This window comes from Lytechinus variegatus, chromosome 13 (genome assembly GCF_018143015.1).
Source record: "Lytechinus variegatus isolate NC3 chromosome 13, Lvar_3.0, whole genome shotgun sequence".
Lineage (NCBI taxonomy): Eukaryota > Metazoa > Echinodermata > Echinoidea > Temnopleuroida > Toxopneustidae > Lytechinus > Lytechinus variegatus.
Window position 1 is genome coordinate 29,867,917 of NC_054752.1, and position 71,010 is coordinate 29,938,926.

A 71,010-nucleotide genomic window follows, 5' to 3' on the forward strand; every position below is an offset into this window, starting at 1 on the left:
ACTCCATTTATTTATGACCTAATGCATCCATTCTTCCCCTTGAAACCACCCCCTCATCCCACCCCTCTCTCTCTCTAAATAAAACTAACCCTCCCTTTTTTACACACTATTAATATTACTTTAAATGATATCAATTGATTCTTGTATATTTGTCCCATATTTATACATCTCTTTCGTTTTCCTGTTGATCGGCGAGGTCCGTCTGTGAGTGCTGGGGCTGGATTCTGGAGACCTTTAATCTCTCTTTTTCTTATTTCCTTTTCTATTTTTATTTCCAATTTTTCTTTTTAATTCAACTGGTCATGCTCAAGTTGGTACCTTATTTTTTTATATGCTAAACAACTGCAAGAATATTTATTAGGAGGCTGCACTCTACAAGCTCCGCTTTTTAGCAGCCTCCTCCATTTCCAACCTGATTTGTAATAATCTTGAATATAATTTTCTGTACAGGAATATTTGAAATATGTTTTGTTATTTATATATGTCAACATGTACAGAAGAAACTGTAATTGTTGAAAATGGAAATAAACGAATGAATGAATGAATGAATATTTCAGAAAAGCAGTTTAATTTTGAAAAATTATCATATAACATGCATTGGATGTTCAATATGATAAATAATGAAGAAAATAAATCTATGACACATCAAATATTGTAGATATGCTTACATACTTGGCCTTATGATAAATTGTGGTTACCTTTACATCATGCCGCATATTGAAAAATGATTGATACAAGTTATAAACTAACAGTAACATATAATTATGACAGTATATTGCTACTTGTCAATTGCAAATATTCTGTCGCAATTTTGCAACTGACAGATCAATGTTAGCTATAGCAAATCAGATCAAACTTGTTGTTCCTTGTTGTTTCAAGGAGCAGATTAGCAATCAATCACTTGCAATTTGCAATTAACTGCAAGACATATGATTGATTTAGGGACCAAAAATAGACTTGCAATTCTTGCAACACCCCATCAGTCTACTATAAATTTGGTCTAAATCCCAAGTGATCTAATTCTAGATAGTCTCCATCCAGTTCATGTACCAAATATTTGATCAAATTGTTATTTTAACCATTTTATGTAATTCCCAGTTACGCTGAACACATTTCATCTGGTATCCACTCGGTAGAACACCACATGTTGTATATGATTAAATGAATGGGAGCCCATATTAGAAAGCCTAGCAATGTTCATTGCTAACTGCGAACAAATTTCACGATTGATTGCATTGACTACAATGTTCAATCAATCGTCAAAATCAAGCATACGATCAATCGTTATGCTTTGTGTTATGGAGCCCAGTTTATGAAAACTAAATTTTCTTTTTTACAAAGTGCAAAATGATAAGTGAATGAGACCATCTAGACATTAGATTAAGTGTGTATTAGACCAAATGATTGATTGGACCAAACAGTAATTTGACAAGACCAAGTGGTGTAGCCATGATGGTGTTAAATCTGAGAATTTGACCATTTGCTAGAAAACCATATACCGCAAACCACGACCATGCTTTAATATTGGGCAGGTCTCATATGCAGACAGTGCCTGGCCAAAGATTCTACCAAATCAGTGCCGCTTAAAGGTAAATGCCAGTTTTGGTAACGATATCAAAATGAGTTCGTACAGAATCCAATGAAATTACCACCAAAGTTTGCGTAAATAAAGAATATGTGCCAAAAGATTCTGGAAGAAATTGTGTAATTGCTGAGAAATTAGCAAATAAGCACAGGATTCGGATCAAGCGTCGGGCACGACATTCAAAGCAATAATTATACACTGTCCCACGTGCACTTATCTGTGTTGGTGATCTTCAGTGTGAATATTTTTCAGGGTAGATTTCGAGATTTCACAAAGTTCAGTTTATGTGACTGTACCAGATCTAGATCGTCGATGATATACTGACAATTAAGCCTGGTTTTACACACTTTCTCATGAAATCAGTGTTTACTGCAACTACTGGCATTTCTCTTTAAATCAATGCTCCCCTCATAGCAAAGCATGGTTCTCTCCATCTCTTTCTATAAGAGGTCAACAGAAGTTTATCTAAAAGGCAAGGAGCTCTATAACATGAATAAAACTGGGAAAATGTTCTTCTGATAATAATAGTCCCTGTATATAGTCTTTAATATATTAAAACTACATTGTCTATAGAACTCAGATATATCATTACACCAGTCATCAAATTCTAACTTACCCACGTACAAAGTAAGCACATTCTTCACTTCATGTGGAGCATTCCAGCAAGAGCTTCCAAGCTCACTTGCTAGATATACTACATTGGCTCTATCTTGATGCATCAGGTACCCATTTTATATAACACCTGGGTAGACTATGGCAACTAAAGCATACATTGACTGATACATGAGAGTCTTTGTAAATGGTGTTGGAAATATCTATACAAGTCTTGTCGACAAATGCAGTCTTTAAGAAATTAATTCACTCATTACTTGGTTACATATCAGTAGACACATAAACTTACAATAAGTGCAGGGGCCGCGGAAGCAGGGGGGGGGGGGACTGGGGGGCTTCAGCCCCACCCCTCCCCATTTTTTTTTCCTTAACAGTATACAAAAAAGTAAATATTACCATATGATCGTGATTTCTTGCATGGCAAGCCCCCTCCCACATTTGGCTCAGCCCACACCCCATACACTTTGAAAACTTATTTGCAGCCCCTGAAGTGAAAGAAAATCAAAGTTTAGGAAATTACATCTTCATTTCTTTTGAAATTGTATATGATATCAAGAAATTTATATAACGCTGGGCACATGAATATCTATAAGATGAAACACCTAGTATCGAGGTGAATATCATAGGCAATGACAGCAACAACAGTAGTTGATGTTATTATTATCATTAATATAATCATAACCATAATAAATGTTTCAGATATAAAATGTACAATATGAAAAAAAATATTGAGGTTAATATGGATTAGCACACTACATCAAAATTATGATCCACTGGCTTATGAAGTGCCAAGGTGCAGGCCAAAAGAATATCTTTAATTTTTCCTGCAAATTTTGTTTTACATTATTCTGGTATACTTGTATCTGGCTTCCTATATTCCATTTGATAATTACGTAATACATGGAAGCTCCCCACTCCCAAACCTGTCCATCATAATTGCACACATTACAAAAATATATCTATGCAATGCATAAACAATGAATGACAATCATTCATCTTATTAGAATTTTCTACTGAAATTCAATCCACAAAGGCCTACGTCTATTCAAAGTTTGCTCATGGATCTTCAAAGAGATGCCATGGCTTGGATTCGAACCCACGACCCTCTATTTTAAAGTCAGAAGACTATCCACTGGGCCATAATGCTTCACATCATGTCTTATTAACCTCTTTCATGTCTTGATTTTCCAGGTCAAAAAGATTTCTGCGGTCAATGGTGAATCAACTCATGTGGAGTTACTTGATTCCAAAAGGCCAGCGATGTCAAGTCTGTTTTTACTGACTGCCCAGTTGTATAATGTCCCCACTGTGGCATTATCTTGTGTCTTCCAAACATCCCAAACAACATGGGCTGGAGCAGATTTCTTCTCCCAAGCCGGAATGAATTTCCCATGACCAATTTCCTCGGTTAGTGCTCGCCAGTCATTGTGCCCTGAAGTGAGTTGATCAAATTGAGAAAAATTAATGAAAATATGTTCTTTACTCTCTGTGTAATCTACATTAAAAGTTTGTTTTCCTCATCTTCTGCTTCTTACCTTCTCTTCTCCTCTCCTTCCTCTTCCTTTTCCACCCCATTCTCCTCCTCATCTATCTATCCTCATCCACTAATAATCCTACATGAACTTCCATCGATCCAAATAATCTACATCTGTAATTATATCTTTCACTATCAATTAATTCTATCTTTGATATATCTATTTACAATTAATATATCCAGATATTTTTATAATATCTATTTACAATTTTCAGAAGTGTACTGAATATTCAACACCCTACTACTGCAAATAGAGAAATGTGTGTATTTACATTTCCAAATCTTAGATTTCAAAATTTATTAGCCAAGGCCATTTTTCCAGAGAGCACATTTCCATATCACAGCACAAATGGGAACATTTTTATAGGGGAGACAATAATATCCCAGGCCAATAAATTGGGCACTGAGCCCAGTCTAGAGGGTATTAACAGCTTTGGGGTCCATTTCATTAAACTTGTTATAATAACAAATTTACAATTACAGTTAAAAGCTACTGAAATCCTTCGATCTGATTGGCTGATAGTAAATTTGTTATAGAAAATGTGCATTTGTTTTTATGATAAGTCTTTATGAAATGGACCCCTTGCCTTTTATAACATTGGAGTATTCTACACATTTACCAGGGATGTAGTCAAGGCTGTTACTACTAAGTCCCTAGGCAAGTGGACAAAACTTTCTCCGACAGACTTTGAACAATGGACTCGGGCTGAGGCCGGCAAAATGTGGCCGATGCCGGCCCCGACTACATCCCTAGAATTTACCCACCTGGTTCCTTTTCAATTGCAAGGCAATGGATGATCTCCATTTTAAGGTTGTAAGATAGTATCTGTCGCAGTAAAACATCTCTCCTCAAAGTTGGCCCTGTACGGAATAAAAAAATTACTTTAAACCATTAGTGACCAAGAATCATTCTTTTTTCATGCACCTGAAATACAGAGTTAATGATTCAGAACACATTAGTTAGAAATTTGCAACTTACCATATGAAAACAGTCATTGCATTACAAATTGAACGTTGTTGACACAAACTTTTACATACTTGGACCAAGTTTGAATTTGAATTCTCAAACAGTTCCTTAATTGTGGTTATCCCAAGAACGAGATACTATCAGGTAAACATCCTGTGACCTTTCACCAATCTCCGTCATGACCCCCCTCCCCACACATCATCAGATCATTGTCACCCCTATTTATGTATATACATGTATAATCAGATTAAATTTGAAGATGATCCGTCAAAAGGTTCTTTAGTACACAGGAATTAAAATGGGACAGATGGAGGATCTGAAAACACCCCTCAAGTAATCGACTATATACTGTGAGCCAGTGTTGTAGTCAAGGCTCAAACCTCCAAGGCCAAGGCCAAGGCTTTAATACCCAAGGCCAAGGCTTCAATAACCAAGGCTGAGGCCAAGGCATGGAAACCCAAGGCCAAGGCCAAGGCCTGAAAACCTCAAGGCCAAGGCCAAGGCATTTCAATTGTACAATATATGGAGAAAAAAAATCAGACAACAATGCTTAGGCGGCATACATGACACACTGTGGACCAAACGTATAAAAGGTGTGAGCGAGCAAAATTTTTTACCCTTGTACATTTAAAACGAAAATAATTTCAAGATAGATCATGTAGATTTAGACATAAAATTAAAATAAATATAGTTACATTTGTACATTTAATTATTGTTCTAGGCGATTCACATTGTAATATTATTACCAAGGTGATCTGAACCTGGCATGCCCATTCTCAATACATGTCTTTCTCCTCTACCTGGGACAGGGGAGGCAGAATGTATTTTTTTTTTTGGGGGGGGAGGTCAAAGCCAAAAATGCACTTACAGTATAAGTCAAAATGAGAATTTTGGTGCAGTTCAGCAAAGCTTTTTTAAGTGATTTCTAATTGATAAGACATGTTTTGATTTTGGTTTTAATTTCCCGCTATAGAAAGCATAGCGAGCAAGTGGTTTTGAAAAAAAAAATCAATTTTGAAGTTGTAAAACTCGATTTTGGGTCAATTATGGTGCTTATCACTGTTAAAAGGGCATCCTTGCGAGATGTAATAAGATGTAATAAGAAATGAAATTTAAATATTTCGAGCTGTTTTTGTAATCATGAAAAAGGTGTGCATCTTACTAAACAAATTAACGCGAGCACAAAACATAAGCTAAAATTTTTACTGACCAGAAAAGGAAGCTGTTCTGGACTGCATTTAGTGACTCATAAATAGGATACATAACTCAACAATCATATAATGCGAGCGCAAAGCGCGAGCTCAAAAAGTTGTAATATTCCGACCTAAAAACTAGACATTCTAAGCATTTTTTTTTTGTAAATTGAATGCGAACCTTACAATAATTTATGCAAGCACAAATTTGTTGATTTTGAAACCTAAAATTTTGCTCTGTATGCCATGCTTGGCCCCTCAAAATTTTTGGCTCATCATGCCATTGATGCCACAGCCCATTTGGAAATGACGAAATTGAAGTTTGTGTTCAAGTTTACCGAATCTTTTCAGAATATCATTCAGACTTAAAACATTCTTGTTGGTCATATTATATAATACAAGGAAAACCTACTGGAATAGAAATCAACCTTGTTATCATTCTTTAGAGTAAGCTATTTTGAAAGTATGAAAATTGTTGTCAAAATTGCAGTCAGATCTGTCAGAATTATTCCTGTCATAAAATCACTATAATCAGTGGCGTACCGTGGGTCACCAGCAAAAACTTGGAATTGCCTAGTGAGCGCGCAAAGCGCGCCCAGTTGCCAGGTATACTGACCTAATAGAGATATTTTTATAAGGACAGTGCCAATAAACGGACATGTATCTCACTAGTCAAATAATGCGAGCGCGAAGCGCGAGCTTAAATTTTTTTATATTCAAACCTAAAAAGGGACATTACAATCAATCTTTTGTAATCATGATACGTACCTGTCTCGCTAAATAATGCAAGCGCGAAGCGCGAACTGAAATTTTTGTAAATATTGACCCCAAACAGGAAGATTTTAAGGGCTATATTTTAGGAATCTTTTATCTATTAAGATTATACACATCTCACCATAGTCATCTAATGGGAGTGCAAATAAGCGCTTGCTGATTTTGTTAGAATTACATCTAAACATGCACATAAAGCACTTGTAATCATGATTAACATACCCATCTCACTAATCAAATCTTGCGAGCACGAAGCGCGAGCTGAAAATTTAGGAAATTTAGACCTGAAGAGGGGCATTTTAAGGCTTGTTTGTAGGAATTCAAGAAGGCCTTACGTAGTTCACTAACCAAATGATGCGAGCGAGAAGCGCGAGCTGAACATTTTTGATATTCAGATCAGTAAACAGAAAAAGGGACATTTAAAGGACTCATTCTATGAATTGATGGAGAGCAGACATCTTTCACCAATCCACTACTGCGAACATAAGCACGGACAGGAAATGTTTTATATTAAGACCTTAAAATGGGACAATCACTTAAAGTATTCATGAAAAAGAAGCATACTATTGTACATGTAAAAGAATAACTCAAAGTGCGAGGAAATATATTTGGTAGTTTGGTGTATATTGACTTGAAAACGGGAGGTTTTAGTATAACAGGATTATATATCTCGGTAAACAGACAATGGGAGCACCAGGAACAATGAAGACATATGCCCTGAGCAAATTATGTTTCATTTATACGAAAAAAATGTTTCATATGTCATGTAACTTAACATAATTATAACATTATAATGAACATTAACGTCTTCTTTCCCACTACGTTTCTCTTCCTTTCTCCCTCTTTTCCTCCTTTTTTGGTCAGCCGATGGGGGGGGGGGACGTGCCCCCATGCCCCCCTGTAGTTACGCCACTGACTATAATCCTAATCATAATTATTATAATTATTGATATTGTCATTATCCTTATTAGTCATGATTACATCATATTACCAATAAATATTAATTTTCATCACTTCTCTTTGTTACATAATTATGTGATGATAATTGCAATTGATGGCACTGCTAAGTACACTTACTGCTTCTGCTGCTGCTGACTGGTAGTATTTAGTGTCATTAGATGTACAGAACAATTGAAACATTTATAATTACTTGTATAAAACAAATGAAAGTACAAAATACAAAATGCCTTGAAAAAGCCTTGAAAATGCCTTGAAAATGCCTTGAAATTTCAAGGCTCAAAATCCTCAAGGCCAAGGCCAAGGCCCTCTCAAGGCCAAGGCTTGAATGTTCAAGGCCAAGGCTTTGAAAAAATAGGCCTTAAGGCGCCTTAAGGCCAAGGCCGAGCATCAAGGCACTACAACACTGCTGTGAGCAGAGGCATTATTATAAAAATAAAAGGAAAAAAGAGTGAATTATGTTGTTCAGTAGTGAACACCATATCTACGAAGTAGCCATACTTACCTATTCCCTTAAAAGCCATTCGATCGCCACGCTCGAATACACCCGGCAAAAAATTTCTCCTATAAAAGGAGAAAAAGTCTGCAACGCAGACTAGAGCCCCGCACGACAAGGAGGGAAACCCCGCCCTATATACTATAAGTACCTTGCGTGCGTGGCTCACTTCCTCTTTCTTAGGCAAACGAACCTCAGAAACAGAAAGAGGGGAGGTGGGAGGGTAGCATAGGTAAGTATGGCTACTTCGTAGATATGGTGTTCACTACTGAACAACATAATCTACTTCAGATACGCCATACTTACCTATTCCCTTAAAAGCCAGATTCCCACGGAAACAACTATGGGAGGTGGTCAGGCCAAAGCCAAGAGGCCCTACAGATCAAATCTATTATACAAGATACTAAAGACAAGCTTGTAAAGTTAAACTCATACCTTGGATTAGCGATGGGAACCGGACAGGGTGGCCCTTGCAAACTTGGATTCATCACCGAGGACATCCGAGAGGTAGCAGGATGTGAATGTATTAGTGTTGGACCAATATGCCGCTTTCATTATATCCTCCATGGGTACGCCCTTGAATAAAGCCCAGGAAGCAGCCAATCCTCTTGTGTCATGGGCTCTAACTTTCTGGTGAATGATGACTGGATCACCAGCAGATTTCACTGCCTCCACAATCCAACGAGAGATAGTATCCGGCGAGACGGCCCTGTGAGGGGGAATAAAACTAACAAAAAGTTGATCGGAAGCACGAAATTGTTTAGTCTTATCAAGATACCATTTTAATGCTCTTACCGGGCACCAAAACCTATCCTCCCTAACTGAAGAAAAGGAACTTATGGATGGTAGAACAATTTCAAGAGGGAGAGAGGACTCCCGTTGATTCTTGGCAAGAAAACGACCATGAGGAATAAGTCTAACCTTGTTTTTCTCCCAACGAATATGCCCAGGAGCTGTGGTAAGAGCATGGATAGAGCTACGCCTCTGACCAGAAGCCGCTGCCAGAAGGAAAACAGTTTTTATGGTTAAATCCCGCAAAGATGCATTATGCATTGGCTCAAAAGGGGGCTGACTGAGGGAGACTAACACCTGGGGAAGGCTCCAAGCAGGAGCAAGAAGCCTTCTACTGGGTCTGTTAAGAAAGAAGGACTTTAATAACCTTGACAGAAAAATAGAGGAGGAAACAGATTCACCATTGTCAAAGCCTTCATGTAGGACAGCTATGGCAGACCTGTAACCTCGAATAGTATTACATGCCAAATTCTTGTCATACAAAGATATAAAAAATTCAGCAATCTCACCTACAGATGCCTTGCATGGATTAGTCTTAGCCTGCCGACACCATCTAACATAGTGACTGAGTCTGGAGTCGTAGGTTGATCGTGTGGAAGACCGTAAACATTCGGCCGAGAAATTGGCAGCCCGTTCAGAAAGTCCAGCCTTGATTGCTGCTGCCCTGTAATGGGCCACAGTGTGAGCCTCAGTTTGTTGGGCTCGGGGTAGTAGTGCTGGGTCCCTGGTTGACTCAGGATGTCCTGCCTCATCGGTAGAATCACTGGGCTCCCCCACAGAAGGCCGACTATCGTTGAGAACCATGGTCGGCGGGGCCACCAGGGGGCGACTAGCAGTATGGTTGCTCCTTCCTCCTCTACTTTCTGAAGTACCTTGGGGATGATTGCAAATGGAGGAAAAGCATAACCGAAAACATTGTCCCATTGAATTGAGAAGGCGTCTGTCGCCACTGCTATTGGATCCCTGTGCTTGGTGCAGTAAGTAGTGATCTGCTTGTTTAGTGTTGAGGCAAATAGATCTATCTGTGGGTTGCCGAATTGATTGAATATCTCCTTGGCCACAGCCTCGTGGAGCATCCATTCCGAGGGGAGATAGCGTCCCCTCGATAAGAAGTCTGCTATGTAATTCTCCTTTCCTGGAATGTGGGATGCCTTCACCGTGATGTTGCGACTGTCGCACCATGTCAAAATCTCTAGAGTCAGTCTGCAAAGGGTCCTTGACCGAGTTCCCCCTTCTTTGTTGAGATATGTTACCACCGTCTGGTTGTCTGACTTTATCAGGACACACTTTTCCACTATCTCGGATGCAAAGTGTTGGAGGGCTAACTGCACCGCAATCATCTCCAACCTGTTTATGTGAAAATTCAGCTGATGACCAGTCCAGTCCCCCCACACCCTCTTCGAGTCCATGACTGCGCCCCAACCTTGGTTTGAGGCGTCGGTTAGGATGACCACTGACGGAAGGGGACCTCTGAAGGGCTTCCCTGAGGTCAGAGACAAGGGAAGAAGCCACCACTGAATGGCCCCTATTGACTCCGGAGATAGAGGGATGTAGGTTTTCTCGGCGTCCATGGGTGGGCGAAAAAACTTGAGGAGATGTAGCTGGAGTAGTCTCATCCTCAGTCTGCAAAGGGGGACTGTATCCACTAAGCTTGCTAAGAGTCCCAGAAAAATCTGCCAAGTCTTCGCAGTCGAGAAACGACTGGACAGGAGTTGCTCCGCGACTGCTCTCGTTCTCTGAACCCGGTGGGGAAGGGGGGCTGCCAGCTGACGCGGGATGTCTATAAATGCTCCAAGGAAATCCGGAGTCTGAGTTGGAGTCAATCTTGATTTTTCCCAGTTTATGAGAAGGCCTAAATTTGTCGTTAACGCGATAGTGACCTTCAAGTGTCTGTGAAGGGATTGTTCTGAGGGGGCGAGGATCAACCAATCGTCGAGATAACAAAAAAATTTTTACCCCTCTTCTTCTTAGCTCTGCAGCAATTACCCTGACGAGCCTTGTAAAAATGCGAGGAGCAGAGCGAAGGCCGAAAGGGAGGGCCTGATACTGGTAAGTGTCCCCTCCTATTGCGAAACCTAGGAGATGCTGAGAGGACTTTGCTATTGGAACGTGAAGATACGCGTCCGATAAGTCTATAGATGCCGCCCACTCGTGGGGGCGAAGCAGGGGCAGGATCTTGGAGAGGCATTCCATCTTGAATGGCTTGTTTTCGATGAACCTGTTTAGTTTCTTTAGATTCAGGATCATCCTGAATTTTCCGGACCGTTTCCGAATTAGGAAGACATTTGACAAAACAATTTTTCGGCTGGAGGGCACCTTGGAAATTGCACGCTTTCTCTCCAGTTCGTTGATTTCCCTTAAGAGAGCCTCTCTCTTTTCGAGAGAGCGGGGGAGGGCAGAGGTGGTTCTTAGTTGTGCGAACGCGTCCCGATAATCTGGGTCGATCTCGACCCGGTATCCCTCCCGCACTATCCTGAGAATTAGTTTGTCTCTTGTTATGAGGCTCCAATTTTTTGCAAAGAAAATGAGTCTTCCTCCTACGGGGGCTATGGGGGCTAGTAAGTCTGGGGAAAACGGTCCGGCCAAGGAGTCACAAGTGTTTAGGGGGGTACTGAGAACCGCGGGACGATCTGCGTCGACCCCGAAAGGGCTTAGGGGTCCTTTGATTGGTCTGGGGCCTCCTATCCCTGACCTCGCGTTGTGGGGGGGCCTGCTGTTGCTGGTTACTCGGCCCAGAGGCCTGCTGACGTGAGGAGGAACGTTGGCCATAAGAATGTGAAGACAGCCTGTACACTGTCTTATCAGCCGTGGAAGAGGCAGAGATGGAAGATTCTAAAACTTCCTGAAAATTAACGACCACTGAAAAGGTCATCCCCCAGGCTGGCAGTCTTTCGAGTAGTCGAGTAGCATTTTTTTCAATCTGAAGTAGGTCAATGACCTGTGAACGTCTTGCTCTCGTGCAAAGTAAGGCCGTTCTCGACGCCTGTTCAAACTGGTATTCTGCAATCTTCATAACACACTCCCATATGTCTCTGCGATCCTCTGGGGAGATACATAGTCTCTCAGATTCCCGAAAGGCTGTCAAAAGATATGTGTGATAGGTTGCTAGGCGCATAGATGCCCTGGCTGCCTGGTCAATAGAGGTCAACTGACTCTCCATACGCTTAAATCTACGTGACCCGAGTGGATTCTGATTAGAGTAGCGCGATCTCTTAGCCTTAGCATCACCAACACAAAAGGCTGCATCTGGGACTGTGGGAGTCTTGAAAGCGTGCTTAAAGTCTCGTTCCCCAAAGCGAAAGTGCTTCTTAACCACTCTGTTGGTAGGACGTAAGTCCCTTCCCCTGTCATTAAGGTAATTCAGGCAGGATGAGAAGGGTTTGTCAAGCTTCACCGCAGCTGAGTTGACAGATTGTCTCCCAAGCTCCGAATCGAGACAGAAAATAGGCTTAGATTCCTCCAAGTCGGTAGTCTCTGCCTTAAGCTGGGGGCAGTATTTCGTAATCAAATCTGCAGCCGAAACAGGCTTGCTTTCTACGCTATCATGGCGAGAGCTGGGGCTGGAAGCAAAAATAGCTGAAGAAAAACCCTCACTAATCACTGAAGCCCCCTCCTTCTCATAACGACCGCTAGCAATGCTCTGTCTCTCTGATCCTGAAGTAGAAAGTTGAGACAGCAAAGTGTCTGCCCATTTTCGCTTGCGGGATGCTATGGGCCGATGGTAGCCATATTCAGAGTCTGAATCATCCTCATTTATATCAATAGAGGGAGCATGACAGGTACTCGGGCTTCTCCCCCGAGTACGGCTTTCAATGTCCCGTTGTCCTGGCCGTGGCCGCTTCGCCGGTACTCCGTCACGCCTCAGCGGCCCGTCCGGTGTCGGGGCGCCTGGGCTGTCGGGCCGAGTTTTGGTCTGCGCCGCTGATCTGGTAGGGGCGCTGGTGTCGCCTGCAATCGGCTGATTCGACAAGTTCATACATTTTTGCGCCGCCTGGAACATCTTCATGAACCATGCCGCCGAGGCAATGTCCGTGTCGTCAGGGGGATGAAAACCCGTTTTTACGTCCTTCCCTGATTCCCCCATCTTCGCTTTCTTGGTGACGGGAATCGTCTCGAATTTATCCGAGTCGTCCAAAGAAAACTCGGCCCCCTTCGGTATCTTTCCCAGTAAGGTGACGGACGTCCCGAGGGTTAATTCGTCCGGAGTAGGGGTTTTAGTTTCTGTCTTCCCCTTGGGTTTGGCCTGGGAGGGGGTCTTGACTTTTCCTTTGAGGGGGATTTTGAACCCTGTACCTCGTTTAGACCTGGCTATATTTGGGGTCTTCTTTCCTCCATCATCTTTCATAGCTCCATCCTCTTTTTTCGTATTGTTCTGGGAAGTGTTATTACTGGCTTGATTGGGGCCCTGACGGGGAGAGTCTTTCGATCCAGTTGTTTGGCTCATTATGGCGGATAATATAGACGTGGGGCCTGAAACGTACCTCCGTCTGGTATGGCTGTGGGATCGGATGAGGCGTGGGTACCGAGACCTCTGCCTACTTCTGTGATGAGACGTGGGTTCTGAGACCTCTGTCTACTTTTGTAATGAGACGTGGGTTCTGAGACCTCTGTCTACTTTTGTAATGAGACGTGGGTTCTGAGACCTCTGTCTACTTTTGTAATGAGACGTGGGTTCTGAGACCTCTGTCTACTTTTGTAATGAGACGTGGGTTCTGAGACCTCTGTCTACTTTTGTAATGAGACGTGGGTTCTGAGACCTCTGTCTACTTTTGTAATGAGACGTGGGTTCTGAGACCTCTGTCTACTTTTTGCCCTGAGACGTGGGTTCTGAGACCTCTGTCTACTTTGGGAAAAGTCTTGTACTGTTTGGGTGTATAGAAACTCTAACTGAGCGTAAGCGCCACACAACCGTTAGGTTCGGGCGCCGGCAAAAGAAAGAGGAAGTGAGCCACGCACGCAAGGTACTTATAGTATATAGGGCGGGGTTTCCCTCCTTGTCGTGCGGGGCTCTAGTCTGCGTTGCAGACTTTTTCTCCTTTTATAGGAGAAATTTTTTGCCGGGTGTATTCGAGCGTGGCGATCGAATGGCTTTTAAGGGAATAGGTAAGTATGGCGTATCTGAAGTAGATTGGAATTATCATGAAGCATTTTGACCCTCAAATTAATGGAATGACACATAAATTTTTTTTTTTAAATTAAGAATGTAAAATAAACAACATTCATTTTCAAAATAAATTGCAATGATCATATTAAACAGGGTCTTCGGAATTACAATTGATCCAATCAATCACAACTATGGAGAGACAGCTATGTCAACATCTAAAGTCCATGTTTGTTCAAACTATCTTCTAGATATGATCGATATTCATGCATTTCGGTTTTTCTTGAAAATTCAGTGTGCATGTCTTTGTTCACAAAGACATTTTGCACATTTCCGGTAGAAAACTTATGACAAAGGACTTCCATATACTTGAGGTCGATCAAATCAATCGTAACTCGTTGCAAGATGGGGTCAGGCCTTACCCACTACACCTTTCCGTAGATAACTCTTAAGTTTTTCCAGGACATCAAGTTTTTTAGATTTCCTGAGGGCATTGGCCAGCATCTCTATACCTTGAGCTTTGTCCGCAATGCCTTTTCTTCTCTCAACCTCCACTTGAGCCCAAATATTGAGGATGTCCATTGTACAGCGACTATTAGCTTTCTATGGTCAGGAAGGATGAACAGGGGTTAGCAGAAATACATGTAGTTACAAGTACATGTATGAGAAGAAGTTTTTGTAGTACTGGTAGTAGTAGAAGTAGTATATAAGTGAGAGGGTGAAATATTATACCCTTTTATGTTGGGTAGACAAGTATATCATTTTTCCTGATTTTCATTATCTTTCTGCAATGTGCCCAACCATGAAAACAAACCTTTATACATGTACTTGTTTTTCTGAACAAGCAAGTTATCCACCTTGTAATGGCAGCCCCCAACCCAAATATTACCACACTTATTACAATTCAAAGTAAGCCTACTGGAAGAGATGACATTCTAAGCCAATTTATGTATTGGAGTAAATGGAATAGGCCTAACCTGACATCACAATGACATCAATATAAACTCTAAGTCTCCATAAGTATAACCAATTTTTACAACTTTTAAAGATTCATAACTATTTTTATTGTTTGTCTGATATTGTTAAAACTTTCATCTATCTACTTGTCTGATTTTTATTTTTTCTTCTAAAAACAATTTTTTATTTTGGTTGGATTCCCCTGTAATCTGTGGCCATCTCCTCACCTCATTTAGGTACCTCCGATGCGATTCCTTCCAACCAGGAAAGGAATCCTTGAACTCCTTCAGTTGCGCCCCTGTGAAGTCCCTTTCCTTGGCTAGTTCAACCGCAACGGTATGGATGCTGACTGGATCTTGGAGGAAAGGCTCTAGGACTGTCTCAAAGTCACTTTGAGGCTCCAAGCATGGAGAATCTGCAAAGTCATCTAGACAATATAAAGAAAAATATTTATAAAAAAAACAATCAGATGCTCTTGGATAAGTCACACATATCCTCTTTTATTTTTGCACTCGCATGCACCAGAATACCCCAGATCCTTAATATTCACCACTGTATTAATAAATATTCCAAATTCTCATTAAAAACATACAACATGCAAATCAAAGAAAACACTATAGGCCTATATAGAAATAAAAGCTTTAAAAAATAGAAGTACATTTAACAAGAGAATAAATGAGAATATGAGGGAGCCAGCATAGGCCTATGGCCATTCTAAGGCTGAGCTCCCGAGACCATAATATATTCATAATAATCATAGAAGAAAGAGAGAGAATTGTCAAGATATCTCCTCAGCCAATTATTTTAATTCTAAAACTTAAAGGTCAAGTCCACCCCAGCAAAATGTTGATTTGAATAAATCGAGAAAAATCAAGCTAGCATAATGCTGAAAATTTCATCAAAATCAGATATTAAATAAGAAAGTTATGTCATTTTAAAGTTTCCCTCTATTTTTCACAAAACAGTGATATGCACATCTCAATGACATGAAAATGAATCAGTCGATGATGTCCATTACTCACTATTTCTTGTTTTTTATTGTTTGAATCATACAATATTTCATTTTTTACTGATTTGACCATAGGGACCGACTTGACTGAATCATATAGTATTAAATAATGCTAATTCCACATGTTCAGTGAGGAATTAATCACCGTTTCACTTGACAATGAGGAGAAAACTCAAATATTTCATATAATAAAATACAAAAGAAATAGTGAGTGGATGTTATCAGTCTCCTCATTTGCATATCACCCAGGATGTGCAAATAACTGTTGTGTGAAATTAAGCGAAACTTTAAAATGTCATAACTTTCTTATTTTACATCCGATTTTGATGAAATTTTCAGTGTTAGGCTTGTTGGATTTTTCTCTTTTTATTCAAATCAATTTTTTGTTGGGGTGGACTTGTCCTTAAAAATTAAACATGGCCTTACCAGGACTTGATGCTTGTAATGGCTTCTGAGCTGTTAAATATAGAATCATAAAAAAAAATCATCTCTATGTAATTTCTTTATCATGTTATATTTCATTTTCAAATTTATACATTGTAAACTTTGGATAAGCAATGACTATATTACAGATGAAATATATTGCAGATGAAATGATAAACTACCTAGAATTCCAGGTAGGACTTTTTTAGGGGTCATATTTTTCAATATTGGGGCAATTTCTTTCAGCTAAGCATCTACATTTTGCACCAAGAGCAACTATACATTAAATGCAATTATAATTATTCTGTCGAACATGGAATATTTTCTAAACATTCTTGAATATTGTTTGTGGCAGGTCTTGGGTGACTCTAAAAAAGATGGTCGCCCCAAAGCATGAAATTTTGGGGATTTCAGGGGCAAGTTGGGGTGTCGTTAAGGTGAAATCGCAGAAATCTTAAAGTGATCATTTCACTTTGTTCTGATAAAAAATTCTCATTTTGGTTCTTGAAAATGGGCTAAACATTAGGCTTATAGTGTAAAAATACCATCCCGAAAGTTTCAAAGTATAATATCTACAGGATCAATTTGAAAACCTTGGAGATGTAAACCAAAGTTTGAAAATAATTGGGAGTTGGTTTCAATGACTATGTGTATAGAGCGAATCTGTGCAACACAACAAATTAAATCTAGATGAACACAGCATGACCTACATACAGTGTGTACAAGGTATACACTGAATGTACAGTGCAGCTAATAATAGGGTGTGTATAGGAGATACACACAGCAGAAGGCAGTCAACATAGCCAACAGACTTTTTGAACTGGAGAAAACTGGTCATAAGGTGAACCCATCTACTAGACGGTTTTCAAAATCAAGCTAATAAATTGCTACTTGTATCTAAATTAGAGTTTTTCATCCTATATTGTGGTCAGTTTCAGGGTTTTTGAGGACAAACACAGGCACTCATACACATGTTTCGTCTCAGTTTGAGAATTTTTTAAATTTACTGTGACATAACAGGCCATTCAACATATTTTTTATGGTATGTGTGCGATGGTACGACTAGTATGTTTCAATGTCCACAGGCTCGCATACAACGAGAAGGCTGGGCATTATACAAATCAAACAACCAAAGGTAAAAGCCAGGGTAATATATTGAGCACCGCTGAATAGAAGTTACACACGCAACATCATTATCTCATAGCGCCCTCCCTCAGAGGATATAGAAAGACATGTGAACAGAGTTGTCAGAGATGTGCCAGCTACAGATCACCAACGCAAGAAAGGCAATGGTTTGAGCCTTCATACGATGACGTCAATGTACAAGATCTACAGTATAGGCAACTAGATAAATCAAGGTCTCGTAAATGCTATATTTCATATATATTTCAATATCCTAATGTTAAGAATTGAGAGTAAAATTTAAATTTTTACTTACATGATAATGACCTACTTGCTTGAGTGGGGAGTGGTGCTGCAAGGGATATAAACAAAAAGTGTCCTATTTGCAATATCTGTGTCTGCACCCATTGCAGAAAAGTTACTACTTTGGCTCAATTAGACAAAGTGTGATAAACTGAGTAGAAAAGGTCAACAAAATTTTGTCTAGAAATCTCCTAGATTCTTGACTATTTACCACAAAGACATATGGCATACCTTTCATTCTGTCCTAAATAAATTTGTATAGTTTCAACAAAGTTGATTTATCCCTTTAATTGAATGCAATCTTTTGTGAGATTGGATGAAGTCTGTAATAATAATAACAATAATAATTGGACTTATATAGCGCTTTTTCCAGAGGATACAAAGAGCTGAATAAAAAGACTGAAATTGGATGACGTGACTGCTTATAAGATGGGAATGCTTGACAATTCGGGCAGCTTGACTATTTGCATCAAGTTGGCATTACAAGTGAGGGGGTATTTCCAAATTCCAAGTATATGATGACCCTTGAACTTTGACCTTAAGTCTTCCAAGCCTAATCAGATCACTGTCAGCCTACATGAGCCTAGATTGATGCTGATCTGTCAACTATTTTGTAAGTTTCTGTGAGAACAGTGATCATACTGAAATATAACAATTGCAGTGACCTTTGACCTCAAAACTCCCCAAGAACTGATTAGAATTTTCTCATTGCTATAGATAAGTTCCATTAGCATATAGGTAGTCTGAAATTGATCCATAAAATGGCTTTTGATTAATCATGAGAATGAAAAAAGGATCAACAAACAGACAAAACAGAAGCGGCAGGTAGAGTCATGAAAATAATTAATCTTCTCTTCCTCACTTCATACATGCAAATTCCCTTCCTCACTTCATACATGCAAATTCCTCAATGCAAAAGCTATGTTAATATGACCTAAATAACCCAAACCATTATATGTTTCTACTCTTCACTATGTTGCCCTACAACTTTATTTGCATCTTTCCAGGCCGCCATCGAATTCAAGCTCCTAACTAAAGATGGCGGTCTCCAACAGATAGACCTCTCTATGTAAGTTTTGTAAGTTCATACACTTGCATATAAACAATTTAAAAACCCAAGTATAATTTGTATTTGAATTAGAATAATGTATTTCTATCATTTCAATGGAAAAGTTTTCTTATTGGTATGTCATGTTGAAAAATGATTATACTAGTATAATTTTGTTAATGAAATATGGAAGCGAAATCAAATCAAATCAAACCTTGGGGCCGTTGAATGTCAAACTTATCACACAGCAATTCAGCCTGACGATTCAGCTTCGACTTCTCAAGAGCAGTAAGGAGAAAGGCGATGCGGTCGCCCTTAGCAGACGCGATGCCTGCCCTGATGCCGTCTATCCGCCGTTCTTTCGGGTCCTTGGGGTGACGCTCTTCAAGATCATCAATGGCTACACCGTTGAGATTCATGTTTCTCAAGAGTGTGTTGATCTCGTTACCCGATCTGATGTGATCAGCCAAAAAGATGGCACAATCTTCAGGGCTTGGGGTCTGTATCAGGGGGAAAAAACATGAAAGCAGCGTTAGAACAACAAAATCAAACAAAATACTGTGAAAGACTCATTTAGTTTTCTCAAAGACTCAATAGCACTGTATTTTGTATGAATACGTACAAAGGTTCTGCATTGATCTTCAACGGGCAAAATGACAAATTTTGACAAATCAATTACACTAAATGGGGGAATGGACTAACAAAATGTCTAACATATTGTCAGATCTGACAAATTTCAAAGCAAAGGTGTCAGACAGTTACTATGGTAACTGGGGGGTGTTTCACAAAGATTTAATTGTGACTTAAGAAGAAGACTTAAGACAGAAGTGAGTCCTGCTTAAATGCTGACGACTGCACAATATATAACCCGCATTCTTATTGATTAATAGGCAGTAGTAGTATGTGTCTTCTCAACATGATTTGACCAATGTTGTGATGCCTTTGATACCGCATGCAACTGGGAATTAAAGTGCGGGTGAAACACCCCCAGGCAGTCGCATACCTAGGGTTCTTCACAGGGGGGGCAAAACCGTCCGCCCAAAAATTTGACAAGCAAAAAAAAAAAGGTCTTCAATCACAAATAAAGGATTTTCGATATCAGAAAAAAAATTGACAAGCAAAAAAAAAAAAAGGTCTTCAAGCTTGTCATGGGGGGCAATAAAGGTCTTCAAGCTCGTCAGGGAGGCAAAAAAGTTCTTTCAAGCTCGTCAGGAGGGGGGCAGGGATATGTCCTTTGCATGGGTTATGGCTCGTCAATCCACCCCCCCCACCCCCGTAGGTACGCTTGTGCCCCCAGGTCTCTTACCTTTGCTTTTTCAACCTCCGCTAATTTTTCTGTCTGCTCAGAGACCCCTCTCTGGTTTTGGGCCCCCTCTGCCACAGCTTCTTTCACCGGATCAACATCACGAAAGGCGTTCCCAACAGACTCGGTCTGTTTCGGATCGGAAAGACTCTCACCTCTATCATCCTCAAAACTGTTTGCATACTGCCCATCACCTGGAAACACATATGATATGAGCAAAACAGATGAGTCATCTTTCAAGATTTATACAGGGGCATCAAATTCATTTAGGGCATAGATACTTTTCTTGACTTTTTGGAGACAGGCAGATTATGCTTTTACGATCATTTGCCATAGGTGGCAGCTTGCATGTGATTACGCAGGATCAGTTTCAGTTGATAAACATTCTTTGAAATATTACTTATAAATCTATGAAAAATATTTGGCATTCCTTTAATTGTAACGTGGATAAGATTTACAGTACACCATGTGTAAAATGAAGGGAAGGAAATACAGGCAGAAAGGTTGAAATGGAAAGACGAGATAGAATAAACAGAGAAAATTAGAAGCATTCTTTTCTTGAAAGTGAGTGAGTCCTGAAAAGGACTGTAAGCCAGATGAGGTGAGCTGAATACGGCTTGAGTAGCGATGGTTTGAGTAGTAGCAGGTTGAATTGTGAGGAAAACAAGGGAAAGGCTACTTTTCATAGGGCACATCAACAGCTCAAATGGTAAAAATAAAAAGGGCACAACCAATCTCTATTAAAGGCTAATGAGAGAGGACATCAAGACCTGTCAACAGACATGGCCTTCACTCGAGTTAAGTAGAGGATTCTAAAACATATTTCTACTGTTCTGCTCTTTCCACAGCTGTGAACATTGCTGATTCAGCATCTACTGGATAAAGACAAACGGTACAGGAACCCATTTATGTTCACAGCTTTTCTGTTCAAGCCTGCCTAGCTACCACCATGCCTGTCGTATCTTGCCCAATTCCAGGCTGCGACTATGCCACGCCTTATCTGGATGCCTCTATTGTTGCTGTTCTGCTCACGACCCACTCCACAATTCATGCCTCTGCTGGGACGGGGTCTGCTGCCAAGATAGAGGTCAAGAGGCCCACCATAGTTGCGGCCGGTACTAGCGAAGACTGGGCTTACTTCACCTCTCGATGGTCTGATTATGTGGAGGCTACAAAGATTTCTGGTAAAGAAAAGGTCGTGCAACTCCTTGAATGCTGCGATGAACCTCTTCGCAAGGACCTTACAAGATCCTCTGGTGTCAGCCTCACCACCAAGTCTGAAGCAGAGGTGCTGGCGGCCATCAGGAGGCTTGCTGTGCGTGAGGAAAACACCATGGTGGCTCGAGTAGCGCTGCATAACATGCGTCAGGACTGGGATGAGACAGTCCGCAGCTTCGGGGCCCGGTTACGTGGTAAAGCAGGGATCTGTAAGTTCATCATTAAGTGCCCTGGTTGCTCTATGGATGTCAACTACACTGATGAGATACTGCGGGATGCCCTTACCAGGGGGATCGCTGACCCCGAGATTCAGCTCGACCTCTTGGGGGACAAGAACCAGACCATGGACTTAGAGGACGTCTTCATGTTCATCGAGGCGAGAGAGGCCGGCAAGCGTTCTGCTTCATCCCTACGTCACGGACAGTTGTGATCAGCTCTTCCTCAGCCGAGAAGCCTGTGTTGGCCTTGGAATCATCTCAGATAGTTTCCCACAACTTGGTGCGACACGAGACCCGCCCCTGCCGGACACGGCTGCAGTCCTTGAGGGGCCTCATACAGGACGTGCCTGTCACTGTCCTCCACGTAGATTGCCCACCGCCTCCCACCTCGCTACCTTCCCGGCAACTGAGGACAACCGTGCCAAGCTTCAGCAATACCTCCTTGATTATTACAAGGGTAGTACGTTCAACACTTGCGAACACCAACCACTGCCCCTGATGGATGGCCCTCCCCTTAAATTGATGGTGGACCCCAATGCAGAGCCTATTGCACATCACACACCTGTACCTGTACCACTCCACTGGCGGGATGCAGTCAAGGCTGGGTTGGATCATGATGTTCCGTTGGGTGTGCTTGAACCTGTACCTGTTGGAGAGCCTGTCACTTGGTGCCATAGGATGGTTGTGTGTGCCAAGAAGAATGGCAATTAAACCAAGGAGGACTGTTGACTTCCAGGCCCTCAATGCGCATGCAACCCGTGAGACACACCACACTCAATCCCCTTTTCTCCAAGCGAGGTCAGTTCCACATGGTAAGAAGACTGTCTGTGATGCTTGGAATGGCTACCACAGTGTACCATCTGCCAGGAAGATCGCCATCTCACAACATTCATCACACCCTGGGGTAGATACCGCTACAAAACTGCACCTCAGGGTTACATCGCTTCTGGTGATGGCTACACCAGGCGATACAATGAGATTGTATCAGCCATCCCATGCAAGACAAAGTGTGTTGATGACGTCTTACTCTGGGCAGACACATTAGCTGACAGCTTTTTCCAAGAAGTCGAGTGGCTAGACATCTGTGGTAGGAAAGGAATCATCCTCAACCCTATCAAATTCACACTTGGCGCAGATGTTGTTGAATTCGCAGGATTCAAAATCACTACTGACAGTGTGCGGCCATGCCAGAAATACCTGCAGGCGATCCTTGATTTCCCAGCGCCGTCTAATATCACTGATGTGCGGTCATGGTTTGGGCTTGTCAATCAAGTACTGTATGCCTTCAGCATGACAGAGAAGATGTTACCATTCGTGTGGACTCCTGCCCTCCAGCGTGCCTTCGACGAATCTAAGGCTGTTATTGCCGGCGAGATTGAAGATGGCGTCAGGATATTCGAACCCAGCAAGCCGACCTGCCAGGCAACGGACTGGTCTAAGGATGGCATTGGCTTTTGGCTTCTGCAGAAACAATGCACCTGCGATGGCACTATCCCTTTCTGCTGTGTCACAGGTTGGAAGGTAACACTTGTAGGGAGCCGGTTTACTCATGCTGCTGAATCCCGCTACGCCCCAGTGAAAGGCGAGGCACTAGCAGTAGCGGACGCCCTTGACAAGGCACGATACTTTGTCTTGGGATGCGAGGATCTCATCATTGCCGGGGACCACAAGCCACTACTCAAGATTTTTGGCGACAGGGCCTTGGAGGGGATCCCTAATCCCCGCCTGCGTAATCTAAAGGTGAAGACACTGCGGTACAAGTTCAGAATGTTCCATGTCCCTGGCATCCGTCAACGAGCTACAGATTGCCTCTCTCGCCACCCTACAGGCAAGGCAGAGAAAATTGCACCTCCCAGATGACGTAGTCATGGTTGATGTCATGCCCCTGTAATTCCTGCACTCACCATCGCTAATGGGGGGCCTTCGGACCTCGGACCCTACCACTGATTCTGTTGAAGTCTGCACACTATCCTCCGCAATGTGTGCTTTGGACTCTATTCACCTCAAATCGGTTACATGGGATAGAGTAGGGGAAGGCGGGGTAAGTTGAGCATAGGGGCAAGTTGAGCCACCAGCCCCAGGCCAATAATGAATGAGTCAGACATTGTGGTGGTGTCATGTATTGATGACCCATAGCATAACCCCTAACCCCACCACATTGTTTCCAACTTTGAAACAAAAACTAGTTTTTAGAGGGAAAAATATGAATTTCAGCCAAAAAAGTAAAAAGAGTGTGAAATAGATAAGTGCTTTATAAACACACACATCTTTAAATATAATAAAGACATGATAACATTATTAGTCCAGGTATGGATCTTCATTCTTGTTATAGTCTTTTATATGATGGATCATGGATACATAATAAATGTGTGGATACAAAATTATCGCACTAAGTTCGGACTGGGGTAAGTTGAGCCAAACAGCATGGGGCAAGTTGAGCCATTGTAATTCCTATGGTAATGTATCTTAAAAAAACAAAACCATAAAAATTGATTGAAATGCAGGCTGAAAGGAGCAAGTTTACATGACTGCTCTTTTCCCTTTACAGGATGTTAGTATTTATAGAGAATTAGCAAGCGAATCGACTTTAAACAAAAAATTGACATGCTGCTTCTCCTCCATACATTTTGTACATAGTTTTTGTGGCTCAACTTACCCCAGAAGGTGGCTCAAACTTACCCCATATATGCGGCAAGTTGAGCCATTTGACATCGTTTTTTTTCAAAGGTCACGATGACTTTCAGTTTGGGGATAGAAAGTTATACATAGGTGGAAAATATTTCAGAAGAATCAAATTTCAAGGCAAGGTACTTATTTCGACAAGATTATTAATCATATCAATTCTAACATGCAAAAAGCAAAAAGTGTCACCACTTACCCCGCCTTCCCCTACGTTCTGCGACAGCGAGTGATGACAACATGCGGACCCTCCTTGAACTCATCGAGTCTGGCTTGCCTGAATATCGCCATGCATTTCCTCACCCACTACGTGAATATTTCCAGTTTCGTGATGGACTTTCTTCGGTTGATGGAGTTATCCTCTTCAATGATCGTGTACTCATTCCTCCTTCCCTCCGTGATGAGATCTTGACCCACCTGCATGCTGCTCACCAAGGGGTTACCTCGATGACTGCTCATGCTGAAGCAACCAAGTCCGCGTTCAAAGCCAAGCAGGGCCGCATCCTCTGAAATGGGACAAGACCCGCGTGGTGATTGAAGTACGGCAGCATGAACAATATCTAGTCCGTGTTGATGGGTCCGGCCGGATCACCCTACGGAATCGCAAGTTTCTGCGGCATTACACTCCGGTCCATCGGCCCCTGCCACCGAGGACGGTAGAAGATGACCTTCGTACCCGCAGTTACCCGAACACCCCATCTGCCCCGTCGATCTTGCCACCTACTGATGTGTCTAGCGGACTACAACCACCATCACCGTTAATAATCACCGTGTCCGGTTGCGCCCACTCCGTCTCCTCGACAGCAACCTGGGCCCATCTCCCACGCCTGCCCATCCCCCGGTGACGGGTCAACCCGATAGCTCCCGCCGACCAGACCCTGTTGATGTCTTGTCATCCCCGGCCGGCTGTGCTGCCCTAGCCGCAGTTCCTCGCAAAGCTTCCCCTTCGTTGCCTGCTCGACCACCTTCCCCCTGTTCCATCGCCTGAGGATGGCTGCATCGCTCCTGCTGCCACGCCAGCTCCTTCGCCCAGGCGATCTCTCCGTCTGGCCAGTAGACCTGTATGGCACTCGGACTACAAGATGTCTCTCAAATGTGCTATGGCGTCCTTTTTGTGTTCTTGGAGTTTCTGTTTTACGCGTTACTGTTCCTGCTGGTGTTCGTGTTTCCGTTTATTTTGACGTTACGTTTTGTTTTTCTTCTACTTTTTGGAGTTAGCTATTTGGAGGAACTTTTTGAAATGAACATTGCTCTACTGGACAGGACTTTCATCTTTGCCACTGACTCGTTTTTCATCGCTTCTCGTTGTGCCAAAGGCTTGGGGGAAGATAGAGGATTCTAAAACATATTTCTACTGTTCTGCTCTTTCCACAGCTGTGAACATTGCTGATTCAGCATCTACTGGATAAAGACAAACGGTACAGGAACCCATTTATTAAGGGTCTGAATGTGCAGCCTACTCATGCCTTGTGTACTGAAGGCAAGTTTTGTATGTGCTAGTCTTTGTGTGGAGACACACGAATTGATCAAAGTTCCAATAAGTGTCTGTGCCTGCAGACTAGCATTGGATTATGCACCTTGTCAAAGGTCAGAGCCATGTCTTTCCCCAGAGGAATCTTGCATGCAAGCAGACTTTCATTACAATCAATCTCAGCCACCTAAGATTGGTCTAATGGGAAATGAAGGAAAGCAATAAAATGATGCAAAGCATCCTTAAAAGCGGGCTTCCTGCTTTAAGATGCAGCACAGATTTGTGACAAGTTGCCCCAATTTAAGCGATGAATAGCAAAATAAGGAAGAATTACTAATCCTGTATCTTGTCGCGGGGGGGTCACTTTAATACAAGGTGGGCACCATCCTTGTCCATGAAAGCACGCAGAAAGTACAGGCTATTTTTTTACGACCAGGAGATTAGCGTGCCGTGTGTTCAGTGAAAAGGGTATCGTGTCTGTCAAATTTAGCTGGAAAAATTCTGAATGTATGTATACTTATCATCAGCCTTGCACTCATGGTGAGTGGAGAGGTTATAATACTTCATCCTAAAGAGATTTGAGATATCGTTAAGAGAAACGTGACAAAATACTTGTTTGGGGTACTCTGACATCGAACAAGATTTGTTTAGAATCTTTTTTGAAAATCCATGGAAGAGAATGATGCCCACTGTCCACCTTGTAAGAAGAGTGCCCCCGATCCCCCTCGCCCCCCAAGATCTTGTAACAAAATCAACCATCTTTTTGGTGCACTGTTAGGATAAAGCAGCTGGATAAAACAAGAAAATTACCTATACTATCACATGAACCTCTCAGTCTTGTCAGTTCATCCAGCAGCTCTTTACATCTATATTGAAGCTGCACCCTCTGAGTTTCAGCATCTTCAAGTTGCCTAGCAAGGTCCCGTTCCCTCAAAGTTCTTTCACTTTCTGTCACTGGCAAGCTCAAGGACAATTTGCAGTTTCTACATAATCTATCCTCAGCCCGGAGTTGCTCATTTTCAGCCAGCAATTTATCATTTTCATTGCACAGATCCTCGCACATTTGATAAAGTCGGTCAATTTCATTCGTAGCCCTTTGCTTTGCCTGGGTGCATTCTTCAATCCTCCTACGGTAATCCCCACTTTGTAGCCTTCCATCCCTTACAATGCTACTATCAAGGCGATCGTCCTTGTCGAGCCAATTTTGACGTGGAGGAGGATGACCCGTCAGCGGTTGGGCTCTCGAAAGCCGAGTCGGCCGATTCCTGTTTTCATCCCCATCCCTTAAAATGCTACTGTGGAGGCGATAGTCACTGTCAAGCCCGTTTTGAAGTGGAGGAGGATGACCTGTCAGCGCTTGGGCTTCAGAAAGTCGACTCCTATCTTCATCTGGATCAAAGTAACCAGTTCCTGGTGTTGTCACAATGCAATCCACTTCAAGCTGCGACGATGTATCTGTATCCATCTTCTGACCTTAAATCACACGATCTTCCATTCAACTGTGAATAAAAAATAAAATGTTTTTAAAACTAAAACACTAAAATTCTTACACCATGAAAAAATTCAGATTATTCTTTTTATGTTATGGAGACCACTCTACCACTCGATGGTAATGATAGTCACAGTGAGTGTGTGTGAGGACTGTATGCCTAATTACTAGTACAGATACATCATCATTGTAAATCACCTTCTGGAAGGCATCCAAGTCTCAGGTTTTCTGTGTGGTTTAGTTTTAATTTAATGCAAATTTTATGTTTTTTCTGTGTTCTGACTCCTGAACACCAAATTATGTGTTCCTCGGTGACATGTACCAAAGATAAAGAAATTACAAATCAGGATATCCAACTTTCCCTTTCATATTTTTAGATTTCATGTCTTATCAGATGTTATGTCTTGCATGATTTTTATTACATGGAAGGATGTTTGGTTTTGAAAGGAGCGTAGCTCAGTCGGTTAGAGCACATGTTTCGGATAAGATCGTAGATCTCAACGTGAGGGGTTCGAGTCCCACTCATGCCGAAACGCGACTTACAAAAATCTGATGCTATAGCGCTGTGTGTTAGCGTGCCTCACCACTGTATTCAGTGCAGGTGTGAATGCAGTTGGAAAACACTCCGTCCATCGGAAAGGACGCAAATGTTGGTCCCATGTATAGGAGTCACAACCTATGCATGTTAAAACAAATACACTATTCGTCAAAGAGTAGGGTGTTCACCCGGTGTATTGCACCTGCCGGGCCCTGGTACTACAATAATGGACCCCATGGACCTTTGCTTTTAATACTAGTACTATTTTGACTAAAAATAGTACTAGTATTAAAAGCAAAGGTCCATTGGTTTGGTTGGTAATGGTAACACAGAGCGAAGGAGCCAAGGTACTCAAGTCAAAACAGACACCCAGCCGTCTGTTTTGCGGAGTTTTTAAACTTAAAAAAATTTGAGTACCGGTACACTGAGTACTTACATACACAATTGTAATATTGTTGGATCTGCACTCTCTCCAAATCGAACTTACAACGACATGTAGTTCCCAAATCAGCACTCTAATCTGCAGTTCGAAATCCACGGCCAAGTACTATAGGCCTAGCTAGGTTTTTAAAATTTAAGGTTAGCTTGTCATCACATATCTATCTTCATGATCTTGCCTCCTCACTCAGTTCATGTACTCAGAGTCAGACAGACGTAGACAGTACCGTACCGGTACTCCTGACTAGTTGAAAACTTGAAGAATAGATTAAAACCAGCTCGATCGGTATGATACACTAACTTGAATTGAAATAATGGAGGTGACACTTTAATTTAGAAAACCGTTAACGATTACATTTTCATTGTAAGGCTATGAGCTCCCGATGTATGACGAAAATTTGGGAAATCCCTAAATTATTTGTAACGACTACGTCTACGAGCGCGAGCGTCGCGTCTTCAGATGTGCGTCGGCCATGGACGGGGATTCCCCTTTTGATGACTACGCATACGGTACCTAAGTCCTAACGATGATGTGTCAGATGATTGACAGTTAAGTTATATCATTTGAAATGATAATTAATTAGCATTTATATGAGTAATCCATTACATTTTCAAGGAATGCTTTAAGTATAAGATAAGTGAGTAGACCGATTTGTTCCATCCCCAGCGGGTTCCACGCCCCCCCCGGGGGGGGGGGGCACTTACATTGACGAGTGGATACTAGTACCATATGCGCGATCCAAAAAACACGTAAAAAGGATGTCTTTTTCAAGATATAGGGCACGTTACGTACCTAACATGATAAGGGTGTCTAAAACACAAAAATAATGAAAAAAAAGGGTATCTATTTCGCTAAGAAAGTTACGTGTTGAGTCAAATTTTCGAGGATGATAAGACAAAATTAAAATGTTTTATAAAGGATGTCATTTTTGCCCAACACTACGTATTTAGAGTCCAATTCGCGCGAGGTGTACAAGGTGGGGTCGTACTAAACCAAATGATGTGTATAAAGGTAAACCGACGACCGAAGGACCCGTGACATAACAATGGAATATTGCTGTACTTGTTTAGGGGTTCATTTCAGGGAATATTTGCCAAGAGCATCGTTTTGTTTCCAATATTCTTGATCAGGATAGGGTTTCACACGCCAATACATGTTAGGGGTGCATTTTTTTAGAACATGGAAATTACGTGTTTAGGGTGCTTTTCGAGACCCCATGGTCGCGCATGGTATCCACTCGTCAATCGAAGTGCCCCCCCCCCCCTGGGTCCATGGCCCTGGGAAGCGGGGGCCGACGGCACCCCCAAAATTGAAGCACCCCGTGAATTTTTCAGGGGATGATGCGTGTACTATTTTTCATAGGCAGCAACCTAATGAATTATGGTAGGTGTATCAGAAAATATATTTTCAACAATCAATGCGAACGCAAATCGCTAGCCGAAATTTTTCATAAACTGTCATGAAATCAATTGGGATTTTAAGTACTTTGTAATAGAAATAATAAGATATTAATATATACATAACTCAATAATCAAAATGCGAGCGTGCAGCGCTATCTGATACGTTTTGACAATTTGGTCTGACTAGGGATATATTTCAGAACTTACTGGAATACAGGATGATAAATGCGAGCGCGCAGCACGAGCAGAAAAAATGTTAATTTTCAGACCACAAATCATAAATTTTTAAAGGGCACTTTTAAAAAATCAATTTGTAAATCAAACAAAATAATGAAAGTTCGATATCCGAGCTGAATTATGTTTGTATTGACTTCAAAATTTGATATTTAAGCTTCATATTGAGCAAGAATGTAAAATCACCTAATAGGTAATGCGAGCGTGAGCGAAAATTCTATAGTGATCGACACGAAAGATTTTTTGAATTATTTTCCAAGTCATCCCCTCATCAAGTTTTATTAACTCGTCTTCTTCCTTTTATCTTTCCCCTTTTTCTCCTCTCTTTTCCCTTCTTTTTCTTTTTTCCCCTTTCTTTCCCCTCTTTTCTTCTTTTTTTTGCTCCACCAACAGGGGGGGGGGGGGGGTGTAGGCCCCTCAGCCCCCTGGATCTGCCTATGATAATGATGATGATGATGACGACGATGATGATGATGATGATGATGACGACGATGATGATGGTGATGAGACTGTGATGATGATGATAATGATTTTCAGTCCATCTTCTCAATGTTCTAGTATTTCAAATGTGGGGGAGGGGGCTTGACGCCTATTGGTCAAAATACAGTATACTTTTTATTGGTGTATCAATCAGATATGATTATTTACGTCTGGGACCGACCTTTAACGTCACCATCCGAAAGACGTGACCAGCACCTCGAACCTCTGCATCAATTTGTAACTTCCCCACAGCTTGGATTACAGGCGCAGGCCACAACGCCCAGTTGGGCACTAGCTGAATTTGGAGGCGTTAGAGGGCGTCCTTACATTGACAAAAAAAATGACGTTGTTAATATATATATATACCCGGTATATGTCTTCGAAATAAAATAAGCGGATAAACGACACGTCTCTGGCAATTGCGCAATAACCCAACCCTTTATTTTGCTACGTTGGAATATATTTACAAGTATTTTGCTTTCTTATTTGTAGACCCACGGAACAAGACTACCATGGACGAAGATGATGTTCTAACCACCCTGAAAATTCTTATTATTGGAGAAAGTGGAGTAGGGAAATCGAGGTGAGTAAGTTGCCGTCCCTGACCGCGGCTGTACTGTGTGGCTGTGCACTGCGCAGCGCGGCGACCAGTTATTTATTGACAGACATGTTTTGCAGGCTGCAGCACTGAGCCTGACACCACTCATTAGTTTAGTTTACTCCAACGATGTTGTAGGACGAAGCCTGTTCATCGATCAAAGTAGAAATGTCTATTGCTGCTCTCCTTCAGACAAAATTAGATGCGCTACTTATGTTGGCATGGCCATGGTCATGGAGGGGTGGCAGGGGTATCGTAGACAGTGAAAAATCCCATGGAAACACACAAGAAACGAAAATTACTCAAAGTCATAGGCAATCTTCTCCCAATGCTTATCCAGTCTATTCTTAAAAGCAATCACTGAACAAGCAGTAACTACCGACTACATCTTCTGGGAGACTGTTCCACACATCTATCACTCGGTTAGCAAAGAAAAACTTACGCACATCAAGACGCGAATATCTTTTCTCTTATTAATCTCTAGCTTTAAGGAATGACCTCGCGTTTTACCACCTTGTCTCAGATAGAAAAGTTCAGAACTTGAATCATAGTAACCATGCAGATATTTGTACACATCAATCATGTCACCTCTTTTCCGTCGGTGACTGAGTGATGGCAATTTCAGGAGGCGAAGACGTTCAGAGTATGATAGGTGCTTAATACCACTCTAGGCGACACCGCAATACTTACCCGTGTTAAGAAACTGGGACTCCACTCACGCGCATTTGGGCCGCCCTAGCTTAGAACTAAGCTTTCTTTCCTAAAAAAAAAATTATTCTTATGATTCAACGAATGTTATTTAATATATGATCAGTAGAGGCGCACGGCCAATATGGGAGACTCTCTCCAATAAGGGAGACAATCTCCCACATTGGAGACTTGCTTTGCAAAAGGACAAAAGAAACAACACAAACAAAAGCACAATTTTTTCCACCCAAAATTTTGTCTCACTGAGGTCAGAAGCCCATTTGTTCTGTGTGTGATTGACAACAAAAATCCTTATCAAAACAAAAGTAGACGGTGAATTTTTAAAGTAGACGGTGAAAAGGGGTAATTTTTCATAAGGAATCTGCTTATCACATTTTCATTTGCCGCCAAGGTAATCCTTTTGCCGCAAATGTAAACAAAGGGAATTGGTCTCCAAAACTGGAGAGTGTCTCTGAAATTGGATACCCAAATTCTTCACAAAAGTCTCTGATATAGGAGATAATCTCCCACATTGGAGACAGTCTCCAATATTGGCCGTGCGCCTCTACTGATGATTACTGTTAAATCGGTACTCACCGGTTCTTTTCTTGAATTTTCTGCCAATTTCCCACGCTTCTGGCTACAATTCCGCGTTAATTTTTGTCGCCATGCATAGACACCTGTTCATGCAACTTTATTTATAAATGGAGCGCCCTTTCCGAGAGTTGTTAATGCCGCGGAGAAATCGTTAGGCATTTTGGCCTGTGTTCAAGGCGTAGCTGTTCTATTTTTTTATATGTGTGAGATCGAAATCACAGCGAGTAAACAATCTTCCATATGGAAGAGTGTAGGCCTATACTCGCTGTGATATGATCCCGATAGGGAGGCGCATCACCCCCACCCACATGGGCGCAAACCCCAGGGCCGGGGGACATGTCCCCTTACCCAAAATAGTATGGGGCACATGAAATGTCCCCCTACTATTTTTGGTCATTTCGTTCAAAATCGAAATACTGGAAGAGACGATCTTTTGGGATGCCCCCTTTTTTTTGCTTGTTTGCTTGTCAAATTTCTTTTGGTCAAGATGACCTTCTTTAGAGGGTGATAAACCTTCTTTTTTTGTTTGTTTTTTGCTTGTCAAATTTTCCAGCCCCTGGTCCCCCTACCTTTGGGGAGAGATTTCCGCCCTTGCAAGTAGACATACTCTTGATATTGTTTTTCGAATCTGCACGGGCGTCGAGGGCTGGGGATGAGGAAAAGCGGTGAGACGAGAAAAAAAAATAGAAGGGGAAAGGCGACAGAAAAAAGTGAATGAAAGAAAAATTAATGAAAAATAAAAGGGAAGAGAAAATGGGGAGAAATGTGATGGGTAAAAAAAATTATGGGAAAAGAAGACAGAAAAAAAGTGAACGAAAGAAAAATTAATGGAAAATAAAAGGGAGGAGAAAATAGGGAGAAATGTGATGGGTTACGTCGAGATTTCATGTGCCCGTGCAAAAAGAAATTAGCAGAGGTTGACATGTTGTCCGTTTGGGCAAATGCCTGTCTATTTCTCGGACTGGCGCTCGTGTTGCAAAAATTATTACCGTAAGCTGATGGAGGAATCACTGCTTCATGTATACCGACAGTGACAGGATTTAGCCAGGGGCGGATCCAGCCTTCGCCAATAGGGGGGGGTGGAATTTTTTTCAGCCATATTTTCCCCGATTGGCCGCTCGAATATGATTTTTGCCGGGACTTTTTTGTTTCTTTGAAGGGGTAGTCCTAAATGGTCACTTTTTAGATTTATTCTTATGAAACATAAATGTATAATACCATAACCCTTATTTGTATAATGCGAGCGGAAAGCGAGAGCTAAATTTTTTTGGAAATTTTATGTACTTTTTCCTAAAATTTTGAACATTCTGGGAAATGTTTGTTTTCCTGAAAAAAAGATGTGTATGCAAGTTAATAATTACTACGAACGTAAAGAGTGAGCAGAAATGAAGTGATGGAAAAAGTATTGTTAGATACTTGCTTGCAGTTAGCCATGAAGACGTTACACATTTTAAAAAATCAAATAATGCAAGCGCGAAGCGCGAGCCGCAATTTTTTGACATTTTTATCTAAGGAATGGAAATTCTTAGACGTTTTGTAACTTAACTGAATAGGTATATAATTAAACATGCGAGCACAAAGCGTAAGCAAACAAATTCGAGATTTAGACCTGCTGAACAAGACACTCTATTCAATTAGTATCGTAAATCATGAAAAGGATGAGTAAGTGGGGATCTTCCTTACATTAATAATGCGAGCGCTGAGCGCGAGCAGAAATTTTGTGTATACGTTTTGAACTGCTCAAAATTGTACCTGTTATGGACTGCTTGCATTAAGCCATGAAGACTTTACAAATTTCAACATTCAAATATTGCGAGCGCGAAGCGCGAGCTGAAAAATTTTGACCCTTTTTACCTGAATAATGAAATGCTAAGCACTTTTTGTAATTTTGGAATGACTCTAAGTACTTTATTGATGCGAGCGCGAAGCGCGAGCGGAAAAATTCTGGACACACTATTCATGTTTTATCATGAAAAGGATAAGTTATTTATCCGCGAGTAGACACTTTTTGATATTGTGATCTGAAACTGGATAATGATTTAAATAGAGAACAATCTGCGTATCTGAATTAACGTGTGTTTTAGATTTCGACCTAGAATTTGGGTATTCTAAGTAACTTTCTTATCATGAAAATCAATAAAGAGAGCGCAAAGCGCAAGCTAAAAATATATGATATAACAAAGGGTGAATTTAAGCTCTGTAATGCAAACACTTTGTGGGAAAATTGTGAATTGTGATGGATCACAGTTCAAAAAGAGCTGATGTATTTTATTATTATTACTTTGAGTTTTTACATAGGACCGGAACATTCTATGAGGGCATTATGTCATCATATGAAAATGATGACCATCTTCCTATTTCTCTTCCTAAGCATGAGAGCGCGAAATGTGTTAATATTATGGCCTGAAAACTGGACATTTAAAGCACTTTGTAATTATGCATAAGCATATCAATGCGAGCAGAAATCGCGAGTCGAATTTTTTGATAAACTGTCATCAAATTAGTTTGATTTCGAATTAATATTGGGATATACATAACCGACTAATCAAAATGCTAGCGTGCGGCGCTAGCTGATACGTTTTAACAATCTGACCTGAATAGGGAACTTTTTGAGAACTTTATGGAATACAAGAAAATAATAGGTACCTGAAAATTCAAATTTTGCGAGCGCGCAGCGCAAGCAGAAAATGATAATGTTCAGACCATAACACAGACATTTTTACAGAGCACTTTTTTAAAATCAATTTGTAAATGAAACAAAATAATGAAAGTTCAATTTCCCAGCTGAAATATGTTTTGTATATTGACTTCAAAGTTTGATATTTCAAGCTCCATATTGAGCAAGATGTATGCAAATACCCTAAAAGACAATAAGGCGCGAAGCGCGAGCGAAAATTTTGTATCCTAACAAATAGATTAAAAAAAAATATTTTCAAAGTCTTCCCCTAATGTTATTTCATTTAATCATGTTTCTCCTCTTACGTTTGCCTTTCTTCTTTTCTCCTCTCTTTTCCCTTCCTTTTCTTTTTTCCTTTCTTTTTTTTTCTTTTTTTGCTCCGCCAATAGGGGGGCCCGGGCCCCTCAGCCCCCCTGGATCCGCCTATGTTAGCGGTTGTAGGTATAAATCACGCTCTAAAACTGTGTTCTTTATCAAAAAGCTGTCCTTCATATTCATTTTGTTCGCAAAAGAATATAAAGTTAATTTCAATCATTGTCTATAGTTATCCTGTTTATGATAAAAATACTTAGAAATTGGGTTAGGTTAGGGTTATCAAATTATCAGGGCAGAAAATATATTTTTTTTCTGAGTTTGCGCATCGAGCTGGCATTATTTGATCTGTGAGATTATGTTTTTGATGACATTCATTGTATTCACATCAATAATTATTAAACATTGCGCACGCGTCGTGCGCCGCATGAATTATGTAGATCAGGTGAATAACTTACCGCTACACACGAGCAGTTGCTCTATATATTCTATGTAATATAATATATAGAGCAACTGCCCATTTTTAATGGTCCATAATATACCCACTTTTTTCTTTTTTGGAACGAGTATGAATTTATCTACTGATAGTGGGTCATTCCATCTGGATTCACCCAGTAGTTGCACCCGACCGTCTCAGAATTTGTTGTAATTTGGTATACATAAAATTCAACATGGCCCAAGCACAAAACAAAAAAAATTAGTCCAATCGGTCCGTCGGTTCTCGCGCTACGGCCCGCCCTTTTCTCCTTGTTTTGACAAAAATGGGCGTGACCTTCAACTTTCAATGGCCACTTCGTCGTTACGTGTTGACCAATTTTCATGAAACTGGTACCATTTGATGGGAAATTCAGAGAGGAATCCAAAACATGCATCAAATAATGTATTGGGAGCAATTTACATGTATAAGGTCATGACCTTTGACCTTAACTTTGACCTTGAGTTTGACCCCCGGACAAATAATTTTTTAACTTGATTTTCGTGTATGTTAATTATTGGTATGATATTGACAAAATATGTTAAAATCAATGATGATATTTTATTTCTTCACCTTTAAAAACTTCCAAAGATACCATGAAATTTCACTCTAGTCCCACACACTGATATTCATGTTAGTAAAGTGTTTACCAGTTACATGATTTCTTCCAATCTTCAGTTACAGCATGCAAACACATGAAAAGAAATTAAGCTTAATCAGTTTACAAATAAAAGATTAAACCTTTATGCTCATGAATAGGTATCTGTTTAGGCATTTTGATGTTCATCAATATATATTCATTTTGATGTTCGGCAATATATATCATATATTCATGGTAGTAAAGTCTTCACTTTTATCATCAAAAGTATATATATGTATATGATATATATTGCTGAATCATAAAATGCCTAAACAGATACCTATTCATGAGCATAAAGGTTTAATCTTTTATTTGTAAACTGATTAAGCTTAATTTCTTTTCATGTGTTTGCATGCTGTAACTGAAGATTGGAAGAAATCATGTAACTGGTAAACACTTTACTAACATGAATATCAGTGTGTGGGACTACAGTGAAATTTCATGGTATCTTTGGAAGAGTTTTTAAATGTGAAGAAATAAAATATCATCATTGATTTTAACATATTTTGTCAATATTATACCAATAATTATAATATACGAAAATCAAGTTAAAAAATTATTTGTCCGGGGGTCAAACTCAAGGTCAAAGTTAAGGTCAAAGGTCATGACCTTATAAATTGCTCCAATACATTATTCGATGCATGTTTTGGATTCCTCTCTGAATTTCCTATCAAATGGTACCAGTTTCATGAAAATTGGTCAACACGTAACGACGCAGTGGCCATTGAAAGTTGAAGGTCACGCCCAATTTTGTCAAAACAAGGAGAAAAGGGCGGGCCGTAGCGCGAGAACCGACGGACCGATTGGACTAATTTTTTTTGTTTTGTGCTTGGGCCATGTTGAATTTTATGTATACCAAATTACAATGAATTCTGAGACGGTCGGGTGCAAAATTGCACATTCATTGGGTGAATTGGCATGGAATGACCCTATACTGAATGTACAATAAAAGTCATTATCATGTATTTCTTGGCATTTCATTTACTTTTTTTACCATAATTATATCACATACAGTAGCTGCTCGCATAGGCCTACGCCGTCACAAATAACAAAACAAAATCTCACTTTTTTTTTCTTTTTTGGTGGGGGATGGATTTTCCATACGCATGCGTACAATTTTTCAAATTATTTTTTTCTGCTATTTTCATAATAAACTTTAAATGATTTCACCTTTGCACTATTATTTTTTTAAAGACAAAATAACAAAATTACATCTAGTCATCATCATCATATCATCGTCACCAACTTCATTCTCATCTTTATCACCACTACCACCATCATTATCATCATCATCATAATTGCCATCATCGTCTTTTTTTTCTTATTTTTTCTCCTTCCTACTTTTTTTCCTTCCTATTTTCCTCTTTTTAGAGGGGCACCCCACGCCCCCTCACTGGATATCCGCCTCTAAATACGTTTGTTGTTGTATATAAGTTGGCGGATGCCTCATGAAATGAAATAAGATAAAATAAGGAAAGGGAAACTAAGAAGAAAAAAAAGGACTGAGGAGAAGAAAAAAGAAAGCCAAACAAACAAGAAAAAACAATATCAAAATTTTGTTGTAAAGTGTTCTACGTCAGTTTAATAATTATGTTTTCAATGAAATGAGAACATAAAAAAATTGAAACAAGTAGGAAGGGCTATACATCGTAGCAAAGAAATAGAGGGAAGCTCCGAGACAATAAAAAGGGTTTGAAAAAGAAAAGACTTTGAAATACTCACAACACGAGCATAATAAAAAAATATGGAATAAGCAAGGACAAGTAGCTGAGGGACCCCCCCCCTCTCTCTCTAGTTATTTATGTATCAAACTCGCATACACAAGAATTTCTTACTAATCAAAATATTGCGAGCAAAAAGCACGAGCTAACATTTTTTTAAATATTCAAAACTGATAGAGAGACACATTTTAAACAATTCATGAATCATAATAATTATCCAATTAGCTTACCAATCGAATCATTCGATTGCGACAAATGATCTGAGAATTAATGTTTTTAGGAATTCATTAAATTAAAGCAAAGTATCTCAAGTTATAATAATTAAGGCGGGCGCAAGGTATCGGCTTATACACCGATAATTTTTTTTTGACATTTGAAGTATTTTCGGTAATCATGAAAAAGATTGATATAACATGAAAGCTCAAATCCCGAGGAGGAATATTTTTATTAATTGACTTATTAAAAATATGTTCTAAGCCCCATTTAATATTTGATTATAAGTCGATGCAGTAAAAGCTGAAAAAATAAAGTATTTTGTGTTCCTCTATCATAATTATCTTTCTCTTTAACCCTGGTTCTTTTTTTTTCTGGGGGGGGAAGCATTTTGGTTAAAAAAAGAGAGAAAAAAGATAATTGCTGGCTTGTGGATGGTAGTGGTAGGGACACCCCCGCCCCCCCCCCAGCCCCCCCCCCCCCCCCCCCGTAGTTACGCCAATATGGGACCAAATGATCCTACATGTCCGAGGCGAAACTTGTGCAATCAAACGTTATTTCTGAAATAAATTAAAGCTTGCGCTGTTCAACTTCAATCTCTTTCAGGGCGATTCCACACTAGAAGTTCAAAAATATCATAAATTTCAACATGCTTTCAATAAGTCATAAGTAGTGTAATATTTTACTATGATACCTAAATTTTATGAAAATTATGAGTTTTAACCAAAAGTGAAGACAGATATAGTTTTTTGGGGGGAGAACAATGGAATTTTAAATTTTCAATAATTTTGCTCATTGAATAGTCAAGTACAAATTCCACCTGAAACAATTATTTGCAAAGCAAGAGGAGATTGAAAATATTGCAGGTCAATAGAATAATATATCATTGATGGTTCCAAATAATATCTACAACATTTTCATGATCCATAATAGGGGCAGCCCTGATTTTTCCGAACCTATTTTTGGCAATGTCCCGTACGACACATGACAATGCAAAAGTTTTTCCTACAATTTTATTTTTGATGATGCAATTTCATAAAATGAGTTTCTCTTTGTTTGACCCATAGGTGATCGATTTATCCCATAAGGATTCTAATTACTGCCCTTCATTTTTCAATTAATGTCCTATTAAAAAATGTCCCGTACGACACAGCGTGTGTCGTACGGGACATGTCCCGTACGACACACAATATAATAATGCATCTAATTGTAGGGACAGTGATTTTCCGTTTCAAAAAATTGTATTTTCCGTTTCAGAAAATCATAAATTCCGTTTCAGCATGTCAGAAAACGGAATTTCCGTTTCCCCATAGACTTTGTACACACGGAAAAGTGACAATTCCGTTTACACATTGAATAGCAAAATCACACGTACACTCGCACTGGTCAAAATTTGTATCTGCTACTGTACCAAAATCACAATAGAATCCGTTCTAATCGGATCTATGCGGGCGTATACAATATTTTTACAGAGATATTTAGCATGCATAAATCCTCACCTTTCACATTATTAGCATTATTTCACGGTAAAATGATATTTCATCGATAATTTTGGGGGTTTTTAGACATCGTTATCATTAGTCAACGGCTTTTGCCAGTCCGCCATCTTGGATTTTAAGACCACGATATCGTGCTGTTACATCTTCAAACGTAGAGGGCAGCAACACAGGACCGTGTAGTTGGAACGATATGCAGTGAAGCCATAGAGTTGAGAAGCCCAACCCGGCCGGCCGCGCCGGGTACGGGCGCGGGGTACAATTGAATGTGCTAATGTCGAGTGCAGTCACGATGTGTGAATTGTCATGATTGTAGCGAAGTAAGATCGTGTTTTCTGGGGTTTTGTGGCCATTTAATATACTCATTTTGTTGTTATTTTGGAGTAATTTCTGTTGCTATTCTGTGTATTTTGAGGGAAAATACGTTTTCCGTGATTTTCCGTTTGAAATGCCACTTTCCGTTTCAAAAGGCCCTTTCCGTGAATTCCGTCCGTTTTCCGCGATCGCGGAAAATCACTGTCCCTATAATTGCAGGATTTGGATTCAGAAACCATAAATAGTAGGCATATTTAAATTCATTTAATTGATTTAACATAAAGTGAACTGAAAAAGTACTTTGTTTATCTCCATAGAACATGAAATAGGTGATTCTAAACATTTTAATTGATTTCATGTAGGCTTATTCTTTTGTGAATCCCTTCAGCTAAACTGGTGATTTTCACTGATCAGAGCAGGTTAATTTCTTTTCATTGAGCATGAAAAGAAAACTTTTATATTTCAGCCTAGCCTGGAAGATGACTTCCTCTTGCATGCTAATGTGGAATTATTATAAGATGTTAAAAAAAATCATATCAATCATCATGATCATCTATTTGGACTTCCCTTGATGATCACTATTTTTTATATACAATATTGAAACTCCTTACGTTTTTCAAGTTGTAAAAAAAATCTTGAAAATAAGACAAACCATATGGTTTCATGAAATGCAGATGGGTTTGAAAAAGTAGAACCGCATTTCTTTAGACAAAAAAATTGTGACCAAAAAAGGGAAAAAAGTGACAGTTGTGACATATATCATGTAGATATACATTTTATATAAAAAATCATAACATCATGATCATTTTAGCCCCATAATTTACACAAAGTTTCATTCATTTATTGTTTAAATAGTGTTTGGAAATCATCAATTAGTTCCCTAAAATATAACTTCACACAAAACCTGAAGTTTTTCAGCTCGTAAAAATGCTGTGAACACTTGTACATTTCCCATCATGAAAAAAATTATAACATATTGCTCCCAATTGTATATATTGAGGTTACTTTAATAATTGTATTGTCCTGAATGACTGCTTATTAAAAGATTATTCATAAATAAGCAAGAATTTAGGGGCAATGCTCCTTCTGATTGATAAAAAGTTCATGTTTATGTATTCAGGCTGCCCAGTACAACACGCAGTGCCTGTACAACACACAAGTGTCCCGTACGACACACAAGTGTCCTGTACGACACACAATTGTCCCGTACGACACATTATTTTGTTTATGATATATTGACAGAAATATTCACCTAATAGCGGTTTCTAACCTAATGAATGTCTTAGTTTGATGGGATTATCATTATCATCAGCCAAATAATGTGATTGAAGAAGTCAAAGTGACATAAAGTAAGAAAGTTTGGCTTCAATTTAGAGATGTCCCGTACAACACATTTTGAATGTCCCGTACGCCACAATGTTCTCGAAAATTATAATTTGATTTATTTATTCATGAATGTTTATTTTGCTTTCTTTTGTAAATGTGTTTGTTCTTGGGTAATTGAGTGTCAATTTGAGTTCAGTTTCTATGAAATTTATCTGCCCAACTCACAGACTTTTGAGTACAAACTTGAGGTTTCTAAAAAAGCCACTTTTTCTGCGTCCGTACGACACATTACTATTTTTGATCTGTATTATACAGGATGTGAATTCAAGTCATGTTAAGTCTTGGTTTTTCTTACACTCTGGTAGTAGTTGATGACCACCTATAGTTACTGGAATATTTTTTGTTTTTTCTTGTAAAAAACTGTCAAATGTTCTCTAAATGTCCCGTACGACACGTATGGAATCACCCTTCAGCTAAATTTGCGATGAACGCTGCGTTATGAAATATATAATTATCAACATCTGGCGAAAAGAATAACCGACCGATCACCTGACGAGAACGCGTATCACATGATCTGCATATCAGGTCCGATCGCGAGTCAGAAGTGAAGGGCAACTGCCAAGAAAATCAGAAAAAAGTCGTCAAAATGTAAGTTCCCCTTCATTTCTTTCAATTTTTTGTTATTTACATTAAAGTTTATATCTCAATAAATCAATATTAAATTAAAAGTCTCAAATTTAGCTAGTACTTTTGTGAAAATTACAATAAATTTAAGTCCACAAAAAATTAACCCAAAAATAGCACTGTTGTCGCCTATGAGGTCCATACATGTAATGTTTGGACCTCATTGGTACTAGGAGTGCTTAATACCTGGGATCAATTTAGTAGCTCTACGTTGGACACTTTCTAACCGCCTCTGCTCACCCAGCTTATACGGTGACCACGCAGCCTGGCCATACTCTAAGATAGGGCGAATAATACCCTTAAACAAAAGCTTAATAGAGGTCTTATCCAAATGTACAAAAGTTCTTCTTATAATACCAAGCAGTCTATTAGACTTTGACACCACTTTAGAAATGTGCTCCTTGAAAGAAAGACGTGAGTCTACCTGAACTCCTAAATCTCTCTCACTCTCACATTCACGTAGAACAACCGATTGTGAACCTTTGGTCATATGATACTCAGAGTCAGAACTACTTCTTCCAATCTTCAACACAGTACATTTATCTGGGTGAAAACGTAGCTGCCACTTCTCAGCCCAGGCCTCAAGCTCAGTCAAATCATCCTGCAATTTACCGGTGGCCCCTGGAACATCAGAACAAACATACAACTTAGTATCGTCAGCAAACAGTTTGGCTGAAGTCTGCACTATATCTGGGAGATCATTAACATACATTAAAAACAAAATGGGGCCGAGAACACTGCCCTGGGGTATTCCACTGCAAACTTCTGACCAGTGGGAATGTTGACCACTGACAACGACCCTTTGACGTCTACCAAGCAGGAAGTCACTAATCCATGCATGCATTTTCCCTTTGACTCCAAGAGCTTGTAGTTTACTAAGAAGTCGGTGATGGGGGACAGTGTCAAAGGCTTTCATAAAATCCATGAACACTACATCTATACTACCGCCATCATCCAAAAATGCGTGTCCACTCATCCAAAACTTCTATAAACTGTGTAGTACAAGAACGTCCAGCAATAAAACCATGCTGATGAACAGAGAGCAGCTCATTCTCCTGGAGATGACGAATAAGTTGTGTCCTTATCAAGCTTTCAAGTAACTTACAAATAACACATGTCAGACTTACAGGCCTGTAGTTCCTACCTTCTGATTTGCTACCCTTTTTGAATACAGGGGTCACATTAGCACTCTTCCAATCTTCAGGCAAAACTCCTTGTCCTACACTTTTCTGAAACAGAATGGAAATAGGAAAGCAAAGTACATCAGCTAATTCCTTGAGTACACGTGGATGGATTTGGTCCGGCCCAGGAGCTTTACTTGGTCGCAGTTTACACAGAAGATTGAATACATCATTGGAAGATATCTCTATGTCATCAAACGGAGCAATAAAAACACCCACAGGGGGAGCTGGCATGTCATTCATATTCTCCTGAGTAAAAACTGATGTGAAAACATCCTGCAAAACTTCAGCCTTTTCCTTGTTTGAAGTAGTGGTACTCCCATCAGGTTTGACAATGTTGGCAACTGACTCCCGGACAGTGGTCTTGGATTTTACATAGGACCAAAAAGCTTTAGGGCATTGTTTAGATCCAGATGCAATACGTCCCTCAAAATTATGAACAGCTTTTCTACATGCCCATCTGGCCTGATTACTTGAATGGGCGTAACATTGGCGTTGTTCATCAATATCCCCTCCACTGTATCTTGTACGATTAACATCCTTTAGCATAACACGCAGTTTCCTATACTGTCTGTGCTTCTCCTGCACAAGGCCAAGGGTCTTTGCATCCATCCAAGGTTTCTTTTGTTGATGCCTCTTTGAGTCAATCTTTGGGGTATATCTATCGACAGCATCATGTAACTTCTGCTTGAAAAAGAGCCAAGATTCCTCAACAGACTTATCTGCAAACTCAGCTTCCCAATGTACATCATGTAGCTTATCACTCATAGTTGCAAAGTCTGCCTTGTTAAACAGGTACTTGCTGTCTCTAATGGAAGAGATAAATCCCTTAATCTTCATATCAAAAATGAGAGTGCAATGATCACTTTTCCCTATGCCTGCAGTCGTATTAATTTCAGAAATGTCATCCTCACTGCAAGTAAAAACCAAGTCTAAGATGTTAGAGCGCTGGCCTTGTCTGTGTCTAGTTGGTTCTTGTTGATGCTGTACAAGGAAAGCATCCCTCGTGCTTTCAAGAAATTTAAAGGCTGGGTGTTCTACACCAGGAATACATGTTTCAGACTTCCAATCAATCTCGGGATAATTAAAATCACCAAAAATCAAAACATCTTTAAAACCACCTGAACCAATCCCACGTAAAGTAGAACAGAGTTGTTCATTCTCAAGATCATTACTATTTGGGCTGCGATAAACTAAACCGACTAGAAGTTTGGTGCTTCCAGAGAAAGGAATCTGAGCAAACACAGCCTGCTGAAATCCATACACAGACAAACCTGTAAATAACTCGGGTTTCAAAGAACAAGATATATACAAACATACTCCACGACCGTCTTCTTGTAGGTTGTGGAAAACTTCATAACCATCTAGCTGAATTTCGGCTAAAGATAGATTGTAACGAGAATTCTTTGGTTTAACTTCTGTCAAACCAATAACATGGGGATGATAACTAGAAATAAGAACTTGTTACTCATGCCTTTTATTTAGGAACGTATCTACATTAGAATATATACACTTGAGGCTACTAGGATGTGCATTTACTTGCTGATCTCCGGGAAGTCTTTTCAATGAACAAGGTTATAATACACTGACACTTGAATCAAGTTGTCAACGTAGATGAGCTACATGAATCATGACTTACAGATCTAACGATGTAGATTAGACAGCTGGCAGCCATCTGTTTTGAGGAGTTTTTTAACATTTTAATTTTTTTTAAATTTCTCCCCGTAAACAGACGGCTCGCTATCGTGCAGCCACCATTCATGGCATTGGCATTTAGGGGGTTGTTAACAATGCAAAATCCCCCTGACGGGGCACATCGTTTTTTGTCTTTATTTATGGTATGTACATCGTCCATCAAAAGATTACTTACAGCATGTAGCTACATGTATGTGCGAATACGGGGCATCGCGAGCGCTGGTTTTGGTAGCACGGTTTTTGCGCAGGTTTTGCTGCGAGTGGCATCGCCTCTGTCTGGGCGGCTCATTGAAAATGGGGTTTATTGCGCATGCGCACATAGTAGATGCAATCTCGTGCCTTTTAACAGACAGCTGAAGATGTGCTCTTTCTGTACATATAAGTTTCAATGTGGATACTCGCCTGTAAAGTGTGGATATCAGAGCTTGAAAGTTCATCAAATTTTTGGACGCGTAAATGTTTGAAATTTTTTTATGGAAAGTAAAACAACAATCCGATTAGGTATATATTTTGACTGTAAATATATAAGTTGAATTATTAGAAAATCCAACATCACGCCATTCTGACATTGCGCAGTCCAGATATAAGAGATGCCAGCTACCCTTGTCACAGCCGATTTCTCGGCAGTCGAGCTGCCCGGTGCGCCTGCGGTTGGCAGGGTGATGGGAGCGGTCGATAGTGAGTCGTTCATGCTGGATTGAACTAGATCTTAAATTGCTTACTTGATGATAATGTTGTGCCCTTTTTGGGAAATCTCTGTCATTATACCATAGATAATTATTCTGATATTGATTTTAATACATCATTTGTCACAAAAAGATTTTATCATCCCAAGGTTATGTGACTCAAGAGTCGACATGGTCGAGGTGGTTGATTATGATTATCGTTTCATTTGGAAACTGGATTTGCTTTTGACAGTGGGATATCAATGTTGACTTTTCTAAAATTAAAATCATGGGTGGAAATCGCAGGGAGACACGTCCCCCTACCCAAAATAATAGGGGGACATGTAACAATACTACATTTTTTTTTTTTCTTTTTTGGTCAATCTTTTTGGGGTTAAAATGACCTTACAACGTCAACATCAAATCTTAACCTGAGGTTAAGTTTTTGAAATGACATCATAACTTAGAAAGTATATGGACCTAGTTAATAAAACTTGGCCATAAGGTTAATCAAGTATTACTGAACATCCTATTAGAGTTTCATGTCACATGACCAAGGTCAAAGGTCATTTAGGGTCAATGAACTTAGACCATGTTGGAGGAATCAACATCGAAATCTTAACCTGAGGTTAAGTTTTTGAAATGTCATCATAACTTAGAAAATATATGGACCTAGTTCATGAAACTTGGACATAAGGTTAATCAAGTATCAATGAACATCCTGCATGAGTTTCACGTCACATGACCAAGGTCAAAGGTCATTTAGGGTCAATGAACTTTGGACGAATTGGGGATATCTGTTGAATTCCCATCATAACTTTGAAAGTTTATGGATCTGATTCATGAAACTTGGACATAATAGTAATCAAGCATCACTGAACATTTTGTGCAAGTTTCAGGTCACATGATCAAGGTCAAAGGTCATTTAGGGTCAATGAACTTTGGCCGAATTGGGGATATCTGTTGAATTCCCATCATAACTTTGAAAGTTTATGGATCTGATTCATTAAACTTGGACATAATAGTAATCAAGCATCACTGAACATTTTGTGCAAGTTTCAGGTCTCATGATTAAGGTCAAAGGTCATTTAGGGTCAATGAACTTTGGCGAATCGGGGGTATCTGTTGAATTACCATCATAACTTTGAAAGTTTATTGGTCTAGTTCGTTAAACTTGGACATTAGAGTAACCAAGTATCACTGAACATCCTGTGCGTGTTTCAGGTCACATGTCCAAGGTCAAAGGTCAATGAACTTTAGCCGAATTGGGTGTATCTGTTGAATTACCATCATAACTTTGAAAGTTATGGATCCATCTGATTCATGAAACTTGTACATAAGAGTAATCAAGTATCACTGAACATCCTGTTCCAGTTTCAGGTCACATGATCAAGGTCAAAGGTCATGTAAGGTCAATGAACTTTGGCCATGTTGGGGTTTTTTGTTGAATAACCATCATATCTCTGTAAGTTTATTGGTCTAGTTCATAAAAAGAGGACATAAGAGTAACCATGTATCACTGAACATCTTGTGCGAGTTAGAGTAGTATGCAAAGTCAGCACTGCTGCTATATTGAACCGCGTGATGCAGGTGAGACGGCCAGAGGCATTCCACTTGTTTTTCTATGTTATTCATTTTTTTTCTATTTTATTATAATAATTTTTTTTTTCAAGAAGGGTGCAGGGGGGGGTTGTGTTCATAAGTTGAAATGAGGATGGGATTTGTATAAGTTTTTGTGTCACTTTTGTTCTCTTTTTTTGAGTGTTGGAGCTTTGATGCCTGTTTTTGTTGCTGTTCAGAGCTTTATTTATGTGCAGTGATTTCACGCTAGAATATGAACTTATTTTTCATTAAAAAAAGAGTGCTCGAACATGGCCTTTGTTGTAATCATACATATCTAAGAAATGCATATATTAAAGCTTAATTTTTATGTTTCCTTGATACTTGAATTACATGCAATGCTACATCTTAACACCCTCAGACTCTGCTGCTCATCCTTCCTAAAAAATTGTAATCGAATGCCCACGGTCTCCAAAATGAAAGCTACATTATCCATCTATAAACAAATTGTTGAAACAATAAAATACATAAAGAATTGGTGAAACAATCAAATACATCAGAAAAACACACTTGTATTTTTATACCATACAAAGTACATGTACAAAAGGAATGATATTTTTCATTTGTAAAAAACAGACCCCATACATACATGTACACAATACTAAAGTTGAAAAAGAGCTAATTGTAATTTATATCAGAAAAACAAAGAAATACATTAGAAATTACAAAAACAATACTTTAAACAAATTCATTTAGGAAGTTATCTACATGATGCTGTTTTGATGCCAACTAAATTATATATAAATTACACATGTATCTCTCATCACCTTCATTTGGCAAAAAAAAGAGGCGAGTAATTGTGATTTTGCGTAATTTGCATAATTAGAATTAATTAAAAGAAATTATTTTACACATATTAAGAAGAAAAATTACCAAGTGAAATGATTACACATCAATTGAGTTTTCTTTCACCTTTCCATTGATACCTAAATTACTTCAAAGGGCTCAAAAACAAAGAAGTTAGAGCCCGTTGAAGACTTGGGTTCAAAATGGTCACAAAATGGTCACAAAAATCGGTTATGCACTCCATTGACTTTACATTAAGACAATGACCACAAATTTGGATAAATATGCGCGACTTAAACTGGAATAACTTTATAATTTCTTGATGAAAATTTGAGTTCTTGGTATCATTTGAAAGGTCTTTCTAAGGGCTTTCAAATGATACAAAATTCATTGAGATTTGAGGATTTTCATTTTTTTGTCACATACCTACAGCATGCAAGTAAAATCTTCTGGACTGTAGACAGCTGGCAGCCGTCTGTTTCGAGGAGTTTTTTAACATTTTTTTTTTAAATTTCTCCTCGTACACAGACGGCTCGTATCGTGCCGCCACCATTAGGGGACTTGCATTGCAAAATCCCCTCGTCGGGGCTCTTCAATTTTTGTCTTTAATAATGAATAATAATTTTGAAAGTTAACGCTAACAAAATGCAAATTAATATTCCCTCGTGGCATTAATTGCCAAAAAACTGAGAAAAATCAAGTTAAAAAAACAAAAACAGTGACTTACCTCGCCTTTGGCTATCGCGCAAATTCACTTCCCCGTTTTATCCGATCTTAAGTACATAAACATATGGCCATTGAGTCCCCTGTACAGATCGTGCTAGAACTTCGGTCTCTGTATTTGGTGAGTGAAGCCAACGGAGTTCAGCTGAACAACCGACATAACAGAGACCGAAGCTTTTGGTCTAGGTCTTCTGTACCTCTTGTTTAAAGATGTGAAGTCTGAAGAGACTAGTCAGAGAGGTACAATTATCTGTGCTTTGAGGGAGGGAGTTCTTAAGTATTATTGAATCTGGAAAGGTGCTCCTCTGGTAGACAAGGATTCTCTTCATTGTTTACCAATTACCAATAAAAAACTGATCTCTTTGATCACCATGATTGGTCCGTTGCCAGCACAAAAGTGCTGAATGCCAATATAATTCCAAAGTCAAAAGCAATTATAGCATAACATCACTCTGAGTGGTGTTATATCAGTGACTTTTTTATTACCGGGAATGCCCTTGTATCTTAATTGCATCGATTCCCGGGGGGGGGGGGGCACTCGACCAAAAAATGGTGGGGGTGTGCCGCAGGTGAGACAAAAAACGGGGCCTCGGAGCGGGCTTAATGTAAAAAGGAGGGTCCTCAGAACGGGCTTCGGAACGACAAATGTTTGTGAAAACGGGGGTCCTTGGAACGGATCGCCAGCGTGTGAGCACTTATATGCATCCCTATGGAACGGTCATGCAGCTAGCGCGGCCTCCGCCGGGTGAGCTCTGCAGCCGCTTTTCACCAAAATTGCGGCTCATTGTAGCAGATCAATGCGATCGGAACGGCGTAACGAAAAATATGCGAAGCTTTGGAGCGGATTTCTTCTTTTTTTCTCGATAAGAAGAAAATGCTATGCCTTGGAGCGGCTTTTTTTTGTTCTTTTTCTCAAGACAAAAATGCTATGCCTTGGAACGGAAATTTGAGTGTAAAAATGGGGGTCCCCTCTGCGGCACATACCCAATATGCATTATATACTGAGTGCCCCCCCCCCCCGGATTGATTCTTTCTTTATTCTATAGTTTAAAAAGTGACAGTGGCATATAACCATATTCATTTTGTTTTGTTTGTATTTATTTCAGTTTACTCCTCCGATTCACAGACGATACGTTCGATCCCGAGCAAGCAGCTACAATAGGTAAGGGAATGATGTGATAAATAGTATATCTAATTCTCTTTTTAATATTAATTTCTGAGATTGTTGTACTCATAGGAATCCTTCAAAATGATGCAGCAAATGTCTTGAGACTAGGCCTTGTGGATCTGTCATGGGTGGCCTAAGATTAGATTCTTTTCTCTATTATTTTTCTTCTTAATCTTAATTCCCCTTATTTCCTTCTTTTATCCAAATTTCCTCTCATTCTCCGATCTTCTCTTCTCCTTCATGATTCTACTTTGTTTTTCTTCCTATTCTTTTCCCTGTTGTTCTATATCTTTTTTGCCCCTTCTAAAAACAGGACCTGGATTTTACAATTTTATCATGGTACGGGTACAATCTACAATATGAATTAGATCATATTCAAACTGACTTCTAAACTGAACTCATTTTCGCTCTTCATGAGACATTTGAATGGTTCATACTGCTTTGCTCACAATTCAGTGTATATAATAAATTGAAATGTGTATATAATAATTAACACTATTTTTTTATTATTATGAGCAAACTTCAACAAAGCATTACCTGTTTGATTATTGACCTGTTTCCTCTTTTTTTATTTATCTATTAGGAGTGGACTTCAAAGTGAAAACTCTTACTGTAGATGGCAATAAAGCTAAACTTGCTATATGGGTAAGTGTATTGTAAAAAATAATAGACTGTAAAAAGATGACCTTTTTGTATCATAGCATTTGGATCATACTTGTTTATCATTTTTTATTGTTATTTTCAATTGATTCTTCGTCTTCTCACATTTCATCATCAACTTCATGTTTTCTTTCTCCCTTTCATCAACATCACCTTTTATTTCTCCTTCTCCCTTTTTCTTTTCAGCATCATCATTACCATTTTTTTTCATAATTTTTACCATCATCATCACTATCATCATTATCATCAATGGCACCATCATCACAGTCATCATCATCATCAATATCAACAGCACCATCATTGCTGCCATCACCATCATTATCATCATTATCAACGGCACCATCATTGCAGTCATCACCATCATCATTATCAACGCCACCATCATCACAGTCATCATCATTATCATCATCATCATTATCATCGGCACCATCATCACAGTCATTTTCATCATCATCATTATCAACACCACCATCATCACAGTCATCATCATCATCATCATCATTATCATCGGCACCATCATCACAGTCATTATCATCATTATCAACGGCACCATCATCACAGTCATTATCATCATCATCATTATCAACAGCACCATCATTGCAGTCATCCCCCATCATCATTATCAACGCCACCATCATCACAGTCATCATTATCATCATCATCATTATCATCGGCACCATCATCAGTCATGATTCACTATCATCATTATCAACAGCACCTACATTGCAGTCATCATCGTCATTATCATTATCAATAATAGCACCATCATCACAGTCATCATCATCATCCTCATTATCATCATCACCATCATCTCCATTATCATCAGACATCATCATCAACATCATCTTCATCATTATCTTCCTCCGTCTTTTTCCCCTTTTTGTCTCGCCTGCGTAGCAGAGTGAGACTATAGGCGCCGCTTTTCCGACGGCGGCGGCGGCGGCGTCAATGACATTATAACTTAGAAAGTATATGGACCTAGTTCATGAAACTTGGCCATAAGGTTAATCAAGTATTACTGAACATCCTATTAGAGTTTCATGTCACATGACCAAGGTCAAAGGTCATTTAGGGTCAATGAACTTGACCATGTTGGGGGAATCAACATCAAAATCTTAACCTGAGGTTAAGTTTTTGAAATGTCATCATAACTTAAAATATATATGGACCTAGTTCATTAAACTTGGACATAAGGTTAATCAAGTATCACCAAACATCCTGCATGAGTTTCATGTCACATGACCAAGGTCAAAGGTCATTTAGGGTCAATGAACTGTGGCCGATTGGGGGTATTTGTTTAATTACCTTCATAACTTTAAAAGTTTTTGGATCTGATTCATGAAACTTGGACATAATAGTAATCAAGTATCACTGAACATCCTGTGCAAGTTTCAGGTCACATGATCAAGGTCAAAGGTCATTTAGGGTCAATGAACTTTGGCAGATTTGGGGGTATTTGTTGAATTGCCATTATAACTTTAAAAGTATGTTGGTCTAGTTCATAAAACTTGGACATAAGAGTAATAAAGTATCACTGAACATCATGTGCACATTGTAGGTCACATGACCAAGGTCAAAGGTCAATGAACTTTGGCAATAATGGGGGTATCTGTTGAATTACCATCATAACTTTGCAAGTTTATTGATATGAATTTGGACATGAGAGTAATCAAGTATCACTGAATATCCTGTGCAAGTTTCAGGTCACATGATCAAGGTCATGTGAGGTCATTGAACTTTGGCCACATTGGTTTTATTTGTTGAATTACCATCCTATCTCTGTAAAGTGTATTGGTCTAGTTCATAAAACGTGGAAATAAGAGTACCGGTAACCAAGTAGCACTGAACATCTTGTGCTAGTAATAGTAGTTTTCAAAGTCTGCACTGCTGCTATGTTGAATCGCGTGATGCAGGTGAGATGGCCAGAGGCATTCCACTTGTTCACCCTAATCATCACATTGTTCCTCAGTTTACTAATTTGTAATCATTCATTATCTATCCATTCCCTCTATATCTCTCCCCATTTTCTACCCAACTTCTCTCATACTCTCTGCTGTCCTCTCCAATAATCCACTTCTTTCTGAATATTTTCATATGTTGTGTTCACACTGCTCTCTTATACAAGAAAAGTAGTAGGGCAAAAATTCTCGGACATAAAACCAAATGTGAACTGGCATGCTTAATTCCAGTATTCACAATATGATTTGATGGCAACTCAACAAAATCTGTATCTAGTCTAGAGAGTGAAATACACATGTGCACTGTACATCTTTTAAATTGAATACAGGGATTGTCTTTTTGTGATCAGATTTCCTTATTTCTTTCAGAATATAATTTAATATTGTCAAGTCCACCCCAGAAAATTGTTGATTTGAATAAATAGAGAAAAATCAAATTAACTTAATGCAGAAAATTTCATCAAAATCGGATGTAAGATAAGGAAGTTATGGCATTTCAAAATTTCGCTTATTTTTCACAAAACAGTGATATGCATAACTCAGTGACATGCAAATGAGACAGTCGATGATGTCCCTCACTATTTTTGTTTTTTATTGTGTGAATTATACAATATTTCATTTTTTGCAGATTTGACCATAAGGACCAACCTGACTGAACCATATAGTATTAAACAATACTAATTCCACATGTTCAGGAGAAATTAGTTGTTGTTTCTCTTGACAATAAGGAGAAAATTAGAATACATGTATTTCATATGATAAAATACAAAAGAGATAGTGAGTGGATGACGGCATCGGTCTCCTCATTTGCATACTGACCAGGATCTGCATATAACTGTTAATTGTGTAATTAAGCGAAACTTTAAATATCATAACTTTCTTATTTCCCATCCGATTTTTATGAAATTTTCAGGGTTATGCTTGTTGAATTTTTCTCTTTTTATTCAAATCAACTTTTTGTTGGGATGGACTTGCCCTTTAAGATTCAGATATTTTAGTTGGGACCAATAACCTGTGGGCCTATTTCATTAAAATAAAGAATGAGTGGGCATAAAAGTATCTACCATAATTCAAAACAGCGTGGGTGATGTTGATTTTAAGCTATAGATTTTGATACATTTAATGTACATTTCATATATCATTATTTTTCATCAACAGGACACAGCAGGACAAGAGAGATTCCGCACGCTGACACCAAGTTATTACCGGGGAGCTCAGGGGGTCATTCTGGGTCAGTGTCTCTTCTCAGTAAATTACATGAAGATGAAGGTGATGAGGAGGATGATAGGAGGGATGATATTAATGATAATGATCATAACGAGGTTTGCTGATAGAGATGATGATGATGATGTTGGTGGATGATGGTGATGATGATGGTGAGGAGGAGGATGATGATGGTGATGATGATGATGATGATGATGATAATGATGGTGAGGATGATGATGATGATGGTGATGATGATGATGATGATGGTGATGATGATGGTGATGATGATGATGATGATGGTGATGATGATGGTGATGATGATGATGGTGATGATGATGGTGATGATGATGATGGTGATGATGATGAAGAGGTGGAGGAGGAGGATGATGATGATGATGAAAATGACGAAGATTTAGTGATGATGGTGGTGATGTTGATGACCATGTACATGTAGTTTGGTGTATCTTTCCTAATTTTGTTTTAATAACCCAGTTTTTACTTTGACAGTTTGGGAGGTCTGTTGAACTAAGATTAGGTTTAAAAACCAATGGTCTCTGTTTGTGATATCAGTGATTGCTTTAGCTTTTGTTTCATAATTTTCTCCTGATCTTCTTTTCAGTATATGATGTCAGCAATCAGATGACCTTTGACCGGTTAGGTCAGTGGTTGAATGAACTTGATACGTACTCTACTAAGGCAGACATTATTAAGATGCTGGTCGGAAACAAGATAGACAAGGTATGTGTAGAGGGTCTGCTACTTATCAACCTCCTGTTTGGAAACCCTTTCACGCATGAGCATTATTGGTATTACAAATTTATGTGTGTGGGAGACTGAGCGCAGTATCAACAAAAACAATCAATAAAAGTATCAATAAATTACACAAAAGAAAAGAGGGCAAAAGGTAGGAATGTCGAATTTGTAGAATTTTATCTGCCACATTTTCTAGACACGCAAGACAAGTATTTAGTAAAATTGATTTGACCATTTTCGTTGCTGTGATGCATAAAAATTTATGCCGGTCGATATTAAAGGAGTAGGTCCATCCATATGCCAGCAAACCTTGAAACAACAAATAAGATGATAAGTTTTACTTCGTAGGAATGAGGCCTGCAGCATTCAAAAATGCAATCATCAGCTATTTACAATGGTGGTGTTTTGTTTCTTTTACATCGGTGCTTTCATGAATATATTGATGTATGAATGACTGCATGGTTTGTAAATTTTAGATAATTACTGTCTCAGCTATCAATCACAGCTTCAGAAGGAAGATGAATTTTATTTATCTTCCCAAACAAATTTGCTGCCTCTAATTTTGATGTAAATATTTACGGCCCTATGTATGACTTGTTCCCTCGATGAATATTGCCTTCATGTTGTTGTTTTTGTACAGGAGAAAAGAGAAGTATCTAGAGAGCAGGGCCTAAAGTTTGCCAGGAAACATTCTTGCCTCTTTATCGAATGCAGCGCCAAAACAAGAGATGGAGTGCAGTGTGCTTTTGAGGAGCTGGTAGAAAAGGTATGTCTAAATGCAGCTGAAAATCTATATGCTGGACACCAGTTACACAAAACCAAGCATCCGATCATACGATTGATTTTAATGAGTGATTGTACACTGTCATCACTGTGGCCATTGCAATCAATTTTGAATTTTTGTTGCTATGATCAATTTCTAGACTTTGTGTTGTAGGCCCTGCTGGTTAAAGGTAAAAGGAAGTAGTTGCAGCAAACAATTATTCCATGAGAAAGTCTCTTATATAAATCAAGGTTACTTGTCACCATATTGGTGTTTCATAAAGTTACGCACAACTTTTTGAACGACCAGAACATGTTCTTAAGTGAATTACGGATCATGTATCATTTAGGAGTCACCAGTCGTTCATATCTTATGAACAGCTTTATGAAACACCCACCTGTTACTTTAATGTTAACTTGTCTTAGTAAAATCATCTTATCTTGGCTCAAAACCGATAATTCTGATGATCACTAATACAGAAAAGCATATGCGGGACAGCGCATTAATATTGCTTCAAAAAATACCCATCTATTTATATCAAATGCTCATTTTGCTAATTTCTCAGCAATTACGCATTTTCTTCCAGAGCCATTTCGCACATATTTTTTATTTATCCATACAAACACTTGGGTGGTAATTTTATTAGATTCTGTTAGAACTCATTTTGAGATTGTTACCACATCTGATATTTTAATTTATCTTTAACTCCTTGAATTAAGAAAAATTAATTTGGTATAGTAGTAGTATAGGTGGTGTTTTTTTACCCGATTGCTAAGAAAGCATGAATGCTTGTTGGCAAGCAACCAGAGGGCCGACGCGCACCAAGTGGGAATCAAATCAGGTCAGCGGAATACGAAACCCCCGTTTTACCGACTAAGCTGTAAAACAGACATATACATGTACATGGATCTTCTTATCAGGGTCAATGTGTTTTTCATAAAAATGAACAAAAAATAAGTAGTGCCCTTACATTAACATATATGTATTTTATCTCTAAACCAACATTTTGGTTTCCAAAAGAATCGGCCAAGTAGGAATCTGTTTTGATAGGTGTAGCCTAATAATATTTGTATTTTCCTCTTGCGTGACTTTGTCCCCAGAAATTGTTTCATTGTCTTAAGCCGGGATACATGCAGACGTTCGAGCTCTGGTCACGTCGTCCGGATGGTGACGTTAAATGTCGGTCCAAGACGTAAATAATCATATATCTGATTGATATACGGGATGCTCGTAAAAACTCTTTTACTCATAGGTTTGTGGCTGAAAAGTAGTGTTCAGGATAAGACTCTTATTTACCTGGAAAACTTTAAGGGGGTGTGGCAAGAAGATGTTCTGACACCATAGACATGGCAGGCACACTTGGGTTGTGTCTTTGAACCTAATTAGGATTCCTTTAGGAAAATTTTGTGCATGTTATGTACTGTAGGTAGCTGATCAAGGTAGACTGACCCTGTATGTGGGGGCGTCGTGGTCTATTGGTTAGGACTCTTGTCTTTCAATCTGAAAGATGTGGGTTTGAGTCAAAGCCATGGCGTGTTTTCCTTCAGCAAGAAATGTACCCACATTGTGCTGCACCCAACCCAGGTGAGGCAAATGGGTACCGGCGGGAAGTGATTCCTCTAATAGATGTGCGCACCTGAATCGGTAGGCTAGCTTCGCCGGGGTAATATAGTATGGCCTTGAGAACTTAGGAAGGTGGATATGTGCGCTATAGATATTACTTATTTGTATCACCCTTCCCAAGCAACCTGACCAACCTGAAATACTTTCCTCAAGGCAGATGACACAAAGCTTAGTAATTGATCATAGAAGGATTATCATTATTGATTATTATTATTATTATTATTTGTTTGGCGTCACCTGTGCCTGGGAGGCGAAAAGCAAACTGAATCACTGTGACCCGCAGGTCTCTCCTCCCGATATAACTGATAGGGGGGAATGCAGGTGGACCACTACACCGGGGTTTCCCCCTACTCTTATACGAATAGTGCAGTGGGTTTTTAACGTGCAAAGATGATGCACTCCTCTACACGGGGCCTCCATTTAACATCCTATCCGAGGGACGGAGTGTTTTCCATTGTAACATAGCCTGCATCTATGAAACATGGGAGAGACGTTTACACACAATGCACTGGCTTCAGTCATCCGCCCGGGGTGGACTCGAACCCACAATCTTTGGTTCGACGGGCAGACGCATTACCGACTGAGCCAACACCGCTCTCTTGCATTGCATTGATCATTATGTGCAGTAAATTGTACAAAACAATTCTACAATCAACCACGATGCTTTGTGATACAGGGCCTATGCATGATTGAGTTGACAGTTAAGGGGTAGTGTTTCACAAAGTTACAAATTTGACTGAAAATCACAGTGCAATGTAAATGCCGGTTGTGGTTACTATTTCAAAATGATCACTGAAGTGTCTGTATGTATGATTAAGAAATATGTGCAAAAGGATTCTGAAAGAAATTGTGTAATTACAGAGAAACCGTACATTTCACCAAAATCTGAGGGCTTTTTTTCCAAGCAATTATGATACACTATCCCACTTGAGCTTTTCTATGTTGGGTATCTTCAATGTGATCATTTTTTCCGGCTTAGATTTCATGATTTTTAAAAATTCAGTTTAATAATGTAACTGTACCAGATTGAGACAGTTACAGACATACATCATGAAAACAATGTTTACTGCAACTACTTTCATTAAAGGACAAGTACACCCCACCAAATTTTCATAAAAATCGGATGTAAAATGAGAAAGTTATGACATTTTAAAGTTTTGCTCATTTTCAACAAAATAGTTATATGAACGAGCCAGTTACATCCAAATGAGAGAGTTGATGACATCACTCACTATTTCTTTTGTATTTTGTGAAATATGAAATATTCTAATTTTCTCATCATTGTCATATGAAACAAAATTTTATTACTCCCTGAACATGTGAAATTACCATTATTTTAACAACTTATGGTTAAGTCAAGTTGGTCCTTATTGTCAAATCTGCAAAAAATTGAAATGTTGTATAATTCAAACAATAAAAAACAAAAGAAATAGTGAGTGATGGACATTGTGCATTTAACTGTTTTTTGAAAAATAAGTGAAATTTGGAAAAGCCATAACTTTCATATTTTACAATGTACATCTGATTTTAATGAAATATTCAGGGTTATGTTTGTTTGATTTTTCTCTATCGATTCAATCAACAATTTTCTGGGGTGGACTTGGCCTTTAGGTTCCATTTCATTAATGTATTACTGCATTGGTCAGATTATTCTCATGGGATGCACTCTCCCTCATTCTAATAAATGGATTGGTCATTGTTATCCTGATTCTTTGTGTGAAACCCCCAAGAAGTGGGAACCTATCTGTATCTTTGATAATTATAATGTATGTTATATTATCTCTACCTCCAAGATCATTCAGACTCCCGGTCTATGGGAGAATGACACAAGACAAAGAGGGTTTGGAGTCGGTCAACCAGGGCAGCCCAACCAAGGTGGATGCAGCGGTTACTGCAGTCTAATATGAAACAGAACGACCGCTTGATGAATCCCTCCATAGGGTTCAAAGACTCTTTGACGGGCATGATGATGAATCAGTGATATAAATCATCAAATTATATGAGCTATTCATCAGACTGCAATTCCAATGGACTTGGCATTACGTGGGTTGTCTGAGGAATACCCCACGCAGCAGTAGGAGATGGCTTGCTCTGTGTAATTGTGTTGTCGCAGAAACTCAATGCATACAAAAGTCCCTGGAACCATCAAAATTATGTTGTTGAAGCAAGAATTTGTCTCCTAGCATTAAGAATTAGAACCAACAAGCAAAGTGATGGAAAGAGCCTTAGCTGAGGACCTGTTTCATAAAAAATGTTACCACTAATAAGTGCTAGAGTTGCAAGTCAAATTTGCTCTTGACCAATCAAATTACAGTATTACTGGAGCTTATAACAGGAGCTTGTAAAAAGTTTTATGAAACAGGGCCTCTGAATAATACATCACCTTCTCAAGTCAAGAACTGTGTTTCTCAAGGGGAGTGTTTCATAAATCACATTGTCAGTGATTTTTCACAGACAAATGTATCCTCAGCCAATCAGATGCAAAGATTTCAGTAGCTTACAACAGTTTTAAGTGATGACAATATGAAATGCTCCCCTGATATTATATGTGTTTCCTCTGTACATATTTATTGATCCCACTCTCTAGGATCTAAGATATAGTAGTATCTACATGTAGAATTGACTGAATATTGTTCCCCTTACATATATGAATGAAATTTAGATCTCACTTGTGAAATCAGCAATCCAGTTATTTAAAACAATGTGACATTTTCGACAGAGTTCGCCACACTTGGCTCAGCCATTATCCATAGTTATTTGTAGTTTTAACTTGATACACCTTACTAAAAGTGGGCTAATGTCTTACAAAATCAATTATAGCTCCTTGAAAAGCCAGAAATTTTGCATTCTGTCATAGCCATCTTTGTGAAGTGACTTCAGTATTGTGTGATATCTTATGTGTGTAGGAATATCAACATGATAACGTGGCTATCCACCCATACATGTACATGTACATAATGTAGGTCATCTTCTTGATGATCAAAATTTACTTCTCTAGCTACATACACAGGAAACTCCAGATGGCAAATTGCTGTGCTTAATTGATTTCCAAGAGGTTTCTATTTTCCTGATTCCTTCATGTGTCATTAAAATCAAGGAAATCTCATGATGTTCCCAGAGTCAACAACATTCCGTTAAGTCATGCACATGTTTATCAAGAATCCCATTATATAGATAAACTTAAAGACTATATCCTTTGAGGAAGCACATGCTACATACTGCAGATGTAGGAAAGCATGCTTCATACATCACCAATCTGCTACTATCTTTAACAAATTGCTTCAAATTCTAATTCATTTATTATACAAAATGGTAAACAAAAAAGAATAATGTATTTGTTTATTTCCTATTCCTTGTATTCACCTTATCTAGGCCTGGGTATTTTGGGAGATCATGGGGGGGGGGCTCGCAGGCCACTCCCCCTTGAGATCTTGGCTGTCAATCGCACGATTGCCCCGGAAATTGGCAAGCAGGTTGTCTAGCACATAATCTACAAAATTGTATGGTATTTTATTTCATGCAAATTGCTATTGATTGATTGTGCTAATGTATGCGTAATTAGTATGCAAAATCATACTTTCTCCTCTAACTCCCTAAATAATGCTCCAATTTTTTAAATTTTGGTGTAGGAATTCTTTGTGGTATTAGCAGTCAATGTACGTGAAGAAAATGAGATATCAGATAAATTTCTTTATATATCATGTATTTTTTTTTCAATTTCTTATTTATTTCTTTATTTTTTGACCTTTTGTTTTTCATTGTTTTTTATGAATTGTGTACGAGACTCTTAAAAACAAACAGCATAAAATAAATCCATTAAGACCATTTAAGCTAAAAATAATCATACATTTATGATTTTTAGTTGAAAACAAAATTTGCATTGACTTTGTACAGGAAATCATGTTTTTGAGCAATTTTTAGTCTGACATGCACTTACATAATGTTGTGAAATTTTGGAGTCGCGTACCCGAGCATTGCAAATTTGGTCTCAAAAGATGCGGAAGACTTAGACGTTAAAAGTCAGTGAGTGGCACTGTAAAAAAAAAATTGTGCAGCAGAAATATTGCCCCACCCCAAGGCCCGGCCAAGATAGGGTTAATGAATTCGAAATTTATTTTTTTCATTGGTTGTCTCTTTCAGCCTGTGTATAATAGATATCATGGTATGATCTATTTTTTTTTACATGTGGGTTAATGTAGATGCTATCTCTTCATACATACAGATGCAGCAGTTCAGCATTTCCAAGTCGTTTATGTTTTTCCAACTGAGATGCCAATTTCGGAGACCAGGCCCCGTCTTACAAAGAGTTATGATTAATCAGATCAATCGCAACTATGGAAAGCCAGCAGCATCAACATCTATTATACATGTTTGTTCAAAATATTTTCTATGATGTATATTCATGCATTCATTGTTTTCTTGAAAATTTGCAGTGCTTCTCTTTGTTTACAAAAGACATTGTGCAAATTTCCTGTCGAAAAAATTAAGGCACTGATGGATTTCCATAGAGTTACGATTGTTTGGTAAGACAGGGCCCAGCTTTGTGTGAGGTCTTCTGTGACTCTCTGTGTAATCACAGGCATTGTGTATAGGGGGATAGGATGTGATGCATGCATGAGAAAAAGATTTGAGGGATGAGCAAGAGTCCCTAGTGAGGGAGTCTCTAATGCTTGAAACTTGGCATGTCTGTCACAGTAATTTAAATGCCAGAGTTACACATACATCAAAAATAGAAATACTAGTAGTAAAATTGAATAAAAAATGCTGGTTATGACTCATGATTGTATTTTGCATTGTATTATCAATGTTGTATATTTTTCCATTCCCAAGTACACATAGTTCAATTTGAACTGATCAGTATAAAACTCATTGGATTAGCACTGAGATGGGTAGAAACTATTAACTTGTGCAGGGTAAGGAAAGTCACATTTCATGCATATATTACCATAATTATCACAATTTGAAAACAATCTTGTTTTGTGCTTTTATACATGTACATACCCCCAGCCAACCATTGTTTTTTACATGAATATATATAGCCTAGTCCCTTAATGCTTTACATTTACAGCTAAATTATTGCCTAATGTAATCAGACAGCCCCTTTACATGTTGTGTGGGTAGCAGAGGAAGTAGTGTATTTCTTTGCTTCAAATATAATGTAAATATATACTGCATTTCATCCACAACTCATTCTACTGTTGGTAATCTTTCAAGTCCTCTAAAATGGCTTGAAATTGGTCATCACATTTCATTAATTGACTCAATTAGGCTCAACAACAATGTTAATGGCAGTGTTAGTGCTGAAGGTTGCTCACGATTTATTATTTTGATTATCATTATACTTTTAATATGTCATAATCATTTTCTTTCATTGTCTTCCATGATTGCCACTGATGAAAGATAATTTGTTTATTTTGAGATCATCTCAGCCTGTTGCTGAATTGCGATTAATTGCACCGAAATGAAAAGTTACAGTTGAAGTTTTCATGCAAAATATGAAAACTCCTAGGCCCGTATTCTGAAGTCAGGTTTAACTTAGACCATGGTATAACTCTCTGCTAAACTTGAGGGAAGCAAGGTGTATAAAAATTTTGTTTACAGTAAATGCTTCTCATGTTTACTGTGCTCTTTACTAATTATTTAATGGTGAAGACAACTGTTATACTTATCCTTCCCAGGCAGTTAATAATGTTTTATTGAATCGCAGAGCTGCCAAGTAGTACTGATTTTCAGTATTTAGTTCTAAAAAATGAGAATACTGATAGTTTCATGTAAAATACTGATTTCTTAAGTTTCAGCTTTACATGTGATCCTATGGTATTCTTTGAAAATACTGATTTCCTCACCGAAATACTGATTTTCAGCATTAAAAATACTGAAATGTTCTTTTTCTGGTTGGCAGCTCTGGAATCAAATGAACTGATACATTGAAACTCTACTGTTATAGATTTATGTAATAACTGACTTTCCATAGTGAAACCACAACTTAAAACCAAAGTGTAAATTATACCTGACATCATATTATGAAACATAGTCTTTGTTCATCTGAATTACAACTATACTTGACCTTGATTTGTAACTTTATAGTGATTTATTTACTCCTTTAAAATATGAGATTGTAGAGGGAATAGATGTGTTTTTTATTGAAATCCATTTGAAAGACTTTATGGAGAGCCTCAGAAGTCACATTGATCACATGTCAGTTCTATCTCCAAAGAATTCATGTTGTACAGATTTGGTGTTGACTGTTGATATATCAAAGTGTTATTTCTCCTATCTTACAAATTGTAAGGTAACTCCACATAAACATTGCAAAACTACTCATAGTAATGCATTTATGCGGTTAAAGGTGTTCCTGCACAACACATCTCTGCCTTTATTGTCAATTGTATTGTATCCACCTATGTACATCAAATTGGTTAAAATCATCTTGATTTAAAGTTAGAGTTTTAGTTTACCTTTAAGCATAAATGTAGTACAATTAGCAAACCATGTACAGGATATTACAATCAATTGTTTAGAAATAATAATTGTGTTTGCTAGATATGTTGCATCCTCAGCTTATGTTGAAATATGCAAATGTTGGTTACCATTCTTATACTAGTAGTTCAAACATGTTTAGTGAAATACCAATGTTTTGCAACAATTTGATCAATATAGATTGTAAACTATCCTGATTTTCTACTAATGTATTTTTTTAATGTAAATCAACTAAAAATGGACATTTAAAAAATGCCCCAGACAAGCAAATCCTGATGGGATGAAATTGTAATTATGCTTGATGAAATTCAGTTCAAATATTATTGCTCCAATCCTTATCTTTTTTACCCTGGCATGCCCACAGCTAGTTTGCTGTGCACACTTTTCACTCAAGGTAAGTGGTCTGAATAAAGCAGCCTAAACTCCCTGGCAGTGACCTGTGCAAAGAAGGCCCCTCTTATGACAGCAAATTATATTTGTGCTACTCTTATGTCCAGACCCACTTGTTGAATCAAAGTTTCAGTGAAGGTCTGTGCATGCAGACTAATCCAAAACCTTCCTCATCGTGCTTGTACAATATTAGTTTAGATTCTAGACATTGGTGTTCTTGTTATTTCTCTCCCCTTGCTTTATTCTCCCCCTGCACGCCATCCCCAGTGATCGCACTATCACCTCTTTCACGCCCTTCACCAACAAGGAAATCGTGGGGCTGTTTTCATTTCGGGCGTACGGGTCGAGGATTTCTGTTATTGATCAACTGAAAAGTAGAACAGTCCTGGCAAATGACTAGTACAGTATATGATATGGTTGGGTGGTCAACCTGTGATAGGAGGAGTTGTTTCATTGGTCATCAATGGAATGAATAAAGGTTGCCAAACGACCTTCCCATTTCTTGATGTATACACAATAATATGCTTTTCACACTGCATTTCCTTAACCCCATACTATCATTTTTTTCAATTCACACCGTCTTTCTTAACCCCATACTATCTGCTCAGCCGGGGTTAATGGCTATCCCTCAGCTCATGAATATTGATGATTTTACCATACAGAGTGTGATTAACGAGCAATTCGACTTCTGTTATTGGCTAATGATTAGCCCTGTTTCGTTTTCACACTGCATCTCTAAGCACTGCAATTGTGGTGCTAGCACCACAATAAGCCGGCTAACCCTGCTTTTCTGCAGGGCCAGATAGTACCATACTATTTACCGTGCTAGCCCACTTTGCTAAAACGTAGTGTGAAAACGAAGTGGGTTAAGGAAAAAAAAGTGCAGTGTGAAAAGCATATTCATGTTAGGACTCCGTATTAACCCAAAGCTTAGCATTTGGTCAAAGAGCTGACTTTACGCATGACAACATTGATCATTCTGTGCAGTTATTCAAGTGTAAAATCAACTGTATGACCAATCCCAAAGGCCTTTGTAATGGTCATTTGGCAGATTTCTTTTTTTTTCTTTTACAGGCCCTGCATGTCGATTTGTGTATTAAAGTATTGTTGCATTACAAGCCATGTATATTGTAGGCTTTTAAAAGTTTATATGAATCATTGATAGATTCCATGTAACTTCACACCAACTTTGACTACAAACTTCAGGGAGTGTTTCATGCAAAGTTTTTGTCAGTGACTTTCACAGACATGTTATAAGCTACTGAAATCCTTGCATCCGATTGGCTGAGAGCGAGTGGGTCATTGAAATTCACAGACAAATCTGGTCATGAAACACTTCCAGTGAGTCAGATCCTCTCTTTCAGTATGGCTTCCACACTGTGACCTCTAGGACAAAACATTTCGTAATTTATGACCCGTCAGATATTTATTACGGTAGATCTGCATTTCTTAATGTCCAGAGAATATATATATATAACCAGAAATTTAGAGAATATAATATGCTGATGTCGTTCCATGTTCTTGGTAGTTTCAATGTAAAAATTAAAAATTAATATTAAATGATTATTATGTAAATATATATATGATGTATCGTGTGTCATTAACTGTCAAAAACATTATTACATTGTTCACAAGAGAAGATTGGAAATAAGGTCTATTGGATATTGCATTCTATCGACGTACAGTAAAGCCTGTGTTTAGTGACCACCCAGTTGCCTTTATAGGCAGGTGACTGCTGTAGACATGTTCTTATACACAAAATCTTTCTCCATGGGAATCAGTTTTAGTGGTCACTATAGACAGGTGACTGCTATAGACATGTTCTTATACACACAATCTGCCTCCATGGGAATCAGTTTTAGTGGTCACTGTAGACAGGTGGCTGCTATAGACAGGTTCTTATACACACAATCTGCCTCCATGGGAATCAGTTTTAGTGGTCACTGTAGACAGGTGACTGCTATAGACAGGTTCTTATACACACAATCTGCCTCCATGGGAATCAGTTTTAGTGGTCACTGTAGACAGGTGACTGCTATAGACAGGTTCTTATACACATAATCTACCTCCATGGGAATCAGTTTTTAGTGGCCATTAATCAGACAGGTGGCCACTATCACAGGTTTCCTGTATGTAGAGTATAAATTTAGATTGAAAATGACTACAGTTTGCAAATATGTTGTTGATTTGAAGAGTCCATCTTGGTCAAGATTGTTTCAGAAATTCCTTTAAGCATGACAATGACATAAATATTTGTGGGAGAGTAGAACTATCTGTTTATATATCAAACATGTCGCGCAAAAGAGTTTAGTTGTGTCTGTACCATGAATGGCACTACATGGAGTGGAACACCAATGTTGGCCTAGCATTGGACAGCCGAAATTCAACATTAACTGGTTATATTTCATTTGATTTTGCCTATTTTTTCTGAAAAAGTTGAAAAAAGCTGAAAGTGTCATATCTTCTTGATTAAAAAAATCCCAATAAAAGATGAGTACCCTTCCTGTCATTAGCGGCGGAATCCAAAAAAAAAATTCTTCTAATGAGATGATGAGAAGAGGGTATTCGGAAATAATGACCAAAGCCAAAGGACATAGATTTTTTTTTCTTTTTCACATGACATGAATAATACATGGTATGTGTTGTTATTGTTTTTGTATCACAATTGGACTTCGTATTAATGCCTTTAAAACGTGAATAATACTCTTGCTATAGAAGTTATAGAAGCCAAGAAAAAAACCTTTAAAGGATTTGAAACCTGCTTTTTAATCTGCTTTGGTGAATTCCACTGAGGGCTGACTGACTATCCGAAACGGTTTATTTGTTCTTATTTCAAACACTTTCAAGCATTACGACCTGAGCAGGCGCATTACGGAATTGGTAAATGATTTTGAAATTTGATAGACATATACGTCATAGAGCTCTATGTATACATTATTTTAGGAAACTCATGTACATTGCACAAGACAAAGCAAGAGAGAGAGAGGGGGAGAGAAATATAGCAGGTGCCAGATGCATATACCTCGATATCTTCTCGAAAAATATTTCAAAACAAAATTGCATTCAGACATAGCTTCTACAATCTTCTCTTTTTTAAGTGGACAAGGATAAAGAATGAAGTACGCAGAAGTGTCCTTTTAAATGTACATATTTGCCCATCTTAATACCCAGTTGTTGTTATTGTCTCACCTGCATAGCAGGATGAGACTGAAGGCGCCGCATTTTCAGACGGCGGCGGCGTCAACACCAAATCTTAACCGAAGGTTAAGTTTTTGAAATGGCAGCATAACTTAAAAAGTACATGGACCTAGCTCATGAAACTTGGCCATAAGGTTAATCAAGTATTACTGTACACCCTGCCTAAGTTTCAGGTCACATGACTAAGGTCGTTTGGGGTCAATGAACTTAGACCATGTTGGGGGAATCAACTTACATCAAAATCTTAAGGTTAAGTTTTTGAAATATCATAACTTAGAAAATGTATGGACCTAGTTCCCCGGGGGGGGGGGGGCCACTTCCATTCACGAGTGGATACCATGCGCGACCATGGGGTCTCGAAAAGCACCCTAAACACGTAATTTCCATATTCTGAAAATGCACCCCTTAACAAGTATTGCCGTGTGAAACCCTACCCTTTACAAGTATTGGAAACAAAACGATACTCTTGGAAAATATTCCCTGAAATGAACCCCTAAACAAGTACAGGAATGTTTTATTGTTACGGGTCCTTCGGTCGTCGGCTTAATTTACCTTATTTGGTTTAGTACGACCCCATCTTCTACACCTCGCGCAAATCGGACTCTTAACACGAAGTGTTGGGGCAAAAAGGACATCCTTTATAAAACATTTTAATTTTGTTTTATCATCCCCGCAAATTCGACCCTAAACACGTAATCTTCCTAGCGAATTAGATACCCTTTTTTCATTATTATTGTGTTTTTGACACCCTTTTCACGTTACGTACGTAACGTGCCCTGTCGTGAAAAAGACATCCTTTTTACGTGTTTTTTTTGGTCGCGCATGGTATCCACTCGTCAATGTAAGTGGCCCCCCCCCGGGCCTAGTTCATGAAACTTAGACATAAGGTTAATCAAGTATTACTGAACATCCTGCTTGAGGTTCACGTCACATGACCAAGTTCAAAGGTCATTTAGGGTCTATGAACTTTGGCCAAATTGGTGGTATCTGTTGAATTACAATCATAACTTTGAAAGTTTATTGATCTGATTCATGGAACTTGAACATAATAGTAATCAAGTATCGCTGAACATCCTGTGTAAGTATCAGGTCACATGATTAAGGTCAAAGGTCATTTAGGGTCAATGAACTTTAACCAAATTGGGGGTATTTGTTGAATTACCATCATAACTTTGAAAGTTTATTGGTCTATTCATAAAACTTTGACATAAGAGAAATCAAGTATCACTTAACATCATGTGTGCATTTCAGGTCACATGACCATGGTCAAAGGTCAATGAACTTTGGCCATAATGGGATATCTGTTGAATTACCATCATAACTTTGAAGTCTATGGATCTGATCCATGAAACTTGGATATTAGAGCAATCAAATATCTATCCCATCCTAGTTTCAGGTGACATGAGCAAGGTCAAAGGTCATTTAAGGTCAATAAACTTTGGCCATATTGGGGGTATTTGTTGAATGACCATCGTATTTCTGTAAGTGTATTGGTCTAGTTCATAAAACGTAAACATAAGAGTAACCAAGTATCAAGTATCACTGAACATCTTGTGCGAGTTTCAGGTCACATGACCACGGTCAAAGATCAATGGACTTTGGCCATTTTGGGGTATTTGATGAATTACCATCATAACTCTGTAAGTATATTGGCCTTGTTCATAAAACTTGGACATAAGAGTCATCAAGTATCACTGAACATCTCATGTGAGTTTCGGGTCGCATAACCAAATTCCAAGGTCATTTAAGGTCATTGAACTTTGGCTATTTTAGAGGTAATTATTAGATAGCTGTCATAACTTTCAAAGTTTATAGATATAGTGTGTAAAATGTGGATGTAGGGGTAATGATGTTTCGCTGACCAGTTTAAGGTCACATGATGAAGGTCAATGCATTATATGAATGGTGTTTTTTGTGAATAATTATTTTATAGTAGTTTTCAAAGTCAGCACTGCTGCTATATTGAATCGCGCAATGCAGGTGAGACAGCCCGAGGCATTCCACTTGTTTATAAAATAAATTCGTTTCGACTTAGCCCAGAAGAATTCAAGACCTGGAAATACATTCAGAAGTATGCATGTATATATCACTTGTTTACTTGACACTAAACATAGATTCAAAAGAAACTCGTGTGACCTTCCTTCCTGCCTCCGGTAACAAAAAACAAACTTTTTATAAAGAGGATGTTGAGGATTCATAATAGCCAATGAAGGGGTTATATTGTCATTCTTTCTGGGATTACAATGGATCAGGGTCGTCTCAGTATCGTAACGGACTAACCATTTGAGGGTTCAGACATTGCGAATGCCGGGGCAAATTTGCAATAATAAAAAAGCTACAAGTAATCGAAGCGAGCGTCATTTTGACTTTTTGTATACAAAAATCTATTTTTTCTGTAGATTTTTACATAGTAATCAGAAAACAGTATAAATTACTTCATCCCTTTTCCTTTCCTTTACGTTATTTTTATCTGTATTTTTTCTTGGTCGTGAAAAATCTATGGGGTCGACTCCATGGGCCCTATGCCCCCAAACTGTAAGCCACTGCGCGGTGGGGTGATGATGTCATAGATTTTGGGCCCCATGAGGGGACCGTATAGAAAATTGATTCAAGGTTTGGTTTGATTATTTTTTACAGAAAAAAATAATGCAAATGCCGCCAAAAGAAAATCTAGAAGAGAAGGAAAGACCACCCCCCCAAAAAAAAGGGGGATGGTGACCTATAGCGCCTCATAGCATGAGATATAGGGACGGGGCGCGTCCCTAGCCCCTCTCCCTCCCGCCGCTGGATCCGCCACTGATATGATCTTTACAGTACATGCTTCAGCTCTTTTAAATGGCAAGGTCGTTACCTATAACACTGGCTTAATATTCATTTACTTATCGTTTTTTTTTAAGCCTGAATACTTTGATCAGACAAAGGGCGATTCCATACGTGTCGTACGGGGTATTTCGACAATATCTAGTCTCTTAGCTGATTGCTTGAGCAATAACAATTTATTGTTTTGTCAATGATAAAGTTATGATCGTGGGTAGTCTTGTGAAAAACTGATTACCAACAAGGTGAATTACAGGTGAAAATGTTGTGTCGTACGGGAGGGACTCAGAAATGTCCCGTACGACACGCAACATTTTCACCTCTGATTCACCCATGGACAACATAATTTGGTTGTCATTTTTTTTAACATGACTACCTAGTAGTGATTTATTATTACCACAAAATACAATGAAGTTCCTTGTTTGTTGGACAGTAGGTCGAAAAGTGGTGAAAATGGCTGATTTTTCTAGCATGGAATCGCCCCAAAGAGAATTGTAAATGCTCGCATTTATTGTAAATGGTTCGTCGACTAACTTGACTTATATAGCTCTATGATTGTATGTAAGACTAGTCTACCATGCAAGTCTGCTGGTTATGACCTAAATCACTCGCTCATAAATATTGTGAATAAAGATTGGGCCTTCAATTCGAGATTCCAACGGATTAATACACCTGTTTTCACTGCGTGAAAGTGAGTATTACTAAACATGCTAAAAACCATGTAAACTATGTTAATAGTGATTTTGCGTTTTTTCCGTTAATTGCAGGTTTTTTTATCAAAAGGGGAGAAAAATCAAAATATAGTATATTTGCTTTCATGTTCCAAGTGTTCGCCCAAAATATGCAGTGTGTAAGCCTGTAATGCAGCGCCACTTTAGGCATGAATTTTCTTGACGAAGAGTGAATAATGGTTATGATGATGATGATGACTATGATTATTATCACACTTATGATTATCATTTTATTTGGCATTATCAAACAAACAATTGGTTAACAAATTCACATAGATGCCGGGAAAGGATATATGTATACTTAAAATCCGCAGGTCTTCCTTTCCAATCCATGTGACTATACAGAATAGTGAACAGTAAAACAATTGGAGATCACGGAATGATTGGTTGGTTGGTTTGTTTACTTTGTTGGTTGACTCACTGGCTGATCAGTCGATCGATTGATTGATTGCTTGCTTGATCATTAATCCATTAAAATATCTTTAACTGATATTGTTCGGGTGACATATGGAC

General features: G+C 38.9%; 3 protein-coding genes across 5 annotated transcripts; 1 reads left to right on the plus strand and 2 right to left on the minus strand.

The window, feature by feature from the left end:
- Positions 1-2,530: 2,530 nt before the first annotated feature.
- Positions 2,531-28,437, minus strand: LOC121426062. Of its 3 annotated transcripts, none has more exons than XM_041622206.1 (10): positions 28,223-28,234; positions 26,588-27,258; positions 20,177-20,367; positions 19,085-19,370; positions 17,836-17,871; positions 16,401-16,430; positions 15,193-15,392; positions 14,431-14,611; positions 4,497-4,592; positions 2,531-3,629 (listed from the first exon to the last, which is right to left on the minus strand). In XM_041622206.1, exons 2-10 carry the CDS (start codon positions 27,222-27,224, stop codon positions 3,424-3,426), a joined length of 1,863 nt encoding a protein of 620 aa, XP_041478140.1. In that variant the 5' UTR covers positions 27,225-27,258; positions 28,223-28,234; the 3' UTR covers positions 2,531-3,423. The 3 variants fall into 3 exon arrangements, with proteins under 3 accessions (XP_041478140.1, XP_041478139.1, XP_041478138.1); XM_041622205.1 differs by lacking the exon at positions 28,223-28,234 and adding an exon at positions 28,274-28,437 and having other exon boundaries at positions 2,532-3,629; positions 26,570-27,258; XM_041622204.1 differs by having other exon boundaries at positions 2,532-3,629; positions 26,570-27,258.
- LOC121426063 lies at positions 8,760-11,154 on the minus strand. The gene is made up of 2 exons (XM_041622207.1): positions 9,417-11,154; positions 8,760-8,824 (listed from the first exon to the last, which is right to left on the minus strand). Exons 1-2 carry the CDS (start codon positions 11,152-11,154, stop codon positions 8,778-8,780), a joined length of 1,785 nt encoding a protein of 594 aa, XP_041478141.1. The 3' UTR covers positions 8,760-8,777.
- Positions 28,438-30,693: 2,256 nt separating the features above from the next.
- Positions 30,694-60,198, plus strand: LOC121425866 (ras-related protein Rab-18-B-like). Its single transcript, XM_041621948.1, has 7 exons — positions 30,694-30,922; positions 49,857-49,912; positions 50,502-50,563; positions 53,695-53,767; positions 54,362-54,480; positions 55,136-55,261; positions 58,675-60,198. Exons 1-7 carry the CDS (start codon positions 30,852-30,854, stop codon positions 58,786-58,788), a joined length of 621 nt encoding a protein of 206 aa, XP_041477882.1. The 5' UTR covers positions 30,694-30,851; the 3' UTR covers positions 58,789-60,198.
- Positions 60,199-71,010: the final 10,812 nt, after the last annotated feature.

Coding starts and splice junctions, on each gene's coding strand:
- LOC121426062 (XM_041622205.1), bottom strand. CDS start 27,224: ATGGATACAGATACATCGTCGCAGCTTGAAGTGGATTGCATTGTGACA. Junction 16,431..17,835: donor AGCAAGTAGGTCATTATCAT/GTAAGTAAAAAT, acceptor TATATTTAACAG/CTCAGAAGCCATTACAAGCA. Junction 14,612..15,192: donor ATCGGAGGTACCTAAATGAG/GTGAGGAGATGG, acceptor TCCTGACCATAG/AAAGCTAATAGTCGCTGTAC.
- LOC121426063 (XM_041622207.1), bottom strand. CDS start 11,154: ATGATCCTGAATCTAAAGAAACTAAACAGGTTCATCGAAAACAAGCCA. Junction 8,825..9,416: donor TCCATGCAAGGCATCTGTAG/GTGAGATTGCTG, acceptor TCCCCCTCACAG/GGCCGTCTCGCCGGATACTA.
- LOC121425866 (XM_041621948.1), top strand. CDS start 30,852: ATGGACGAAGATGATGTTCTAACCACCCTGAAAATTCTTATTATTGGA. Junction 53,768..54,361: donor AGCTCAGGGGGTCATTCTGG/GTCAGTGTCTCT, acceptor TCTTCTTTTCAG/TATATGATGTCAGCAATCAG. Junction 55,262..58,674: donor TTGAGGAGCTGGTAGAAAAG/GTATGTCTAAAT, acceptor TCTACCTCCAAG/ATCATTCAGACTCCCGGTCT.